The sequence below is a fragment of the Homarus americanus genome, unplaced genomic scaffold (genome assembly GCF_018991925.1).
Source record: "Homarus americanus isolate GMGI-L3 unplaced genomic scaffold, GMGI_Hamer_2.0 scaffold23578, whole genome shotgun sequence".
Taxonomy (NCBI): domain Eukaryota; kingdom Metazoa; phylum Arthropoda; class Malacostraca; order Decapoda; family Nephropidae; genus Homarus; species Homarus americanus.
In genome coordinates this window covers 9,292,037-9,364,125 of record NW_024733231.1, presented here as the reverse complement: position 1 = coordinate 9,364,125, position 72,089 = coordinate 9,292,037, and the positions used below count along the sequence as shown (strand labels likewise).

Below are 72,089 nucleotides of genomic sequence, written 5' to 3'. Positions count from 1 at the left end.
CCCAACACCTGCCCACCACCAACAGGAGTGCAACCAACTGGAACTGATATATCCAGCCAAGGAGGAACGGCATGTGACGTGGTAATTAGAGAGAGAGAGAGAGAGAGAGAGAGAGAGGAAAGAAGGTTGGGTGTCGTGTTTTGAATGGTCAGCTGCAGTGGACATTAGCGAGAAGATGTATGTTTTTTAACCACACTCAGGACCGTGTGGGGGCAGTGTGTGGGTTACTGTGTAGCAGCAAGGAAGTCTAGTTCTGTGTACCGGAAAAGACTTCTAACCAATATCAACCATCAGTGATTTAGTGTGACAGCTGACGGTGAAATTTGCAATGTCCAGTGCAGTGATAACTCACCAACAATCGTCTGCAGTCTGTACCCATACACATGGCTCAATCTCAGGCCGTTCACTAGAGTTTTTGGTAAGGTTTTTTTTTGCATGTAGGATTAAGCTAATTTAAGATATTAATTATTGGCACCATCATACTACACTGTAAACCTATCCAAAATACCCATCAATAACTATAATACATATATCTTCCACAACCCCACCTTCACCCCCAAACCACTAACCCCCCACACCGCCTGGTCCTCGGCAACCCATACCCAACCTCACACTGTTACAAGACCTCTCAAACTATCCCTGCTGCTTCGACTTACAGTACATGCTCGAATACTTATGAGGTTCGGAACGCAGACACGACTTTTTTGGGCTGACTGTACCTCCTACCTCTACATTACCTTATGCCTCCTTCCCTGCACGGAGAAACAGACACTCACGTGCTCCAGGTAACTCTTGCATGCCCCCCACACTCTCCTCTTCCTCGCCCTCCACACATGCCTGCTCTCCTCTAGGTAAAGTAACACACACACACACACAGTTAATATCCGGATGTGTGGAACAACAGGAAAATGACTCAGATTATTGGAGATGTAAAATTAAATCCAAATATAATGAGATACAAGCTGTTTTGTTTTGCCTTTCGGATTTTACTTCGTTTCTACAGGTTAGCGAATATCATTGTTTAATAAGCTCATATTCATTTTGTTTATTCATATGAGCTATTATAGACCTTTATATGTTTTATGGAGTCACCAGCCCAACTCTATAAATAAGGGGATAGGATATTTCGACTGGCGCCAAGAGGTCACTCACTCAATAACATCCAAAAGTCACACCAACTTCTCGTGATAAGATTATATGATGACAAAAAATATATAGGAAAACGTCTAACTCAATTTTGGTGGATCAAGACAAGACCATAAATAATTTCTGGTATTTGTTTCATCTCTAAGGTCAGGAAAAATCGCCGAGTTAAGGTGTTATTTTTTTTAATCGTTTCTCATTCACATTTTAACTAATCTAGATATCACTTCTCATCTCGTACTACAGTAAGATAGCACCCGACGGTCGTTAGCCTGGGAAATTTACAGTATTTTGTTATTATCTATTTATTTGTTTATTTATTTATGCATAAGTAAAAAATCGCAAAGAAAACGGTAAAGGTTTAAGTTTTTTTGGGGGGGGTACTAATCTAGAAGTGAATTTACGTAATATAACTCATGGTAACTCAACCAAACAGCATCACCACTACCTGTACAGTATCTCAAAAAAAATATCTGTCCATATACTGTGTGAAACATTGAAAGACCACGGACCATAGTTATTGGGACATGCATTTACTTTAGTACATAATATAACATAAGTAATGCAATGTGTACAGGTATTTGTTTCGGTGTAATTTACTATGATGTTTTGTTACCAACTGTAGGATCAGTATGCCAGAGCCACGCATACCAACCCTCCCTGGACATCACGAGTTGCATATAGTATTTAGCAAGTCTTCGAACCCATCCTGGCAAATAGTACCACATTTGTATCGCCACTACATGCACACTATCACTACTATTATTACTACCCACACCACTTCATCAACACCGTCGTAATCTCACCCAGGAAATGTGTAAATTAACCTTAGTAAAGAGAATAGGCTTGTACACCCCTCTTACCTCCACTACTCCCACCTCATCGACTACTTCCTCTCCCTCGGCGACTTCTAGGTCTTACTCCCCCAGCTAATCTCTCCAGTTCCTTCCTCTCCCCACAGACCCTCCCAGGCTCTCAATTATTCTCTTCCCTAAGTTGTCTACCCCCCTCTCTCACACCAGTTTCCTTGGCAGCACCTTTCTGTCATCTCCTCAGTCTCCCTCTAGACTCCCATCCTGACCTCACCTCCTCTCCTCCCCCTTCTCCCCTGTCTCAGCCCTCCCTCTCCCCCCACCCCACTCCATCTCAGTCTCCTCCCTCTCATCTCAGCTCCTCACCTCAGCCACCCCCTTCCCACCCTCTCCCCCACTCTCTCGCGTCCATCATTCCCCACTTATTGGCTATATCCTCTGACATCCTCGTCACACTCGCCTCCTGTTATCATCCTTCTCTCCTTTCCTCACCTCGCCCTACCTTCGTTCTTATTTTTTCCCCACCTCCTTGTTTACCTTCGTCACTAATCATCTTCCCTCCCTTCCTTCCTTCCCTTCTTCGTCCATCTCTCTGACCTGCCTGCCTTCCTCCACCATTCTTCCTTTCTCCTTTTCTCTCCCTTTCCTCTCGCTTCCTCCTTTACTTTTTCTCATCATTTTGTGTACTTCCGTCATAATTCTTCTCCCCTCCCTCAGATTCACCTTTCCTCCTCCCTCTTCCATCTCCCCTCACATCCTGTTCCGGGCATGGATAATGGGTTATCCATCTGGGAACACTTTATTGTGACTTTGTGTTGCAGAATTCTATGAGTATGTAAACTTCACCACTATTACACTTGGTACTAGAGTGAAGGCTTGGTCATTGCACTGAGGCTTCGCTCTTGATTCTGTTGTCGTAGCTATTACTTCCTGTTAGAGAAACTAGGAGTAACAATATACTGTATGCTTGTATTATCTCGGAGTTTTTAATTTTCATAGTAAACACTTAGTACCCTTTTCTATGTATTACAAAAATACACAGTCTGCCGGGTTTATGTGGAGATTAACTAACACAGGGCAATGAGATTATGTACGGTAGGGTCAGGGTTAGAGCCGTCAGTCACACATTTAAGTGGTGTGATGGCTTATGTGTGGCTATCTCGCCGGGGAGTTCAAATGCAAGGAATATTATAAGGAACTTGTAGTCTTACGGGAGTAATTCAATCCCTATTAGTACCATGCTTAGTATAGAGATGGCGCTGGATCGTTGGTGTGTCGGCTGCCTGTTTATATATTTTGCGCTTCATAACCTTCATTGGGGTTAGGGCAGGGGGCGTGAGGGGAGATATAAACATGGCTCTGAACGCCTACCACCGTTGTGTTGTTTGATGGGAGAGGTAAGATTATAGTTCATGATGTTGGTTTATAAGTAGAGACAATACTGCGTGTTCCTTCGGCCACTAAACATCATTTTACTTACTTTCTACTGTTTACTTAATCTGTTTCTTAAACTATGGTTGCTGCCACCAGACTTCAGGACATTATGTAAGTTTGTTGTTGTGTTTTTTCTTTTGGTAGCTGGCAAAGCAGACAAGCAGTGTGAGTTCGAGTCTTTCATTAATTAAAGTTCAGGGTGGAATGAAAGGTAAAATTGTTTTAGACATAATAACAATACTGCACTCAGTCACAATAAAAAATAGTTGACCTTCCCACAGCCAATCAAGGTCCCTTCTTTTCAGTATAAAATAACTGACCTCCTCAATAACACCTGAATAATACATTAAGTAATACATACAAGCAATGTAGCTTATTATTAGCACCAAGGAAACATGCAGCAGGCACCAGTCTCACCTTCTACTCTTGTAAGATAGATGAGATACTTCACAGAAATTCATACCAAGACTAGACCAGCGTCCCGTATCATTTTACCGAATCCAGGGTTCGATTCCAGATTAGTGAGGTATTGTTTGTATAGGGAAGTCCCTTGCTATATGGACTGATGAGATTATGTAGCCTCGTGTTCCTTAGCTGGATTCGGTAAAAGGCTACTCCAACCACATAGTTGGCAAGGGCAATCCCCAATGGAGATTCACGTTGCTTAACAAAGACGAATGAACAGACTTTGTGTGGAATAAAACAAACCTAGTATTGTTTTTGTTGTCCTTGTGTCGCGGTGGCAGCGATCCGTTTAAACGCAGAGGTCCAGGGTTCGATTCCCGACTAGTGAGGTATTGTTTGCGTATATATATATATATATATATATATATATATATATATATATATATATATATATATATATATATATATATATATATATATATATATATATATATATATATCTTGATAAAGTCACACGGGAAAATGGAAACAACGGAGTACCTTGGCTTTCGTCTTTATTCAAGACATCTTCAGAGGCAACTGGATTATATGGACAGAGAGAGGCTTAAATATACAGGGTGACCTAAAAACATGAGGTCAGGTCAAAATGATGACATCCACTAATCCCCACACCAACACACACGTAGAGGAGCTTAAGAGAAGGGTGGTGACGTGACTAGTCAGGTCAGGTCAAAAATAAGGGACCCACAAAATAACTATTATACATCTAGATCAAAGGTTTTCAAAGCATTTTTAAACTTGGGCCACTGACAAATAAATTTATGTAACATATTATCAGTTTTGAACTGACCATCACTAAGGTTTATTGATTTTAATTCCTTAATCAAACTAGCTTCAACCAGAAGTCTTTCTGTGACACAAGATGATTTGAATACTTCTAAGCTTTTTTCCCAAGCAATGGGGTGATTATTATTCCTAACATGAACGAACAAGGCACTGCTTTCAGATGCAGTTCTGATATTGTACTTATGTTGTTTGATTCTGTGCTGCAGTGTTTTTCCTGTCTGACCTACATAATTACAATTACATTTGCTACATGGAATACAATAAACACTTCCATTTACATTCAAACTTGGGCTATTCCTTATTAACATATTGGTAATGGTTGAGTCATACTTGAAAACAACATTAATATTTAGAAGCTTGAGGGACCGAACTAACGGGACAAATTCATTACGATAGGGCAGAGTCAAAATATTCTTAAGTGTAGGAACTTGTCTGGTTTGAGAGGAATGAAAGGATTTTTTAGCCCTTTTAAAGCAACGATCAACAAACACAGAAGGGTACCCGAGTTTCTGTGCAATGGAACGAATGTGTTTCAATTCATCGTCAATAAATTCAGAGTCACAAATACGCAGACATCTTAAGAACATAGCAGAAAAAACTGACATTTTGGTAGACTCAAGGTGATTGGATAAAAAGTGAATGAAACTGTCTACCTGTGTGGGCTTTCTATATACCTTAAATTTTAGGTCACCCTGTATATTTAAACCTCTCTCTGTCCATGTAATCCAGTTGCCTCTGAAGATGTCTTGAATAAAGACGAAAGCTAAGGTACTCCGTTGTTTCCATTTTCCCGTGTGAGTACAGACTAAAGAAATACAAATCAAGGTGTATATATACAGAGGAGGGTGAGACCAGGTCCACAATGGTCAGGTATTAGTTAATGACCCTTCTAATCTTTAAATAGCACACAACGGTTGGTGGTCAGGTCAGATGGTCAAGTGACCCGACCTTCTCACCTGATTACAAATCTTCTTAATTACAAAATTGTCCAGCTTGTACATGCCGTTACTCAAATTCATGTTGAATGCTTCGGTATGTTTAATAAGACTAGATTCTTGTTTTGTACTCCTCTTTAGTCTGTACTCACCCCTGAAGATGTGAATTACACGAAAGCGCTTGGGAACTTCGTGGTTTCTTCTTTCCTTGTGGTTATCAGCATATACCTAGATCACGCGCACCTACAGTGATTTACTTGCATATATATATATATATATATATATATATATATATATATATATATATATATATATATATATATATATATATATATATATATATATATATATATATATTTATATATATATATATATATATATATATATATATATATATATATATATATATATATATATATTTCATGTAGATCACAATGAAAACGTGGATAAGATAAATCTTGATAAATCACACGGGAAAAGAGAAACGGAGCACCTTAGCTTTCGTCTTTATTCAAGACATCTTCAGAGGCAACTGGATTACATGGATAGAGAGGCTTAAATATACAGGATGACCTCAAAAACATGAGGTCAGGTCATAATGATGTCATCCACTAATCCCCACACCAACACACCGATAGGAGCTTGTAGTGGACGTCTCCCCTACAACTGCGTAGCAGCATGCCACCTGCCTACGTCTTCCCTAGCAACCAAACAGGCGGCCCGGGGCGTCCACCAGTATCTTCGCAACCAGCCACGTCTTCCCTAGCAACGGAGTCAAAAGACCGGCGACTTCCCACGGTTTACTCACGGCTGCTGTGTATATAAGCTCTGTCTCTCCATTGAGATTCATTCTGGCCTCTCTTCTTGAACACGCAACACCTCCTCCTCCGCCGCTCTGGCGGCCTCCTTCTCCTCGCCTGCCTGGCGGTCCTCGCTCCCGCCGAGCGCATGGCGACCCACCAGCTGTCCTTCTCTGAGCGTCCTCACCAACCAACTCTCATTCTGCTCTCGGTTCCGAACACGCAACACCTCCTCCAGCAAGCTCCTCGCCGTCCAGCCTTCATTCAACCAGGAGGCCAGCAACAGGCAACATCTTCTCTAACGAAGCTCCTGCACATCTACCTCCTTCAACACGCTACTCACCGAACGTGTCTACTGAGCAGCTCCCCACCACACGGCACCTCCAGCACCAGACTGTCTATCATATAACTTATATTATATAAGAAAACCACCTTAGAGTTTCCATCCATCCTGAGTGCTAGACAACATAATATCACGAAACCCTACAAGCAAGGGGGGTGACGTGACTAGTCAGGTCAGGTCAAAAATAAGGGACCCACTAAATAACTATCATACATCTAGATCAAAGGTTTTCAAAGCATTTTTAACCTTGGGCCACTGACAATAAATTCAGAGTCACTTAAGAATATTTTGACTGCCCTATCGTAATGAATTTGTCCCGTTAGTTCGGTCCCTCAAGCTACTAAATATTAATGTTGTTTTCAAGTATGACTCAACCATTACCAATATGTTAATAAGAAATAGCCCAAGTTTGAATGTAAATGGAAGTGTTTATTGTATTCCATGTAGCAAATGTAATTGTAATTATGTAGGACAGACAGGAAAAACACTGCAGCTCAGAATCAAACAACATAAGTACAATATCAGAACAGCATCTGAAAGCAGTGCCTTGTTCGTTCATGTTAGGAATAATAATCATCCCATTGCTTGGGAAAAAAGCTTAGAAGTATTTAAATCATCTTGTGTCACAGAAAGACTTCTGGTTGAAGCTAGTTTGATTAAGGAATTAAAATCAATAAACCTTAGTGATGGTCAGTTCAAAACTGATAATATGTTACATAAATTTATTTGTGCCTTAACCAGGCTTCACACACTGCTCGGGGTAAGAGACTGCGGTATTTTAGTGTAGTAGAGGCCACAGCACCGCTTTGTACCAAAATTTAACGAGGAGGAACCTGAAGGTTTTTTTTCCTTCATTTTGAGAGAACAGCCAAGCTTCAAGATTGGCCTGTGGATAAATGGGTATTGTTGGCACACAGATCTTTTGTGGATAGAGCGCAGGAGGTATTTTCTGTATTAGACATCGTTCTGTCTGATGATTAAGAAGTAGTTAAAACTACAGTGCTTACTGCATATCAGCGAATTCCAGAAGCTTATCGGCAACAGTTTCGCAACTGCCAGAAAGCCGACAAACAAACATTTGTCGAGTTCTTCCGACCAAAGCAGCTGCTGGGACGAAAGTGGTTAGAGAGTAAGTTGTCCACCCTCGGATATGAAGAATTGTTAGAATTGTTCTTACTTGAGGATGTGAAATAGAATATCCCTGTATACTAGGGTGCGAGTTCATATACATGAGCGAGGGTTACGCTGTTTAATAATTTCTCTCACTAATAACGATGCATTTCACTGAGCACAAGTGCCGTTATTCCAGTCCTCTCAACCCAAGTCTGTCAATGTCCCATATGGTTCAATTTCACATAAGGAACAAGCTATCAGGAGTGCACTGCCGGATGCCTCGGGGATCTCTTCAAGACCTACCTCGTCAGCTTCAGGTGAGAACGCTGTACAGTACTGGAGAGGAATGAAGTTGATGTTTCTAGTGAGACGACAAGTATATTTTGCCGCTGGAATTACCTGATGCGCACTATCCCTGATTTTGGACCCCTCCTCCACCCTCTGGAAGAAGCCATCACGGTCGATTTTATCCCAACACTAGTGAAAAACCCTCACTTAACCCCAGCAGAAAGGTCACTCCTTGCACTACCACCGAAACTAGGAGGAATGGGATTGACTAATCCAGTGGAGCTTGCCCGTACAGATCATCAGAACTCTGCCACGCTCACGGCAGCCCTCACTGAGCACATAATAGCTCAGAATGCAGCAAGTGAGGTGGATACCAAGGAATTAAACAAGATTCGACGGTCCATTACGACAGAACGACAGCACGGCCAAAGTAATAAGTTGCAGCAACTGATGTTGCAAGTGCCAGAGAACTTGGAGGAAAAAAGTAGCTACAGTGCACGAGGTAGGCGCCTCGAACGTTACAGATAAGGGAAAAAAGCTTCATCCTTAATAAACAAGAATTCACAGATGCCATTGCTCTAAGGTACGGTAGGCCAGTAGAAGGTTTGCCCTCCCAATGAGTGTGCGGCTCATCTTATGACATCGACCACTCCCTGATGTGTAAGAATGGGGGCTTCGTATGTATCAGGCATGACGAAGTAAAGGATCTAACAGCAAATCTAATGAGGGAAATCTGCCACGACGTCATGGTGGAACCGCCCCTCCTTCCATTGGACGGTGAGAACCTCCGTCACAGAACTTCAAACACATCTAACGAAGCCCGTGTGGACGTCAGTGCTCAAGGACTCTGGACGCGGGGACAGCAAGCCTTCTTTGATAAAGGATTTTTGATCCCATGGCCGCATGTCACCATAACAGGAGGAACGAGAATAACAAGATCAGGGTATATGGGGAGAGAATTCTTCATGTTGATCAAGACAGCTTCACTCCTCTGGTGTTCACAACCTCTGGCGGGATGGGACCAAGCGCAAGATGTTTCTTTGCCAGACTCGCGGAGGTGTTATCTGAACGGAAGCAGCAGCCCAGAAGTTACGTTACAAATTGGTTGAGATGTCGGCTGTCCTTCTCTCTGCTTAGGTCTGCATTGTTCCGCCTTAGGGGAACGAGATCATCGGCCCCAAAGCCGACAATAGTCGCAGATATTGACTATGAGGCAATAGTCACTGAATGCCGCATAGCTCAGCGGCTCAACTAACTTAACACAGCCAGGGTAGCTACTTATGTATTAGGATATTTAATTTTAAGGTAATAAAATGGCGGCAAAGGTGTGGCTATTGGGGGAGGCTGGAGCCCATCTTGAAAAATAAAACAAGTAGTAGTAGTAGTAGAAGAAAGGTCACTCCTTGCACTACCCCCGAGACTGGGAGAAATGGGAGTGACCAATACAGATGAGATTGCTGCCACCGAAAATCAAAACTCAGTCAAGCTCAGGGCAGCCCTCACCGACCACATAATATCTCAGAACGCAACAGGTGAGGTGGATACCAGGGAAGCAGAGAGTAACATACACAACTACAAAGCAATGTTACTCTCTGCTCTATCATTGTTAGTTTCTATTATAACAAATATTTTAAATTAAGATCATTTGTCGTCACCCAGTATTCAGCCACTATGCTTCACAACTCGTATTTCAAAATGAAATTGTGCATCGTCGTGCCCACCCATGGACTACACATTGAGGACGGATATCTGCGTGCAATTTATAAGATTCTCTCTCCGTCCGTCCATTCGACCGTCCGTCCGTCCGTCCGTCCGTCCGTCCGTCTGTCTGTCCGTCTGCCTGCCTGCCTGCCTGTCTCGTCTTAGATCAATGCACTTATAATACCTGTTATATTATAAAGAGATAGACAGACAGATATACAGAGCAAGAAAGGAATGTTACTCTCGACATTTATGACTTTCCAAGAGTCATTCGTACTGGTATCTCTGACACCTAATAAGATAAAAAAATATTTATGCTACCACCCAGGTTTATAAGGTGACTGAACTTATATGAATAACATACAGGGTCTCTTTACCTTGCAATGTTTGAGACAATACTGCCTCCTTGGACATTCCTGCCATCTGCCCCCCTCAATGACTAGGAAAGGCCTCCACCCCCGACACACTCATTCAAACCTTGATCGAGTAAGTATACGACTGAACTCTCATTTTTGCAGAGGCTTAGTTTGGATATACTGCAGGTGTAATGCGATGAACAAGGTCAATTTAGTAGTGATATTAGGATCTTAGAATATAATGTGTAAAGGTAACGTAATTATGTTGTGTATGAAACAAGTCATAAATCGAGGCAGAGGTTCGTGCTGAAGGCAGTGATACACATCTCCCCCTCCCCCCACCACTATCCCTCACCCTACGTCAGGTTACAGTGTTGCAAGAGCTCTCACCCCCGGGGAGGAGGAGGGGCGTTTCTTTTATGAGTGACTGTACTATGGTGGACAAAAGTCCCCTCACTCTCTTTCCCCCTCTGGTCCCCCACCCCACTTTGGTTCATCTCCCGTCATACACACTACACAGTGCGCCATCTGTTGCACGATTACAGCACTCCCCTCAGTTGCTTCGTTATTCAAACCTCAGGACCTGAGGCTCAGGTGATTCAGTCGCATTGTCGCTGGCTGAGGGAAGGAACTTTTGTCCACCATAGTAAAACTTCAAACTTGTGTCCTAGACAATCAGAATGAACCGCTGGAGCGAGCCCAGTGAGTCCTCTGGTTCAGTTTTGATTTTCAACCCATAGATGGAGCTTCTTACATCACAGCGCCTCCTGCCTAGTATTGTTGCCGCGAGTGTCCCAACAAGTGGAGCTATTCACGCCTGGCAATTTTATACACAAATCACTTATGTGAGATTAAGCTTAAATTATAATATAAAAAATTTATAAGACTAATAATGTAGAAAACAATATTTGGTTACCACGCAAGTTTCCTCATGTTGAATCATTGTTTGGGATTACCTATTGGTTGTAGCTTTTTTTTAACATGTCAGACCTGTCATTAATGGTATGTGGTAATGTATCAACATTTTATCACATTTTTACATCATTAATATAAAGTGAACAAACCTGATGACTCAATTATGAAAGGTTAACCAAACAATGATCAGGTAAATTGTATACCTTATCTTTCACATCTTGAGGTGTTGTGATGTCTCATTATCTAAGTATATTTTGTGGTGTATCAAGTGAATCTGACATTCATTTCCGTCGTAAATGAGCCGTTGTGGAGATAAGAATCCCCCCCCCTCCATATTATCAACAATATTGGTTGCACAAAGTGGACAGGGCTTTGAAGTAGAGGGAAATTGTGGGGTAAAAGCACGAAAACACTGACGAAACGAAACCTAACGAAACTTCTTAATCAGAGAAACCAGAAGGACCTGCCTAACCTCCCCCCCTGGACCTCCATTGTATAAGAAACTTAGGTAAATGTTTACGTAACCGTTATCACTAGAAGTTGTTTGTTGATTTTCATTATGTTTGCTATACTTAATTTAAGTATATTAAAAGAAACGACAACTTTCTAGTATAATTTTAATTACTTTTTAATTTTTTTTTTTTTGCTTGATCCTGCTTCACAATTCTCCTCCCGGCTCCATTTTACCTCGCTGAATCCCTCTTCAAAAGACGTTTCCTAAATGATGGTGAACGCTTCTTCGAATTCCTCCTCGCCATTGCTGGTGTATATCAACCTAAATATTTAGGTAAGTTGTTTAACACATAAATTAACACGATAATACATGCAACCTAATAAAAACTGACCTAACAAACCCGTCCTTTGGATATGTTAGGTCAACTATTAGGTTCTACATATTGTCATTTCCATTTCTGTGTTTAATATCATGATAATAATGTGTGCCAAAAAAATAAACCAAATCGCTTATTTCCTTCTGGTGATAATGGTTTCGAAACTTACCTTAAGATAGAAGATAAAGTGATGCTAATTGTAGGCTTATAGGGGGAAGTGACGACTAGTTGTATTCGGCTTGGAACATGTTCGGAGCAAAAATGTGTTGGGAATGTTCCTTCTTATTGCCGGCATGAATCACCCAACTCTTGATATCCTTCCACAATCGTTCTATATTGTGCGTATGAACTCCTGTAGTACTTCACAGAGGTTGGCAGAATACCATAAGCCTTAAAAATATCAATGGCAGCGGCTTCGTTTTCAAATCACGATGAATTGTTTGCCAAGCTGAGGTACAGTACCACTGTAGAGGGAAACCATCTTGCGACTAGCCAATTCGGAAATCTGAGCATGCGCAGGAGTATCACATGACACCGAAAGCCATGATGAGTCCAATGAGGGTTAAAGACTCATTGGCTGAGTCGCTAGACATCGTCACGTGACACTGAGACTTTCGGTGATTGGCGCGAGTCAGATAGAAACTCGAAAAATATAAATTTGAGACACACATAATAAAATAACGTGTTTTGGGGGCTCTATCTTCTTATATAAACATAAATATGAAGTTCCGTGGTCGACCTTTTCCGAATCTTTTGATGCACACATGGATAACTCTTAAACAACGTTTTCACATGATTTATGGCTATGACAAGCACTGTTACAATGAAGGTCGCCCTTTCAGACAAGAGCACCGCTTTGTTAGGCAGCTACTTCTACAGTGGCACTTTCTAAATCCTTCACCTCGACAAATACTCCGTGCGAGAATAATTCGGTTTTTGTGCCTATCTTGTAAGCACTTTCTTCCTTAAAAAGCACAACTGGTAAGGTGCCATTTTGATGGGTTCATGGTATGATAAGATGTCACTTGGGTTGTATCTACTATGACTATATATTACGGTATTGTTTGTTGTAGCTTGTGCATAAGGGGCTTTTATTGCGCCTTTCAATTGAAAAATAAGAGCCTTTGTATATGTTGCATCGTTTATTTTATGTAATACAGATTCACGTATAAACATGTTACCGACATCCATGTAAAATATATTTAAATTTCTGTTTTAATAGTGATCAAGGGCATAATTTGCATATGTATGAAGAATGACATTCTTCCTTGAGAACTTCAATAACCTGCCATCTTCACTAGTAGTCGCATGGCGTAACCTCACTATTTTAACCAATTGCGCATTTTGTGATAAAAGCACCAAATTTGGCACACATGTTGACTTATATATAGTGAACAGATCTGGATATGGTGCTGTAGTGGATACTCTCCCCTATAACAGCCTAGCCGCATCCCATAGCAACGGAGTTCTGCCAAAGCCTAGTCGCCTAGAGTCGCGCCAGTTTCTCTGACGAGTCTAGACATGGAGGGGTGGGGGGTCGACACCGGCAACTTGTACTTCCGTTCCACGTCCGCTGGACGTGTATATAAGCTCCCATTCTCGCTGTGTAGAGGAATTCAACCTGGAGGCCAGCAACACGCAACACCTCCTCTAACGAAGCTCCTGCACAGCAACTCCCCTCAGCATGCTACTCACCCAACAGGACCTCTGAGCACTGTACTTACAATATATAAAGAAAACGCATTGTGAGTTTCTCTCCTACCTCATCCTGAGCGTGAGATATCTACTGGCCACATTCAGTACGCCACAGTGCCACCGCAGATTTAGCTGCTGACGGTCGTTGCAGCCATCATCCAAAATGACCACCAACAATTACTGATATTTTACATAATTGCCCTGCTGGGTGTGACTGTATGTTGGCAGTGGAGTTTAATTCACTGCAGCTCACGAAATGGCAGCATGTCTGGGACCAGAGAAGGCGCTGGCACTGCCAATGTTCCATGCCCTGACAGGGTGCGACACTGTGTCTACTTTTTCTGGCCATGGTAAAAAGAATGCCTGGGCAATATGGGCTGTCTACCCAGAGCTGACAGAGGCGCTGCTGAAGCCTTCTGCTGCATCAAAAGTCATACCAGAAGATGTCGTGCACATCATCGAGAGGTTCGTTATCCTCCTGTATGACGGAACCAGCTCATGCATGGACATCAACAAGGCGCGAAGGAAGTTATTCGCCAAAGAGAACAACGTGCAGCTGATTCCACCAACAAAGGCAGCCTTAGGGGAGCATATTAAAAGGGCAGCCTACCAGGGGGGTCATGTCTGGGGCCAAACCCTGGTACCATCACCACAGCTGCCTCCACCAACCAGCTGGGGCTAGACGAAGAATGCAGAAGGCTTGTACACACCGTTTTGGACGACACTACCTGAGGCTGCCCACACCTGTTATGAGCTAAAGTCTCGTGCAGATGCAAGAAGGGATGTGTGAAGGGCTGCAAGTGCAAAAAGGCTGCACTTGAATGCATAGTACTGTATGTGTGTGTGTGAAGGACTGTGCTCCCATCATTGACTTCCTAGATTGGCGAATACTGCTCCACAACTCGCTGTACTTGCAAATTCACCTACTGTATTTACCAATGACGGAATAAAACCATGTTTGATTTTGGTTTATCTCCTCTGTCCTTGTCTTTTAGCGCCTTAGAATGTCAACTGCAACTATTTTAGTCCCACAATATGTCTTGAAGTGACGTTTCTGACCGCCATTTTGGAAAATGCCTGCCACGGCCGTCGGGGGCAAAATATGCGGTGGCACCATATCCAGATGTGTTCATTATCTAAAAGTCAATACATTTTTCGTTCATATTTTTTTACTATTACATCCAGAACAAAATGTTAGAGGAAATGTGTATAACATCCTCAGGTAAGGGACATTGTAACCAAGAATACTCACAGGTGTGTGTAGTTCAGGACCCCAACACTGCTCGTGCTGCATTACTTCATTTAGAGTTGATACTGACTCGTTCTGAAGGAGACGCGGATTTTGGAGGTGACTGTACACTTAAACAGGTAATGTAGAATTATTCAGTTGAGTACGAATACCCTACAATACCTTACTGATTGTTTAAGGCAGAGTTTTTCACCAGCTTGTGTAGAGTTGCAAGATATGTTTCCAGTATAGGCACAAGGTCCACATGTGGTTCATGAATATCCACATCTCGCTTTTGTTTGTGATTATTTGTCAATCCCCGAACTACACTTGCTTCGTGCTTGTTATCAGGGCTTACAACTCATTAAGAAAGTGTTCCATAAGCCGCTTTTTGAAGTCACTCTTCATCTTTAAAAAGAGGTTTAAAAATGTCACCGACCAGTAGGAGTCTTCAGTCGGCATCGATTGCTTGAAGTTGTATTTACTCTGCTTGATGCTGGTGTCTCTAGTCGATAGAACTCCGATTTCCGAATTGCGCAGTGATCTCCTGCAGCGTTTTGCCCTTGGTCTCTGGCACCAGCAGGAGGGTGAAAAAGAAGGCCAGAAGACACACCCCACCGAAGAGCCAGAAGGCGCTGTAGTCTCCCAAGGCCGTCTGTAGGCAGGAGAAATTGAAGGTCACTATGTATACTGTAGTGTCCCAGATAAATGTCCCTACCTACCTCACTCCCTCCCTGCCTGCTACCTGAGACGCTGTATTGGAGGGAGGGAGGGAGGGAGCAGGCATGGATGGAGGGAGGGAGGTAGGGAGGTAGGGAGTAGGCATGGATGGAGGGAGGGAGGGAGGGAGGTAGGGAGCAGACATGGATGGAGGGAGGCAATGAAGCATCAATAAATTACCGAATGTTCAACCCTATGACTACCATAGTAATGTGGTGATGAAGGAACAGACTCTAAACACCCATAGGAATTAACATACAACTCAGGTGATGATTTCATGGTCGATTGTTATAGTGAAAAATGTGAAAATTAATATAGTCGTTGGTAATGTTAGTCCCAGAGAAAATATATTATGTTGGGGTCATTTCACTTACATTTTCCTTGTAGTTAAGATAAAGTCACAATTGAAGATACAATTGGCAGCTGTGGACGTTGCCAGGGAAACAAAAACTGCTTAAGGCAGAATCAGTTACTTGGTAAAACAGGAGCGTCACTACTGGACCCCATCAAGAAGGTGAAGATGGTGGTGATGGTTCATACTCGCAGCGGGAGGAAGGTGAGGGTGATGGTGATGGTTCATACTCGCAGCGGGAGGAAGGTGAGGGTGATGGTGATGGTTCATACCTGCAGCGGGAGGAAGGTGAGGGTGATGGTGATGGTTACCTGCAGCGGGAGGAAGGTGAGGGTGATGGTGATGGGTGAAGGGTGATGGTGATGGTTCATACTCGCAGCGGGAGGAAGGTGAGGGTGATGGTGATGGTTCATACTCGCAGCGGGAGGAAGGTGAGGGTGATGGTGATGGTTCATACTCGCAGCGGGAGGAAGGTGAGGGTGATGGTGATGGTTCATACTCGCAGCGGGAGGAAGGTGAGGGTGATGGTGATGGTTCATACTCGCAGCGGGAGGAAGGTGAGGGTGATGGTGATGGTTCATACTCGCAGCGGGAGGAAGGTGAGGGTGATGGTGATGGTTCATACTCGCAGCGGGAGGAAGGTGAGGGTGATGGTGATGGTTCATACTCGCAGCGGGAGGAAGGTGAGGGTGATGGTGATGGTTCATACTCGCAGCGGGAGGAAGGTGAGGGTGATGGTGATGGTTCATACTCGCAGCGGGAGGAAGGTGAGGGTGATGGTGATGGTTCCTACTGCAGCAGCGGGAGGGGTGAGGGTGATGGTGATGGTTCATACTCGCAGCGGGAGGAGGTGAGGGTGATGGTGATGGTTCATACTCGCAGCGGGAGGAAGGTGAGGGTGATGGTGATGGTTCATACTGCAGCGGGAGGAAGGTGAGGTGATGGTGATGGTTCATACTCGCAGCGGTGAGTGATGGTGATGGTTCATACTGAGGTGAGGGTGATGGTGATGGTTCATACTCGCAGCGGGAGGAAGGTGAGGGTGATGGTGATGGTTCCTACCTGCAGCGGGAGGAAGGTGAAGATGATGGTGATGGTTCATACTCGCAGCGGGAGGAAGGTGAGGGTGATGGTGATGGTTCATACTCGCAGCGGGAGGAAGGTGAGGGTGATGGTGATGGTTCCTACCTGCAGCGGGAGGAAGGTGAGGGTGATGGTGAAGGATGTAAGCCAGTTCACCACTGTGACTATACTCGCTGAGGCTTCCTTCACTTCAGGTGAAAACAGTTCACCTGAATTAACAAAAAAAAGAATGAAACAATACAACGGTACAGATGAAGACTTGAGTAATTAACCTAAGAATCTCAATCATAAATTTGTCACGTGAAAGGAAGAGTTGAGTCGAGCCATCAAAATCCTCTCGGTACATTGAGGTACAGTACATTATACACTCCCTGGCAAGACATTGAGGTACAGTACATTATACACTCCCTGGCAAGACATTGAGGTACAGTACATTATACACTCCCTGGCAAGACATTGAGGTACAGTACATTATACACTCCCTGGCAAGACATTAAGGTACAGTACATTATACACTCCCTGGCAAGACATTGAGGTACAGTACATTATACACTCCTTGGCAAGACATTGAGGTACAGTACATTATACACTCCCTGGCAAGACATTGAGGTACAGTACATTATACACTCCCTGGCAAGACATTGAGGTACAGTACATTATACACTCCCCCACTCACCCATCAGGACCCAGACAGTAGGACCGAAGCCGATGGAATACGCGGAAACAAAGATGATGAGGGAGGTGAGCGGGAGCCAACCCAAAGTCTCCACCGCCCACTTGCTGTCCTGCTCTTTTACGTAGAAATACGCCCCCAGACTCACTGTTAAGAACAATATGTGCTTTTAATTTAGATGAAGGTTGGTAGACAGGTACACACACTTTATCAACAGCAACGTCTACATTTAGTTTACATGTAAGATGGTTGACAAATTGGGACACTGACTGCCACCACAAGGGATACAGTAAACGAGGCAGAGAATGGAGGAGGGCTGGAATCAGTACCAAGACCAGAGACATTACAGAGGACAATTTCCGGCCTGAAAGTCATTTACACTAATACTGACACGTTCCTTGACAAGAGAGCGGAGTTTGTACCACTACTGAGGGTACATCAACCCGATATAGTAGATGTTGTAGAACTGTTGTACAAAAACAGGAGAATCGAACCGGAGGAATGTGAGTTTAATATAGATGGATATGACTTATTTACGAACCATTCCCAAGTAACTTGCAAGAGGGGTGTGGTTATCTATGGTAGGCAAGACCTTAGAGCCAGCCAGGCGAGGGTGCGGGGAGAAGGTGTTTTCGAAGAATCAAAGTGGTGTAAAATTAAACTGAAGGGGAGAGACTTGCTCATTGTTGTATGTATCTACAGATCCCCAAACTGTAGCTTACTAAACCAGTGAAACTTAAGAACCTTAATAGACAAAGTAACGGTGCAGAACCCTAACCAACTCTTTGTCATGGGACACTTCAATTATGGCGACACCGACTGGAAAAAATATTCCACGCCAAACGACTTAAATAATCCCGCCACTCTTTTCGTAGAAACTCTGAGAGATAATTTTCTATTCCAACATGTTAAAGACCCGACTTAATACAGATGGGAGCAAACACCCAAACCGATGGACCTCATTAAAACAAACGAGGAGGGTATGGTGGACAATCTGGAACACCTAGCCCCAGTTGGCACCAGTCATCACGTAACGTTGTCCTTCAGATTTAACTGTTACTTGGTTCCTAACAAAACCAGGTCAAGGTTCAAATATTACAAAGGAAATTGCGACGGGATGAGGGAGGAGATGAGTATACACTGGCCTGACTTACTAAGGAATAAGAACGCAGATGCTACGCTGAATATCATAGCCAGTAAAGTAAACCATTCAATCAATAAATGTATACCTAACACCAAACCCAGTGCCTCCAGGAATACAAGGAGACCGCTACACATGAGCCATGCGACGGTCGACAAAGTTAAGAAGAAAACTCAGGATTTGGAGTTGTGGGTTAGGACAAATGATGAGCAGAACAGGAGGATGTATGCCAGATCCAGGAACCAAGCAAAGTCAGAGTGTAGAAGGGCTGAAAAAGAGTTCCAGAGGCAGATTGCTAGTGAGGCCAAATCATACCCAAAGGCTTTTTACCGCTACGCAAAGTCGAAATTAAAAACGTGAGTAGGCATATCGGACCGGAGGCTTGAAGATGGTAGTTATGCGGATTCTAACCAGGATAACGCAGGGTGTTGAACAAATTTTTTTCATCGGTGTTCATAAGAGAGGATGCGAACAATCTTCCTGTGTTTGAGGAAAGACGGTTTGAGACAGAGCTGACCCACATTATGTTCTCAGACAAGGTAGTAAGAAAAACTGTCAAATCTAAAGATTCACTCGAGTCCCGGCCCAGGTATGGTACACCCCAGAGTATTACGGGAACTGTGCAAATGCCTGGAGGAACAAAAGGTCCCCGATGACTGGAAGATGGCTTATGTGATCCCGATATTCAAGAAGGGCGATCATCACCCCACGAATAATTATAGACCAGTGACCCTGACCAGCATTGTGTGAAAAGTACTAGAGAGCATCGTAAGAGATGCCATGATGGAACATCTGCTACGAAACAACCTTGTAAAGGACTGCCAACATGGTTTTATGCCAGCAAGTTCCTGCTTAACACAATTACTCAAGGTACTAGATGCTTGGACTTAAATTCTCGAACAAGGCGAAAATATCGACAAAATATACTTAGATTTTGCCAAGGCTTTCGACAGTATACTGCCCATTAATGAGGTCACTAATCCTAAGGGGGGAACTTAACTTATTACTTACTCTAAGGTCACTGCCACCAGACTCCATGGGCAGCAGGTAGCTGGCTGAGCAAGCCAGCCACTGTGAGTTCGTGTTTTTCATTAATCAAATCGAGAGTGGAAGGAAGGGTGAAACACCAACCAACACTTAACAAATATATTTCCTAAATAAAAACTATTGCATCCAGTCACAATCCAAAAATAGTTGACCTTCACCAACATGATTACTATTAATTAAGGTCATTACACCACACACAAAATGGCCGACCTTCTCCAAATAATTATCAAGGTCGTCTCTCTTCATAACAAATCATCGACCTCATTACCTCGGTCATTCTTTCCTACAATATCACCCAAACACATAACAAAGCACCAACATATTACCATAGCACCAAATACACTCTACCCATACAGGTATTGAGCTTCCTTGTAGCACCATGGTACACATGACAGGTACCCGTTTCACACACTACTCCTGTTGGGTAGATGAGATCCCTTCCAGGTATTCATACCAGTACAGTTTCTGCGCCTGGTATCCTTAGGTTGCTTAAAGTACTTTTACTTTTTACTTTTATCCTCTTCGCCACTGATCGGCTCGTTAGCCGCTTGGGCGATCGGTCACGTCTCTGATTACTTTTCCTTTTCATTTATCTTCTTCACCAAAAGATCGGTTCGCTAGCCGCCTGGGCGATCGGTCACGTCTCTGTTGGCATATGCTGGGCATGCACCGGCTCCTGAATGTACCTGAGCCCGCTCCAGTGTTGATCAAGTCTTGTCTTGAAAGAGCTCACACTTGGTGCCGTCACAACACTTTCTGGTAGATTGTTCCAAGAGTTTACAACCCTCACCCCAAAAAGTTTGCCCTCACAGTTTTCTGGACTTGCGGCTTCTTCAATCTTGAGCTGTGACCCCTTGTGGGGCGAGCGTCCACCAGCTCCAAGTAAGGACACTCAACTGAGTAGTGCCCCCTGAGATGCTTATACACCTCAACTAGGTCCCCCCTTGCCCGTCTGTAGTATAAGCTAGGCAAGTTCAGGCGCTCCAATCTCTCAGGGTAGCTGAGGTGCCGAAATGCAGGCACCAGTCTGGTGGCCCTCCTTTGAACATTTTCAACCAACTGACAGTCCCTAGCATATCTCGGGGACCAGATGGGGTGACAGTACACCAGATGGGGAAGCACTTCACTCCTGAAGATCGTTACGAGGGACGGACCGTATAGATATCTGAACGACCTTCTTATAAGACCCAATAATTGATTTGCCTGATTTACCTTCTTCTCGCAAAGGCCCGAGAACTTCAGCTCATTGTCAACATACACACCTAGGTCCTTCTCACATACAGTCTCAACTAGCGCAGTTTCTTCATCCCGTTGGGACATATGATACGCCTCCTTACCGTTGGTACGCCCCAGGTGCATCCTCTTACACTTCGTGACATTGAATCTCAGCAGCCATTTCTTCGACCATTCCTGGAGCCCACAGAGGTCCTTCTGCAGCTCTTCACAGTCCGCTTGGTTCTTAATTTCCCGAAATAACGTGGTGTCATCGGCAAACATTTGTATGGAGGAGTGTACAACGTCAGGCATGTCATTTATGAAACAAACAAACAAACAACAGAGGGCCCAATACACTGCCCTGTGGTACCTCACTTGTGACAGGTACAGATGACGATTTCGTGCCATTAACCACCACACACTGCTTGCGGTCATGAAGAAAGTCTTCAGTCCGCGCGAGGACATTTCCCCGAATTCCGTACCCTTCCAGTTTGATTTTCAGCCTTTCGTGGGGTACAGTGCCGAAAGCCTTGGCAAAATCTAGGTAAATATTGTCGATATTACCACCCCGTTCCAGAATATGGGTCCAAATATCCAATACCTTGAGCATTTGTGTTAAGCAGGAGCGCCCCGGCATAAAACCGTGTTGGCAATCTTTTACAAGGTTGTTTCGTATTAGATGTTCCATTGCGGCATCTCTGATAATACTCTGAAGTACTTTATATATTATGCTGGTCAGGCTCACCGGTCTATAGTTGTTCGTGGAGTGCCGATCGCCCTTCTTGAAGATAGGACTCACATAAGCCACTTTCCACTCACTGGGGACCATTTGTTCATCCAGGCATTTACAAAACAGGATCTTCAGGGACTCTGCAAGCTCGTTGCACAACTCTCTTAGCACTCTAGGATGCACCATGTCAGGGCCGGGACTCTTATGGACCTTTAGCCTGGACAGTTTATTTCTAATACCCTCTTCTGTGAACACAATGTGGGTCAGTGCTGTGTCGAACCGTCTGTCCTCAAACGCAGGAAGGTTAGTTGCATCCTCTCTTGTGAACACCGAGGAAAAGAAGCTGCTCAATGCCTCAGCTTTATCCTGGTCAGAATCTGCGTAACCACCATCCACCAGCCTCAGGTCTGATACTCCTACTCGCTTTTTCAATTTCGACTTTGCATAGCGGTAAAACGCCTTTGGGTTTGACTTGACCTCGCTTGCAACCAGCCTCTGGAACTCCTTTTCAGCCCTCCTACACTCTATCTTTGCTTGGTTTCTGGCTCTTGCATACATCCTCCTGTCTTGCTCATCGTTTGACCCAACCCACGTCTTGAATTTCTGGGTTTTCTTCTTAATTTTGTCGATCGCCGCATGGTTCATGTGTAGGGGTCCCCTCGTATTCCTAGAAGCACTGGGTTTGGTCTTGGGTATATATTTATCGATCAAATGGGTCACTTTACTAGTTATGATATTCAGCGTAGTGTCTGCGTTCTTGTACCTTAATGAGTCAGGCCAGTTGATACCCCTCATCTCTTCCCTCATCCCATTGTAATTTCCCTTGTAATACTTGCACCTTGGCCTGGCCTTATCCTGAACTAGGTAACAGTTAAATCTGACTGACAACACTATATGGTGACTGGTGCCAACTGGGACAAGGTGTTCCAGTTTGGCCACCATACCCTCCTCGTTTTTTATGGTGAGGTCAAGTGGCTTGGGTGTTTGCTTCCCTCTGTAATGTTTCGGGTCTCTAACATGTTGGAACAGAAAATTATCTCTCAGAGTTTCTACAAAAAGAGTAGCAGGGTTATTCAAGTCATTCGGGGTGGACTCGTTTCTCCAGTCGATGTCGCCATAGTTAAAGTCCCCCATGATAAGGAGGTGGCTAGGGTTGAGCATCGCCGCATTGTTTATTAAGGTTCTTAAGTCCTTTGATTTAGTGGGCCACAGTTTGGGGATCTGTAGATACACCTTACAATAAGTAAGTCCCCTCCCTTTAATTTAATTTTACACCACTTGGACTCTTCAAAAACATCCTCTGCCTGTACCCTCGCCTGGCTGGCTCTAAGGTCTTGCCTAGCATAGATAACCACACCCCTCTTGCAAGTTTCTTGAGAAAGGTTCGTAAATGAGTCATATCCAGCAATACTGAACTCACATTCCTCTGGGTCGATTCTCCTGTTCTTGTACAACAGTTCTACAACACCTACAATATCCGGTTGGTGTACTCTTAGTAGTGTTTCAAACTCCTCTCTCTTATCAAGGAACGTGTCAGTATTAGTGTACATGACATTCAAGCCAGAATTTGTTCTCGGTAACGTCTCTGCATTTGCTAAGTACACTGTATTTTGCAGGGTGTGGTTGGAAATGTCATTGTTTACACGGCGCTCGCCTCCTCCTGTCCGGTAGGCAGAGCTGGTGCCGCCTCCCGGGTGAGGGTTAGAGCGGGTGGAGGGTGCACTGCTGCCCCCTGGCCCTGTGTCGGCACACTTGTTTCCACTACCCTCCCCCTGAGTATAACCCATGTACACCTGTCCCCGTTCCTCCTTGACTCCTCCCTCTTCTGCTTCAAGTCCTGCAGGAGCTTCTTGTGCTGTTCCCTCTGCATTACCGTGCAATTTGGGAGAATGGATACATCCCGAAATGCCTCGCTCCTTGCTAAGTTTTTTGCCTGCCGAATAACCTGTCATTTCTCATCCTCACTCACTAGTGTGATCCTGAGGGAGCGAGGCTTATCCCCCTTGCAAAGGCAAGCATGAACTCCGCATGCTTCCCAGTTGGGCACTGTAAACGCTTCTGCGCTTCACCTTGCACAGGATGTAAGGGGGTGCCCAATAAACTAGCCCACCTCGTGGGCAATCTGCAAAAAAAATCTAAACCCCTGCTTTTGTCCCAGCCTCCTCACATCCTGAGGGGTTGATGGAATCTTCAGAACCTCTGTACAAATATTTAGTAGCGACCACGAAACTTCTCAAACAGCACGATCATTTTCTCCTGTCCTGGGTGTTGATATGTAGGGTAACCAGAGATTCACAGTGGAGGTTGCATAGTAGCCGTAAGCAGAACACACCACACCAGTTGGGTTCCTCAAAGTAGAGCAGTGGTGGTTGCTAGGCCACGCATCCCAGTGGTTTATGTCATCAAGTTATTGGAAGCTCCAACAACTCCCTGAATACGAATTCGCAACTTTCGACTTACAACAGGTACCTGCTTTACTGCTAGGTGAACAGGGACTAATGGGGGCTAGGAAGTAAGTCCAAACAACTTCCACCGGCCCAGGAATCGAACCCGTGACATCTCGCTTGCGAGGCAAGAACGGTACCGCTTCTACCACCGGTCCCCCGCCACGCATCCCTCTGACTAGCCTGGGTACTCGGCCTACGCTCTGGGGCGTGCACCTGTGTTGGTGAAAAGCGCGCCTGGACTGAGAGCGTGGCGTCCGCTCACACACTGACTAGGCCTAAGGTTGCCAGGGCTTAAATTTCATTATGTCTTTATACTGGACCCCACATATACACTTTCTCATACATTGTGACTTTATGCCTTATAAATACATTCCTTAATTACATACTAAAGTAAGTGATTGGTTTGTCAGTTTTGGGGAAATTACTTGGGCTATCATTAATTCGAAACTGTAGCCCGGGGCGGTTTAGGCGCCAACACACAAAGGCCTATGTTACTTGGCGTGGGTATTTCCACCTCACTTTATTCTGTATATAGGGATCCTTCCCCCACACTTTGCAATTGTTCAACACATTCATAAGATTCTCTAATCCTTGCATTTTCTGTGGTTATTCGTCACATGGGGTAACGAGGTGTATTAAGCTCACACCGAGATACACAAGATACTTTCTTTGAAGTATAGTTTCTGGGCCAACCCCAACACTTCACATATGTCTGATGCATTTATCCTTTTACAGATCATTGTTCTCATATGTTTTCATCTGATACCTGAGGGAGCTATGTTCGGTAGTCGTACACAGACGTAAACACGATGACCTTCCAACACCGTGATACAGTTACACTTATTCACTTATAGTACACTAGTCCGTATCAATTGGGCCTTCCCAATCACCGTGCAGATACCTTGAGTTCTCCTTAATACTAGCAGTACACACACTTAATATTATATGCCCGTATATTGGTACAAAACAACATGCAGCATGCAAGTTACCCCTTCCAAAAGTTTAACGTTTTCTGTGACTCTCCACAAGCACGGTGAGTTTGAATGTTATGTAGCGTTATATGAATCATAAGGGACTATAGAGAATAGTACTAATATGTGCAGTACAACAGCATATCCCATGAAAGGCTGAGAATTGAACTGGAAGGGTATGGGATTCGGGGAAGTATTGTAGGAATTCGTGGTATAATGTTGTCTAGCACTCAGGATGGATGGAAACTCTAAGGTGGTTTTCTTGTATACTATAAGTTATATGATAGACAGTCTGGTGCTGGAGGTGCCGTGTGGTGAGGAGCTGCTCAGTAGAGACGTTCGGTGAGTAGCGTGTTGAAGGAGGTAGATGTGCAGGAGCTTCGTTAGAGAAGATGTTGCCTGTTGCTGGCCTCCTGGTTGAATGAATGCTGACAGCGTGGAGCTTGCTGGAGGAGGTGTTGCTTGTTCAAGAAGAGAGACCAGAATGAATCTCAATGGAGAGACAGAGCTTATATACCCAGCAGCCGCGAGTCCTCTGAGTCATGTTGGGAAAACCCGAGGAAGTCGCCGGTCTTTTGGTTCCGTTGCTAGGTTACCGTACCATCTGGTGTCGCTGCTCGCTTGGTTGCTAAGGAAAGCGTCGCAGGTGGGATGCAGCTACGCAGTTTGTAGGGGAGACGTCCACTACAGTATCCTGGCGTGGATCGGAGACTTTCTGCATGACCGCAAACAGTGTATGGTGATAAATGGTACGAAATCGTCATTTGTACCTGTGACCAGCAGGGTACCACAGGGCAGTGTATTGGACCCGCTGTTGTTTGTCTGCTTCATTAATGACATGCCAAGCACTATACACTCCTCCATACAAATGTTTGTGGACGATGACAAGTTATTTAGGGAAATTAAGAACCAAACAGACTGAGAAGAGCTGCAAATCGATCTTTATGAGCATAAAGAATGGACGAGGAAATGGGTCGCACCAATAGTAAGGAGGTGTATCACATGTCCCAACAGGACGAAGAGACTGCATTAATTGAGATCGAATGTGAAAAGGACTTGGGTGTGTATGACGACAATGAACTTAAGTTCTCGGACCATTGTGAGAAGAAGGTGAATCAGACAACGAAACTAGTAGGTCTTATAAGAAGTTCATTTAGATATTTGGATTGTTCGTCAACTCGTCACGATCTTCAAGAGTGAGGTGCTTCCCCGTCAGGAGTATTGTCTGGTCCCCGAGGTATGCTAGAGACTGTCAGTTGATTGAAAATGTCCAAAGGAGGGCCACCAGACTCGTGCCTGTGTAGGGGCGGGAGAAAAAGGCCAACCCCTGTCACCAATTATAGGGGGTCTACTTCCTGTAATACTTCACTTTATTTTCTCTCTCTGTCCCACTACTTAAACAATTACTGTATTCTCTGACTTATCATCTGACCTGTGGTAGCATGGCTTGAGGGTAAGACACGTGGAACTGTAATAATGGTACCAAGATATGGGAAGAAAATAAAGGTGGTAACTGTAGGAAAATAATACCCCTAATATACAATAAAAATGGTTAATTACAAAAATGCTCGACTTTTGACTACTTCCAGTACCCTGGCTGGTTCTCTCTAGAGGGCAGTTCAAAAGATGTCGAAGTCTTTAAAATGCTAGGAGAACATATGAGCACGTGGGTAGAGGAGACTGCAGTGGGAGCAGTGTAGTGGACTTCTCCCCTACAACTGCGTATCCGCATTCCAATGTGACAGTATCCTAGCAACCAAGCGAGCGGCGTCACCAGATGTTACCATCTTCCCTAGCAACGGAACCAAAGACCGGCGACTTTCTCGGGTTTTCCCAACATGACTCATAGAGGACTCACGGCTGCTGGGTATATAAGCTCTGTCTCTCCATTGAGATTTATTCTGGCCATTTTTCTTGAACACGCAACACCTACTCCAGCAAGCTCCACGCTGTCCAGCATTCATTCAACCAGGAGGCCAGCAACAGGCAACATCTTCTCTAACGAAGCTCCTGCACATCTACCTCCTTCAACACGCTACTCACCGAACGTCTCTACTGAGCAGCTTCTCACCACACGGCACCTCCAGCACCAGACTGTCTATCATATAACTTATATTATACAAGAAAACCACCTTAGAGTTTCCATCCATCCTGAGTGCTAGACAACATTATACCACGAATTCCTACAGCAGATAAACAAAGTAAAAGGTTACAGGGAAATAGTGCTAGGAATTATGGCAAAACTAAATTAGACAGGGAGTTAAAATATAAACACGACAAAGAGAGGACTCAGAACACGACTAAGTTAAATGTCTACTACGCAAACAGTAGAAGTATTAGAAAAAAAATATTCGAAATCAGGGCGTTGGCAAGTACCGAAAAAAATCGATATAATAGCATTCACCGAAACATGGATAAATCTAGACTCACGTGAGTTACCTGTCGAATACCAAATTGCAGGTTACAAATTATTCCATACCGATAGGCAGATTAGGAAAGGAGGCGAAGTAGCAATATATGTCAGGAATAATCTGAAGTGTGAAATAAATAAGGTAATAAAAACAGAACGGAATACAGAAACAATTTGGATAGAACTAATCGACGGTAGGTAAGAATTAATCATAGGAGTAATATATAGACCTCCTAATCTTGATAGAGTTAATGAGAGACTTATTTGGGATGAAATGTGCAGGGCTTCTATACATAGCAAAGTCTGTATATTGTAGGCGACTCTAACTTTAGCCAAATAGATTGGATTGACCTAAGGGGTAACTCAGAATCAGAGGATTTTCTTGAAACAATCCAGGACTGTTTCCTAAGTCAACATATAACCGAACCCACCCGGAGTAATAATATTCTCGATTTAGTTCTGTCAAACAGAGAAAACCTCATCAGTAATGTCGAGGGAGGGAACGAACTTGCTAACAGCGATCACAAAGAAATTAGATTCCAGTTAGAATTTCAGGGCAGCCGCAAGGAAAATTCCACTGAAGTCCCAGATTTCAGAGGGACAAACTTTGATACATTGAAGAGGCAGCTGAGAGAAGGGGTATCACGCTTGGGGATGAACTACATGACCTCACATGAGATGACCTCTCACAGTGCACCCACAGAGGGCGACCTCACCTTACCGGGAGACCTGATAACGAGATCCGAGGTTGCCGAGTTCCACAACAATTTAAATAATGAGTCACTTAATGCACAAAGGCAGAACATACCATACAGAAAACTCAGATCAAACAACAATGACCCTAAATGGATAAATAATTATTTAAAGAATGTTATTGGACAAAGGAAGGCTATAGGTAGGAAAATAAATCGTGGTGAAGTCTACCTCCTAGATTATTATAAGGTATTGGCCCGTAAGGTTAAGACCGAGATAAGAAAAGCAAAGAGGAATAATGAACTGAAGATAGCAAGGGAGGCGAAGGCAAACCCCAAGGGATTCTATCAAATGTATCAAACTAAAACACGAGAAAAGATTGGACCAATACAGTCAGATACCGGCGAGCTAACTGATAACGGCGGAGAAATGAACAATAATCTGAATAAATATTTTTCAACAGTTTTTACCACCGAAAATTTAAACATGATACCCGAGACACAGACTATATACAGAGATAGTGAAGATAATAAATTAAGCGAGTTAGTAGTGACTAGTAACGATGTTAGTAAGCAAATAGACAAACTAAAGCCTAATAAGTCACTAGGTCCCGATGAGATATTTGCCAGAGTATTAAAGGAATGTAAGGAAGAGTTTAGTATGCCCTTAGCAAAGTTGTTTAACATGTCCTTAAAAACGGGTGTAGTACCAGAATCCTGGAGGATAACGAATGTAATACCGATTTTCAGGAAGTGAGATAGATCACTATCCTCTAACTACCGACCAATCAGTCTAACATCAATTGCAGGCAAATTACTGGAAGCAATCATTTCAAACTCTATTCAAAATCACCTGGAGAAGCACAAGTTGATCAATGATTCCCAACATTGTTTTCACAAGCAGCCGTTCATCATCTATCTAATCTATTAACATTCTTTTCATCTGTTTTCGAATCGGTGGACGAGGGGCACAATTATGATGTGGTATATCTCGACTTTAGCAAAGCCCTCGACAGAGTCCCCCACGAAAGACTAATAAGAAAAGTGGAGGCTCATGGCATTAAAGAAGATATTCTAAAATGGATTAGTGCGTGGTTACAGGACAGGAAACAGCGAGTGAGCATTAATGGCACTAAATCCCATTGGAGCAGCGTCACTAGTGGAGTTCCCCAAGGCTCAATACTAGGACCATTATTATTTATGAAATACATAACTACATAGATATCGGCGTAGACAGCAACATAAGTAAATTTGCTGATGACACCAAAATAGGGAGTGTAATTAAATCTGACGATGACTCAGCAAAACTACAGGAAGATCTAAAAAAAAAAATTCGAATGGCAGATGAGATTCAATGTGGACAAATGTAAAGTACTCAGTATAGGAGATGTAAACAGGGAAACCAGATTCCAGATGAACAACGATGTTATTGAGAAATCCGACTGCGAGAAAGATTTAGGAGTAATGATAAGTAGGAATCTTAAGCGAAGTAAACAATGTGTATTTGCTAGAAACAAGGCTAATAGAGTACTTGGGTTCATACAAGACTAGTGAGGTCATCCTGAAACTATATCTTGCACTTGTGAGACCTCACCTGGATAACGCAGTTCAACTCTGGTCACAGTATTACAGAATGGATATAGAATCCCTTGAAAGAATTCAGAGGAGAATGACAAGACTAATCCGGGGCATTAGGAACCTCGAGTACAGAGACAGGTTAAAGCACCTTAATTTGCACTCCCTCGAGAGACGTAGAGTGAGGGGCGATATGATAGAGGTGAATAAATGGAAGTCAGGGCTGAACAAAGGGGACATTACAAAGGTCCTCAAACTATCCAACCAGGAGTGAACTCGTAACAATGGTTTTAAATTAGACAAATTTCGATTTAGGCGCGAAATAGGTAAACATTGGTTTAGAAATAGAGTAGTGGATGAATGGAACAAGTTACCAAACATCATCATTAACTCGAATATGCTGGATAGCTTCAAACATAGGTTGGATGGATATATGAGCGATAGGGGTTGAGTGTAAATGGGACTGCCCAGTATGGGCCAATAGGCCTGCTACAGTTTCCTCCATTCTTATGTTCTTATGAGTAACCCAGTACACACACCTACCATGAGCAACACTCATGCACACCTCTCGCAGTCACCATCACTTGGTGTATCTTTTAACAACACACCACACTACTCTTATACCTCGTACACTTGAGTACCAACAATACAACTTCCAGTATACAAACAAAATGGTGTATTTTTCACAAAACCACATAACACAGTGATCACACCTATAGTACACTGGAGCATCAACCGAACAGGTTACCTGAATATGTAGCTCATAAATAGTTATTGGACTCTGCCGCAGCCCCACATCTAAATTCCTAGAGAGCTGCCGTGGTTACAATTCGCCAAGAACAAGTGGCTTACCTCACACTCTTGCTATACATAGCACTGAGGAGATTATACACATGAATTCTCGGACAAATAACACACCCAAATGATCTACTTTTATCCTCTTCACCACTAATCGGCTCGTTAGCCGCCCGGGCGATCGGTCACGTCTCTGTCACACACTGATGATGTAACGACCACGGTCATACACGTCAGTTAGTGCCAAAATCAAATGATTCATATTACGCTCAATAGCCCACAAAACATGTAACTCTGCTTTCGTTTGAGTCCTCCATCTGAGGAGTCCGTTTTCTCATCACTTCAAGACGCCTCAGCCCTCTGTTATCCCATTTTCTCTGACTTACTGAAACCAACCTCTCTATATAATGAATTTGAATGTGAGAGAGAACACCCTTGTTTTGAGTCAACTTAGATATGTTTGATCACAGTTAAAGCATACAAGATCCTTTGTGAGAGATGTTGAACGCTTTAACTGTCTTTATTGTTAGTAACATTGGGTAGGTAAGTGAGTGATGAGTCTGCCAGTACAAACGATACCCGCGGTTTCGTTTCCTAAGAATGACCACGAGTTTCCAATTGCTACTGAAGTCAGATTATTTTGTTGCCCAAACATCAGAGAATAGGATGGTTGTAGTTTAGAGTTTGTCAGTTGTCTATTTAAGAGAGTCATTAATCTCCTGAACTATTCTGTCAACCTGTATAATCTCCAAGATCTAGCGTCTCCCTGTGACTAGCTCCTTGTTCGCCTCAGGCCTGAGCTCGCAGAATTAATGTTATCAACGTGTATATTCCACCTTTTCCTGGCCAGCTCAACCTCTGATTAGATTATATGAATAGACATAGGAAATTACCCTGATCAAGAACACCGGAGTTCATATTTAAGTATACGGTGATCCAAGATGGTAGAGAAGGTCTGTTGTTGGTAAGATCGACCCTTCTGGTATGACTAAGGAGGCCCAAGCTGCCCCGCGGGTGCACGTATATACCTCTACACGAGGGAGAATCACGCATTCGTGACTCTTCCTCAACGTCTCTTCAGGTATGTTACGTGTGTTCCCCGCCGCCTATTAATTCAGTTTAACTTAGTCAATTATGTGAATATCAGTGTTCATGTTTTAACATAGTAACTTCTGTGCCAATTAAGTCGAGTAACATAGAGATTTACCGGTAGATATCGTCTGGACCATTGCCAGACGTATGTTTTGTATCGTTGAAATTAATTATTGACGCATTCGTGACCCTTCCTCAACGTCTCTCCAGTGTGTTGAGCTGAATACTCATCGTCTACCGTGGGTCGGTAACCGGGTTGGACGATGCGGTTAATTCGACAGGATTAAACTGGGAAGTCCGTTTCCTGCAAATCAGGCACCAGCTCCCTTGGCGTGTGTCTGTCTACAACCGACCCCTAACAGAGATCTTCAATTGTTGTAGAGAGACCAGTGTTACCCTGGGGCACTCCTCACAGTTACATGGGCCTAAGTATTATTGTATCTTGTTTGGGGGATAACTAGCAGAAATATAGTATCCCAGGTTAAGTATTGAACCACTGAATGAGAGTTAAAAGTGCCATGATGTTCCTTGAGAATTAACAGGAGGTATTGTATGTTGAGATAATTGTGGAGTTGTCCAGTGTGCTATGTATTCATCGGTAGTGACCATGAAATGATAATCTGAGAGTATAATGATATAACCAAGAAGTGAAGAATTAATTGGTTACTGGTTAAAGTAAGACCTGAGGGTCCAGTGATATCTGATGTATACTAATTACTGAATCTCATTTGGACAGAGTACTAATACCACAATTGTCTAATGAAGTAATAAGTATTTGGAAGTATTTAATGAGGTAATAAGTTCTTGAAGTGTTTGATGACTTAATAAATAAATTGCGGTTCTGTTTTGTCTGGGTGAATTGAAGTAACATCTTATTCACTCACTGTGTTAATAAATATTGAATTAGTAATCTACGAGTATCACCACTCTATCCCTTTCCCACATTGGTTCTCAGAAAATAACTAACTTACGTGCCTAGAAGCTCGCTACCTAACAGTTAACTAAGATATGTTATATTCTAATAAAATCCTGGGTGGTGGCAGGTCTACCGTTGTAAGTATAATAAGTGTGGTAATAAGAGACATGGTTTCCCAGGTTAATCCATGGTTTAGAATATAACTAGAACGAAATATATGGAAGAGATTATAATATATGAAAGGAAATGAAAAGAAAGAACATTGACTTGGAAAATATAAGCAGAGGAGCATGAGAGTTACTTATATAAGAATATATAAGAATATAAGATATATAGAGATAAAGAACATATAAGAATATAAGCAAGAATATATAAGAATTAGTATATATGTAAAGAATTGAAGAAGGATAAGTATATAAAACAGGGTACTGATTGGAAAGAATGCTACAAAGAACATATAAGTATATGAATAAATAAGAATACTAACAGAAAAGAATATCTGGATGGTAAATTAAAAAAAAGAGAGAACTCGGCCCGTTACATTGACAAGTACTGGGCATGCACCGGCTCCTGAATGTACCTGAACCCGCTCCAATGTTGGTCAAGGCTTGTCTTGAAAGAGCTCACACTCGGTGCCGTCAAGACACTCTCTGGTAGATTGTTCAAACAGTTCACAACTCTCATTCCGAAAAAGTTTGCCCTCGCAGTTTTCTGGACTTGCGGCTTCTTCAATCTTGAGCTGTGACCCCTTGTGGGGCGAGCGTCCGCCAGCTCCAAGTAAGGACACTCGACTGAGTAGTGCCCCCTGAGATGCTTATACACCTCAACTAGGTCACCCCTAGCCCGTTTGTAGTATAAGCTGGGCAAGTTCAGGTGCTCCAATCTCTCAGGGTAGTTGAAGTGCCGAAGTGCAGGCACCAGTCTGGTGGCCCTCCTTTGAACATTTTCAACCAACTGACAGTCCCTAGCATATCTCGGGGACCAGGCGGGGTGACAGTACTCCAGATGGGGAGGCACTTCACTCTTGAAGATCGTTACGATGGACGGACCGTCTGGATATCTGAACAACCTTCTTATAAGACCCAATAATTTATTTGCCTGGTTTACCTTCTTCTCACAATGGCCCAAGAACTTCAGCTCATTGTCAACATACACACCTAGGTCCTTCTCACATTCAGTCTCAACTAGTGCAGTTTCTTCATCCCGTTGGGACAAATAATACGCCTCCTTACCGTTGGTACGCCCCAGGTGCATCCTCTTACACTTCGTGACATTGAATCTCAGCAGCCATTTCTTCGACCATTCCTGGAGCCCACAGAGGTCCTTCTGCAGCTCTTCACAGTCCGCTTGGTTCTTAATTTCCCGAAATAACTTGGTGTCATCGGCAAACATTTGTATGGAGGAGTGTACAACGTCAGGCATGTCATTTATGAAACAAACAAACAAACAACAGAGGGCCCAATATACTGCCCTGTGGTACCTCACTTGTGACAGGTACAGATGACGATTTCGTGCCATTAACCACCACACACTGCTTGCGGTCATGAAGAAAGTCTTCTGTTCGCGCGAGGACATTTCCCCGAATTCGATACCCTTCCAGTTTGATTTTCAGCCTTTCGTGGGGTACACTGTCGAAAGCCTTGGCAAAATCTAGGTAAATATTGTCAATATTACCACCCCGTTCCAGAATATGGGTCCAAATATCCAATACCTTGAGCAATTGTGTTAAGCAGGAACGCCCCGGCATAAAACCGTGTTGGCAATCCTCTAAATGTTGACTAGTTCTTAAAAAAAAAAACAGAATGTCAGACAGAAACAGACGAATGATAAAGACTAAAAATTATAATAATAAAAAACAAAAATGAGACAATAATCGGAATGGCAAACACACAAACATGTATAAAGTCCATACATACTGTATGTAAACATACATAAAATGTCTATGTAATCACACGTAAAACATACACATACAGTCCACTCACAGTTCACTCACATATTTTCCTAATGATATCTTGAGCCAGACTGAGAACATTCGGTCTGATCACCACCATGTAAAGCGATGACACATGGACATGTACAGAACATGGGAGATCAGTGACTTAGTCCAGGGCCCGTCATCCCGACAGGAACTAGAATCATGCAAACTGAGCGAATCCGTTGGAAATGAAAAACTTGCTGCTGCACCATACTATGTAAATATCAAAACTGTACCGTACGGGTATTATGATTATACACAATGACAAAAAAAACATAAAAAAAAAACGATTTCTCCCCTAACAAGGCAAAGTAACAAAAAAAAGTTGAATCAGAGTTTTCACATTTTCTCCAAACATATACTACTTACAGTCTTACACTAGCCCGCCGTGGCCACCCTAAAATCTTGCCGTGGCCCCCAGTTTGAGAAACACTGTTAGACTAACATTAAACTGTGCCTCAGAAACAAACCCGGGCGTGAACTGACCAACAGAAACACACATGAAGCCAGACGAGATGGCGAGGAGGAATCGCCTACCAGCCTTATCCATGAGCAGAGCACCGACCAGAGTTGCCAGTACCTGAACCCCAGCGACGATGATGGCACTGGCGTTCTCTGACATCTTGCTCCCCGAGTCCTGTAAACAAGTTCATTTCATTGTTCATGATTTATGTCATCACATATATTTGCCTTATTGTTTCTTTCTGAAATTCAGCAACTAAATATTTTAGGCACGAATAATTTAACCATGTCATGCACTAAACAGCTATTAAAATTTAAGAAAAATCTTATCTCTATTTTTGTAAGGATCTAAACTGTTCCTCAATAATCGTTGTAAAGTGAGACGTACACCCATCACTTACCTTAAATACAGTTGATAAGTTGAAGAGAACAGGTGTTATCCCTGAGAACTGTGCGAAGGACAAGATAGAGAGACAAATAAGGAGAGGCTTCAAGTTGTAGGGCTTCAGGAGGTCCCATATAGATGCATTGTTGAGCTTGGCTTCTTCAAGTGACTTGGAGATTATGTTGAGCTCTGGCATGATGTCGTAGTGACGTCCTGCCGAGACAGATAGGGTGTTGACAGCAGTTAATAACACACACACACATATATATATATATATATATATATATATATATATATATATATATATATATATATATATATATATATATATATATATATATATATATATATATATATATGTCAGAGAGGGAAAAAGGAAAACTAACATCATCAGGGGTGGCCGGGAGTTGGAGGACAGTAATGCCGCTTTAAGTGTGTCGCAGGTGCGAGATGCAGTTATTAGAGCAGGTCTCCTCTGGGGGGGTCGTATGCACACTTTTTTTCTTTCAGCACATGAGGACAGTGCTGTCTTTTTTTAGGGGGGTCGATTGTAATATTCAGAAATTTCAATGTGATGTTTAGAAACGTTAGAACAGAAATAACCGATCTGCCGAAACAAGAAAGCATAAGTAGGCCAGGCTGAAGCACTCACGCCTCATGGTGAGTAAAACAAGGGCTCAAGCAACGCCATCGAGGGGAAGGTGGAAGCATTTTGAACTAGGCCTATATAAAATTAAATGTGCTTTATCGAATTAATGTAGACACGATTCATGAAGTTAAGGGACAACTATAAAATTTAAAGTTATTGTGAATGGTTTCTGTCTAAATATGTTACGTGTGTCCCAAGGAAACTATTAGTAATACCCGAGGGATAACTTCATTAGGTGAGGGCAGGCGAACGCCTTGGGGGATGCGAGCTGACCGGCGGTAGTAGCTCTCAGGCATTTGACCCAGGCAGACAAAGTCCACGCGTCTGCCAAGGAAAACGCCAACGTGGCCTCGTCCCTTCCCGCGCACGTTTCATCAGTGTTGCAAGTAAGTTTTTATTCGATCTCAGACAGTGTTTAGATAGGGCGGAGAGGAATTTAACAGTAGCTAACAGAGTGTTCCTTTTGCAGGGTTCTGAGAACCCACTCGGTTGGCCGGTGATTGTTCGGGTGTTTAGTGGTCGTATAAATGGCAACGCACGAGGTGAACGGGTGTCCCTGACGACTAACTACGTGGGACCAGCATCCGCACTTTGGTCGGTGGTCGATCTGGTTCATCAAATCTCCCCACCTTGGTTCATACAACACCACAACTCTTCAGTCAGTCAGTGAAAAATCTTACTCACAGGAAAGTAGAACCCCTCCCTCAGCTGGGCAGGGTTCACCTGGTTGTACTCTGGACTAGCCTAACTAGGCGGGCTGACGGTCACTCTCTTCCTGTCCACGAAGTACTGGGAGTAAACTGATTGCAGACTGAGTGAATGAAAGGTCACACACTGAGACCATGAGTCTAGTGGTTACATAGAGACATTCATCTCCCCAGTATTGGGTGTATGTGATTGAATTAACCAAGTCCAGGTGTGTAATCAACGCTCCTCATGGTTGATTGCACACGTGGGATGTAGGAGTTCCTCCTCAAAGTTGGTGAAAGGCTGTAACACCTTAAAGTATGGGTGTATTCTGAGCATATGTGTGAAGCATGTTACGGGTGATGGTGGTAAAATGTGATTAGAATAGCCAAGTCCAGGTGTGAGATCAACGTTCCTCATGGCTGATTGCACACGAGGGACGTAAGAGTTCATCTCCAAAAGTTTGTGAAAGGCTGTTAGTACCTTAAAAGTACGGGTGCATTCTGAACCTATGTGTGACGCATGTTACGGGTGTTGGTGGAGAAATACACTCATGACTCCTGAAATCTAGAGAGAGTAATGAAAAAAACAGCGGAGCACCCGCCTGCATGAAAGGTCATGAGTGATTTTCTCGGTTTCTTGTAAATACCTGCCACTTGGCAGGTTAGTAGTTACAACCTTCGGGTTCTGGGTAGTTAGGACAGTTAAGATTATAGTATTTTGTGGGTCATCCCAGACAGGCTATGAGTGATCCATGTTCTTGTGTAGTATGACTAGAATCGGGATTTCTATTCCTCAGTGATTGCTGTAATTTTGTCGGATGCCCTTAAGGCATGTTCATCGGTGCAAGTAATATTTTGTTAATGTTTTATGTGCCACTAAGTGATGTAGGATGTACGAAGGAATTGTTTCAGATGAGTTCCTCGTTCTGATGTCTGTTCTGGTGTAGGTAGTACTGCTGCATTAGTAGTCCTCTCCAGATGCAATTTATATCTTTTATTAATTTTTGATACCATGTATAACTTTTGTTTCCCATTGTAGTGTTTTAAGCCATGCTAAGAGGTGCTTTAGTGCTTGAGTACAATTATTGATTGTGTTTGTAGTGCTAGAAGGAATAGAAGTGTCACCTGCTGCCAGTGCGTCTCATTAACCCCAATCACAGGTGCTAGCTTTCCACGGTCACGGAGAATACTTTTATTTAATTGTGTTTGTGCTGGTTCGGGATTTTCTCTGAGGGGCGCTTCCACTGCATTACCATCCACTATAACAAAAAAAACAATAACCGGTTATATATATATATATATATATATATATATATATATATATATATATATATATATATATATATATATATATATATATATATATATATATATATCTTGATAAAATCACACGGGAAAATGGAAACAACGGAGTACCTTAGCTTTCGTCTTTATTCAAGACATCTTCAGAGGCAACTGGATTACATGGACAGAGAGAGGCTTAAATATACAGGGTGACCTAAAAACATGAGGTCAGGTCATAATGATGACATCCACTAATCCCCACACCAACATACACGTAGAGGAGCTTAAGAGAAGGGTGATGACGTGACTAGACAGGTCAGGTCAGAAAAAAGGGACCCACAAAATAACTATCATACATCAAGATCAAAGGTTTTCAAAGCATTTTTAACCTTGGGCCACTGACAAATAAATTTATGTAACATATTATCAGTTTTGAACAGACCATCACTAAGGTTTATTGATTTTAATTCCTTAATCAAACTAGCTTCAACCAGAAGTCTTTCTGTGACACAAGATGATTTGAATACTTCTAAGCTTTTTTCCCAAGCAATGGGGTGATTATTATTCCTAACATGAACGAACAAGGCACTGCTTTCAGATGCAGTTCTGATATTATACTTATGTTGTTTGATTCAACGTTTTCATTGTGGATTTACATGAAATATATATATATATATATATATATATATATATATATATATATATATATATATATATATATATATATATATATATATATATATATATATATATATATATATATATATATATATATATATATATATATATATATATATATATATATATATATATATATATATATATATATATATATATATATATATATATATTTATTTATTTATTTATTTATTTATTTATATATATATATATATATATATATATATATATATATATATATATATATATATATATATATATATATATATGTATATGATACTTTGCTATCACTCGGAATCTTGTAAGACAATCATCATCTACGATACAATACAATAATTTGAGTTACTGAAGATGTCACCTTCGTTGGAGAGCTCCGAGGTGACTCGAGAGACCGATGTGGGACCGGCAGGGCCGTCCACAGATGTTGCACGTGTGGAGGGCTACATCTAGTGCGGGAAGGGTGGTTGCAGCGTTTTTATGGCGCTTGTCTGCCTCGGTATGCAGTCGGGTTAACTCGAAGTATTTACACGTTTGCGTGTAGTGCTCCTCCAAACATTGAGGTTAGGGAGTCAATTTGGCACTTTCTCAGGGTTGTCTTAAGACTATCCTTAAACCTTTTCCGTTGTCCGCCAGCATTACGTTTATAAATCGCTGGGTGACTAAAGTGGTTGCTTTGACAGTCTACTGTCGTCCCTGCCAGTAAAATGGCCAGTCCAACCTAATCAATGAAAATACTGGCATTTGTTCTCTTGTCTTCCCAGTGAACTCGGAGGATGGACCGTAGAGTTCGTTGATGAAAGTTTTCAAGTGTCTTGAAGTGCCTGCTGTATGTGACTCATGTCTCGTTGCCAGACAGCAGGGTAGGGAGGACCATCTGCTCGATATACGTGCAACTTTGTAGATAATTTCGGCTCCCTACAGCTAAAGACACGGGTATGGAATCTACCAAAGGCTTCAGAGGCACCTCTGATCCGATGTTGAATTTCTTCATCGATGTCCGCAGTGACGGTCAGGTGGGAGCCGAGATACCGAAAGTGGGTAACATTAGAGAGGGTAGTACCGTTAAGATGGATGGATGGTGTAGGTGTGGCTGAACCAGGGGCAGACTGAAAGAGAATCCGAGTCTTGTGTACATTCACCTCGAGGCCGAAAAGAGCATATGTGTCTGTTTTGGTGTCCAAGAACTCCTGTAGGTCGCGTTTAGTGTGAGCGAAGAGAGTGAGGTTGTCTGCATACTAAAATTCAGTAATGGAAGCTGCCGACATCTTTGTTTCTGCCTGGAGTTATCTTATGTTGAAGAGTCCCTTCATCCAGTACTAGATATCCACCCCGCCGGCTAAATTGGCACAAGCAGGGAAGGCAGTTTTCCACCCCAGGAATAAGTGTTTAGGAGGACTAGGGCTATAATCTTGCCAGCTACGGACAGCAGCGAGATCCCGAGCTAGTTGCCACAGCCTGACCGGTCTCCCTTGTTCTTATAGATATTGAAGATATAGGCGTCTTTAAAAGCTTGGGGATTTCCTTTCTCCCATATATTCTCCAGGAGAGAGTGGAGACGGCTAGGAAAGAGAGGTCCTCCTGCTTTATACAGCCTGGCTGGGATTCTATCAGGCCCTGTGGCTTTGTTATTTTTCATCTGTTTGATGGCAGTGGCTACCTCCTCCAGGGATGGAGGATAACTGAGGTCGGTCAGCTCTGGGTGCTGAGGGACCTGCTGGGTAATCAGGACATCCACATCAGTGTTTGAGTTGAGCACCGAATGGCAGTGCTCTTTCCAGCACTGACGGATGCCTCCGTGTTTAATTAGGGAGTTACCGTCGGATGAGCGGAGGGGGCCTCACCATGAGCAATTGGACCATATATTTTTCAGTGGATTTGAAAAATTCCCGCATCTTGTGTTGATCAACAAATTTTTGTGTTTCACACACTTTATTTTTCCACCATTCGTTCATTAGTTTGCGAAGTTCGCGCTGGGCCGCCGCTTTCTTCTCGTAGAAGGAATCGGCTTTGATCCGAGACAGAGGGTTGTTTTGCCAGTCAGTGAAAGTTCAATTGTCCATCTTGCATTGCCTTCACCCGCGGGTTTAGTCGTTGGGTTCCCATGTTGGTCACCTTTCCCTCCTATACTGCCGTTGTGGTCTAACTGGAGTCTGCCTGATTCGGGGCTCCACAGCAGATTTTTCGTTTCGGGGTTTACTTCCGTAGCCTTATAGTTACCAAGGTTAATCTGCAACGCAGCGAGGCAATGGTTGGTCGGCACCAGGGAGTGTCCACATGCCAGTGGGCTTATGCGCCCTCCCTCTCGGGCCCACTGCTGCTCCGAGATCCATTACTGGTCTAACTTGGGGTGGCGAGGCACCCAGTTACCGTATGTTGCCACGAGGAGGCACAGCGTGAGTTTTGATGGTAAAGAGACTGTGTACTGGCAGGGGAAGACTTAGGCAAGATTGCTTCCCTGTCCTCCACAAGGGCTAGCCAGCAGTGGTAGCTGAAAGCGAGTGGAAGCAAGCAATGCCCGCACCATAACACTAACATAATACTGCCAAGCTAGATGCATTACACCATCCTGTGTACACACACACAATAATCGCCCGTTTCCATTACTTAATAGAATTAGAATTAGTAAAGCAAGAATAAAGATAGATACTATAATACACTGTCGACAGTACTAACGTGAGACTAATCTTTTGTTTACTCTAGACTGAATCTCCACGAGTACCAAAGAGATACAAGAGTTAAGCTTCCTCTTGCTTTTCTTTACACTTGAAATCTTTGAACCGCTAACAAAATTTATTCCAAAATTTCGTGTCCATTAAAGAAGACTTCGTATGGCCGAGATAGTAATTCTCACCTCGGAAGTACTGGAGAGATGAAACCGCCTCCTCAGTATTTCCCTTAGAGACAAAAAAGGTAGGAGATTCCTTGGTGAAGCACAGCATGATGGCGTGGACAACGGTGGGAAGAGTGCACACAGCCGCTAACCACGTCCAGCTGGTGACAACCGCTCCCGTCACATATGCCATCAAGATGCCCAAGGTTACCATCAACTGAAAGCCACTTCCTGAACCAAAGAAATAAACATATTTAGAAATGGAAAACCGAGACCCAATAAGGAGAAACATTTTTACATGGATCTATTTGATATATATATATATATATATATATATATATATATATATATATATATATATATATATATATATATATATATATATATATATATATATATATTACGTTTTTTTTTTGCAAAAAACTTACAAGCAGGCTTCTATGCCAGTCTTTGATACCCCCAAAATGTTCTACACTACTGAGGGTATACGCAAACACTTGTTATCTTGAAAATAGGTTCTTATTCTCGTACGGGAGACAAATACAGAGGAACAAATAAACAGTCGGCTTCCACGCCATAAGGACTAGCGATCTCAACTCCCTGTATCACTCCGCGCTGGCATGCACAGATGCCAGCGTTCACAAGCTGAATACATAATATGTCAATATGATAATACATATACATAACATGGTGCATAATAGATGGAAACATTACATAGGAGTAATACATGTTCAGTAATACTTTACTATATATAATTAATATAGTAATATAAGAATACACAGCTTAAGGTACTACTTTGTGTCCATATATCATACACCTCCCTCCCCCCTATACGCTCATAGTTTCATCTTGAGCGGACCTTTTGTTTCTGAGTCGCTCGGACCTGCGGAGTACCGGGGCAGAAACACAAGGTGGAGATGGATTTACTGTAAAGACATCAACATTGGGGGACTCTACTGGGGAAGGGTCAACACTAGGCAGCTCCACAGGTCGGAGGAAACGACGGTTCCTCCACCATACTCTACCACTAGGAAGACGCACTTGGTAGTCCCTGGACCGGCCAATACCCATGACAACCCCAACCTTGTCCCAGCGGTGAGATACCGGATCTTGAATCCTGATCTGCTGGCCGATACTCAACCTGGGAAGGGGGCGGGCATGACAGTCGTACCGAGCAGCGACATCTGCGGCTCGTTCTGCTGCACGGCGGTCACATTCTTCAGTCTTGGCTTGCCATTCTTGAGAAAAAGACTTCGGGTGGGCAGGAACACACGACCTGAGATGATGTCCATATAGAACCTGGACTGGGGAGCGTCCGGTGAAGTTCGGGGTGTTGCGTAACTCTAACAAACCTCGATCGAAATCCTCTCAGTCGATATTTCCTGAGGGTGACACCTTAAGGATCAGGTGTTTAACAGTCTTGACTGCGGCTTCAGCGTGTCCATTCGCCTGGGGGTAGTGGGGCGAGGTCATGACATGACGGACTCCCCAATGGTCCATGAAGTCCCGGAACTCGTGACTGGTGAACTGGGGTCCTCCATCAGTCCTGAGACGGAGTGGAACACCAACTTCTCTGAAGTAATGTCTGAAATTCCGGATGGTAGCAGTAGCCGTTGTATCACTACCACAGGGGACGGCAACAGGCCATCCAGACAATCGGTCGGCAATGACGAGGAAGGACTTCCCTGCAACTGCAAAGAAATCGGCCGACACAGACTCGAAAGGTCTTGAAGGGTTATCGTCGCACATTAAAGGTTCCTGTTGCTGGCTGGGTTGCAGAATCTGTCACGGCTCACAGGCACGGACGGTACTTGCAATGTCCGCGTCGATTCCGGGCCAAAATACAGTCTGCTTCGCCCGTCGCTTGGTGGCCTCCACTCCTCGATGGCTGTCGTGAAGGCGGGTCAAGGTACGGCGGCGTAGGGCAGCAGGAATGACTACTCGTGGACCATACAAGACGAGGTCTCCGTCACAATAGAGGTCCTCGCGTATCTTTCAGTACGGGAGTAGCGATTCATGAAGGTCGTATCGGTTAGATGTAAATCCCTGGGACACACAGTCGACGAGCAGGATGTATGAAGGGTCGGCCCGGGCTGCGGTGCAGAGATCTTCAAGGGTCTTGTCTGCATCCGGTGCTGTAGACTCTTCTGATGTGAAGACGGCCTTCAATGAGACTACTAACTTGAGGGATGCGGCAGCTGTAGAACACAACATCTCGTCCTCTGGGGTGGGGAGCATCCGGGGTGCACAGCAGCTTACCCACACGCCACACAGCCGTGAAGAGATAAGGCGAGAGCTTCTCTTTCAAACGTTGAAGGCGAGGATTCTCTACTGCATCCAAAGAGTAGTGATTGATATAATAGGTACAAGAGGGCGATGATCCGTGAAGAGGGTGAAGTGCTGAAGTCCTATCAGGTAAAAGCGGCACTTCGCCATCGCCCAGACAGCAGCCAACATCTCCAGCTCAATCGTGGCATATCGGGTCTCGGCGTCCGTCAGGAACCGGGATCCACACTGAATTAAGTGGAGTTGTCCACCGCCATGGTCCTGCAGAAGGGCGTAACCAACGCCGTAGAGTCTGGAGGCGTCAGTCTGGAGGACGGTGGGTAGGGCTGGGTCGTAACAGGCGAGGACAGGTGGACTTAAGAGGGCCTGCTTGACTCGCTGGAAGGCCTCTTGATGATCTGCGGTCCACAGGAATGTCCTCCTGGGGCTCAGCAGGGGGCGTAACGGCTGGGCTGCGGCGGAGATGTCAGGTGAGAATTCAGCCAGCTGATTGACCAGACCCAAGAAAGAACGGAGGTCTGTCAGGTTGGCAGGGGTTGGAAAATCCCTGATTCCACTTAATTTCTCCGGGTCAGCTGCGATACCTGATGCTGAGAGAGTGTACCCACAGAAGTTCACTGATGGTGCGGCGACTACAAACTTGTCAGCGTTGAGGGTAATCCCGTACTTTCGACATCTGGTGAAAACTTCATATATTCGGGAGAGGTGGATACAGTAGTCTTCGTCATGGAGTAAAATATCATCAACCACCTTGACACAATTCGTGACTCCTTGAAGGGCCGCGTCACCATGTTGACAGAATGCATCGTCCGTAGCGGCAAATCCCATGAGGCCTCTGCAATACTGATATCTTCCATATGGTGTGATGAATGTAGTCAAATGCTGGTCTTCTTCGGCCAACTCGATCTGCCAATAACCACATAAGGCGTCCATCGTTGAAAAAAACTTCGCCTTCGGGTCCACACTTCGAACAGCTGCGAAGGGTGTGGGTGAAGGGTGGGCTGGACGGGAAACTTGCTGGTTAAGTTTTGATAGATCGGTGGTGATCCGTACTCCACCATGAGGGTTGGTGACAGGGACGAGAGGGTGGCACCAAGGTGAAGGTTCGTCTCCGGCCGGCTTGATGATTCCCTGAGCAACCATGGAGTCAAGCTCTTGTCTAACTAGCTCCTTGTAGGCGTGAGGAATCAAACGAGGGGTGTGGATGGCAAAAGGTGTGGCACCATCCTTAAGATGAATCTTCATAGATGGACCCACCATCGGCTTGAGTGGTGTGGATCCTAAAGATTTCTTCGTAACCAACACGTCAGCAAACTCCTTGAAAAGGTAAGCTCTTGCATCAGAAGGGGACGTGTTAGTAGAGATAGGGAGTTCCTTCAACCTGTTGACATGGGTGACCTTTAAAATAGGTTTGGGGAATTCCTTGGAAATAATGGCTGATTCTTGACAATGGCCATATGATAAAAGCGGAGTCGGGATCCCATCATGAACATCAATCCGGGCTGAGCAAGACTGCTTACCAAAGGTAAGAGTAGCCCAGAAAGATCCCAAAGCTGGAGCCATCTTGGAACCATCAGCTGTCAGTTTCGTTGTCTGAGGAGGGGGCTGTAGGTTGCTCCAGGGTATTCCCAAACTTGCTAAGTGTTGTGGACCAATTACTGAGACGTCAGCACCGGTGTCAGGTAACATCAGAAGACTGGATGACAAGTTACCGTGAGAAATGACGACACTGATGTGCTGGGGCGTCGTGTCTGTGGAACAATGTACACGACGGCAGGAACTACTGGATACAGCGTCTTGATGCTTGCCAGAAGGAGGGGGCGTGCCAGCACTACCTGAGGATGACTTCTTGGATCCTTGGTGGTGTCCTTTCTGTGTCTTCTTACGACAACATTTGTCATAATGGCCCACACGACCACAAAGTTTGCACTGAACTTTGCTAGCAGGGCACTTGACTGTGTAAGCCCAGTGACCCTGACAGTCGCAACTTCTGCACACGCTTTGAGCAGCTGGGCACTGAGAGGCATCATGCTGTCTCGCGCAGCTGTTACACAAAGCTGCTGCTGAAGGTGTAGCTGGAGGGTGAGGGGTGGGGTTACCTTGCTGCTTCTTACCCTTTCTGTAGGAAGACACCCCCCTCACCTGGTCAGGTTGTGAACGTAAAGCTGATGTCGCACACCTGGCGGCCTCGTACGCTCGACATTTTGTAACAACATCTTGAAGGGAGGAAATGGGGTCAAATGAAATGAGACGCTGAACTAGCTCTTCATCTCGAATACCCGTTAAAATGATTGTCTTGGGTTGTCTCTTCACAAACTTGAGAATTTCCAGGACAAACATCAACTTCCTCTGAACATCTTTTCAGTCTTACAAAAAATGCATCAAAAGATTCTCCATCAAGCTGCTTACATTGGAGGAGTTCTCTTCTTCTAAGTGCTTCGTTGCGCTGTCCCTTAACATGTTCCTGTAACTTGTCAAGCACGGCCTCTACTGTCAGAGTTGTCGTAGGAGGCACTTGAAGTGTGTGCTCGAGAGTAAGTTGTGTTTCCAAGGACAAGCACATACGAAGCTGTATCATCTGTTTAGGCTGTGGTAAACTTGACAGGTCAACCATTGTTGCATAGTCTTGCCAACGTCGACGCCATTCCCGAAACATCTGATAAGAAGCGTCAGACTTCAGAGAGGGAGGCGTTTGTGCTGCAGCCTTTTGAGGTGTTGTTGAACCGACTCTGGGAGATGAGGTACCAGTACCTCTAGTCGTATCAGCATTAGTAGTAGCAGAAGAATCTTGTTGAGTAGATCGTTGTGGGGAGGCTAACAGGGAAATCAAGGCTTCAAATCTGGCTTGATCCTCTCTTCTTCTCAGGTCATCCTCACTTCTACGTATATTTTCTAGTTCTCTGCGTCTTTGTTCATCTTCGTGGCGTCGTCTTTCAGACTCTCTGTACCGAATTTCTTCCTCTTCTCTCCTTGCAACATCATCCTGGCGTCGAGAAGTTTCCATCCACTTAATCAGTTGAAGGAGATCCTTGGACGCAGGCACCGCAGGAGAGCTTGCTCGCGACGAACGAGGAGATTCTGTGGGTGATTGGTGGGGCCTGAGTGTGGGTGGGGAGAGATCTCCCAAATTTCAACTCATAACCCCATCGTCCAGGGTATCATTTTGATCCCTGTGAGACATGCTGACAGCTTCTGTACTCTATCTGTGCAAGAGACCGGGTCAACCCCTCATAATCTATGCACAGAATTACAGAAGTTTAAAGTAATACACAAGAATTTAATATAAAGTGGGCCTGTGAGTGCGTGTGTGTGTGTATGGCTCGCTGCCGGGAGGCTTGACACGCTGCCAGACGTAGAAGCAGCTTGGCGCAAGTCTCAGCTGAACTGAAGTTGTCTTACTGCTCACTGCTCAGTCACTCAATGACCATGAGCAGGAGGGGATGTACTGCTGGGCAGCTCCCTCAGTCATCTGACTGCAGTTTGCACAGACAATTCTGATTAAAATACACAATACAGCACTTCACAGAACACTTCACTTCACAGCACGGCACTTTACACAGCATAGCACTTCACAACACTGTAAACCCTGAGGCTTGTAGTCTTGCTGTAAATCCTTGGCGAAGCTGAAGACGAGACGCCATTAACAACACAGTCCGGCGGGAAGGCTAAATTCACTCTTAATCTCACTGAGAAATCTCACTGCGCCATCTTTGCCAGTCTTTGATACCCCCAAAATGTTCTACACTACTGAGGGTATACGCAAACACATGTTATCTTGAAAATAGGTTCTTATTCTCGTACGGGAGACAAACACAGAGGAACTAATAGACAGTCGGCTTCCACACCATAAGGACTAGCGATCTCAACTCCCTGTATCACTCCGCGCTGGCATGCACAGATGCCAGCGTTCACAAGCTGAATACATAATATGTCAATATGATAATACATATACATAACATGGTGCATAATAGATGGAAACATTACATAGGATTAATACATGTTCTGTAATACTTTACTATATATAATTAATATAGTAATATAAGAATACACAGCTTAAGGTACTACTTTGTGTCCATATTACACAAGGCTAACCAAAGTATAAAAAAATAAGAACAGGCCCACTTAACTGTGTATCAATCTACACGAGGCATCATAACCTAACCTAACCTAACCATAAGGTTAGGTTAATTTAGGTTGTCTGTTTGTAAGTTACAGGTATTTGTCATCAGTGTTTCCCGCCTGAGTGTTTCCCGCCAAGCGTGAGCCAATCGCAGTGACCGTTGAGGGTTACTGCCTTAGGCTTGAAACAATAAAAGAACCAGTGAGACGTGACGTCATGAAGAGGGCGCCGTTTGTGGGCGACGCAGTTTGAAAAAGACAGTGTGGTTTTGGAGAGAGTTAAAGGGTGCGTGTGGGTGTCATCTCCCCACATGGCGGGGTATAAATATATGTTGAATACCAGTCAAGTTGTCTGTTTCACGAAATGTATTGTGATTCAGGTGACCCCTAGCTGGCTAGGAAGAGAGGATATTGTTTTGAAAGTGTAACTGTTCATTTTGAGTAATGTTGTTAATAAATGAAGAACCATTATGATTAGTTCTCAATTCCCTTGTGTTGAGTAAAACAATGTCATGCATGTCTTTGGTATTAGGCAGTGATATTGTAGCGCAGGGGTCACCAAACTTTTTTCACAGTGGGCAGGATAACTGAAAGAATGGCGAGCGCGGGCCGCATAATCATTCTGTTCAATACTTGCAAGCCAGAACGAAAGCTCTGGTAACGTCAGAGAGTAAGCGGAGCTACCACGAGCCGGGGAAGGACTTGGGATCCGGCCCGCGGGCCGTAGTTTAGTGACCCCTGTTGTAGCGTAATGAATGTGGCCAGTTGTCTAATTTCTCTTTGTGTTTGTCTATTTTCTCTTTGTTAGGCTCACATACATACGTAGATGTAGGAGATCTCACACTAAGAATAGAGGAAACTCAGAATAGCTTAACTCTATATGTATTGTATACAATGCAGTGCTAGGGAGTTGCTGTGTGGTGAGGAGCTTGAGAGGAGGTCCTGTCCGTTTGAGAGCGTTGAGTAAAATACCTTTCATGGCTTGACTTGTTTTTGAGATGCCTGGCCACTTCGCCTTTCGGCTATTTCGGCCGAAGCTGTTTTTTTCCAGAGTAGTTTTCTTTGGAGTTCTTCCTTTTGTTCTAATTGCTTTTCAATTTCCATTCTTCTTCTTGGTCTTGTTCTGGTATATTCTCGTAAAAGTCTAAAAACGCTGATGATTTTAATGTTACTGAATCGGGCTTTTTTTGTCTTTTCTTTGGTCTTGTTTAATTCTGGCTTCTTTTCTGTGGTCTTCTTGGGGGTCTTGATTTTTTTTTTCTGTGGTCTTCTTGGGGTCTTGATTCTTCTTTTCTTCGGTCTTCACTACAAGGAGAGCCTCCTTGTAGTTCAGTTTTTCTTGCTTTGCAGCTTAGCCACCCTACACTCCTCCCTCCACTTGGGACACTCCCGGTTGGAGGAGGAGTGAGGGCCACCACAAGCTGCGCATTTCTTAGCGGCCGCCGAGCAGTTGGTGTGCAACAGACCTCCCGAGCTCGACACCTCCCTGTCAGTTGGCCACACCTCTGGCATTTGTAACACCTTTTTGGTCTTCTTTCATACGGTCATACCGGGATGTTCTCCCATCCCAGCAATATGGCGCTTGGTAGATTCTTTGGTAACCAACCAGTGCAGTTACGCTGGTCAGCTTCCGTACTATTGAGAGCTGGTCTCTGATCAGCTCGGCCAGTTCTTCTTTTTCAATGTGTTCTATCTCGGTGTGGGAGATGACTCCCAACACCAAGTTGTCCTCTGTGCGAGCTTCCACTAGTATCTGGATCCCGTTAATTTCTATTATGTTGGCTATTTGCTAGGCCTGTCCCCATTCCGCGAAGGTGACGATAAGGCCACCACTCACTGGTCTGCGGACTACCCTTGTCACCCCCCTGATTCCTAAGGAGTCAAAGTACTTCCTTAGGACAAGGAGGTTTAGTTGCTTGGCCGAAGGGCATGTGACTGGATACAGTCTTACGACCTTCGCCTGGTCACAGGACAGCCTCATCATCAGGTTCACGTAGTACTTCGGGAGCAGAGAAGATCTTGCCTCGCAGAGGTGCAGTTCTGTGTCTCGATGATGATGATGATGATGGGATGGAGAGAAGAGAGCTATTGGCTCAGGAAGGAGGAAGACGGTGTAGGAGGAAGGTAAAGGTTAGGAAGTGGGAAATAAAGAGGGAGATTGATAGCAGGTGGGGTGTCCACCTTGTGGGGACGGGGTTAAGTCTGCCATGTCATCATTTCAGGTCCACTACAGCAAGGAAAGGGAAGGGAAGGGAAGGGAAGGGAAGGGAAGGGAAGGGAAGGGAAGGGAAGGGAAGGGAAGGGAAGGGAACGGAACGGAACGGAAGGTAAGGGAAGGGAAGGGAAGGGAAGCCAAGCTAATCTAAGCTGAGGTAGTTTATGGTGTTTGGGGAGGGGGGCCCTCCATGTCCTTTGAGTCTCTTGGTTTTCATTTTGTGTATATTGGTTCTGGTTCTGTGTTGTCAAATGTTATGCTCTTTGGCCACCAGTTGTGTGTTCTGGTAATGTCTTCTTGCATTAATTGTTGGAATATGGGTCTTCTAGTTCTTGTAGTTTTTCCCATATTGCTAATGCTTGATTATGTGTTCTGATGTTGATTGTGGTTAAATTATGTTCTGTGTGTAGCTCGCTGGAATTTTTTGTACATGGTGGTCTGAGTTTTGCTGCTCTTCTGAGGGCTACGTTTTGAACTGCTTGTATTTTGAGTTTATTTGATTTTGTTATAGTGTTGAGTGGAATTGGGGGATATTCCAGGTGTGGTCTGACTAGTGCTTTGTAAAGGTGAAGTTGTGTATTGGTGTTTAATTTGCGGAATCTTCTGAGTCGCGATGGATGGATGAAGTAAAGTGTGAAGAGATCTTGATGCTGGTGCATAGATTGGTGGTGCGGGAACTGGACTTGAAGAATAATGGTGGAATTTGGAGGGACTTGGGGTTGGTGGATAGTGCAGAAGAAAAGCGAGGAAATTGGAAAATAGTAGTAGAATGCTAGGTCTTGGGGCTCAACCCAAGTGCTTCTGTTATCTCATGTTTGTGTTTCAGCTAATTTTCGTCTTAGGTGTTATATTTATGTCAGGTGTTTGTATGTTTAGCAACTATTGCAGTTTTATGCCTTACATTTTCGTGTGTTATGTCCTAGCCAATGGTGAGGAGTCTAGGGCAGGTACTTGTGTTTCTGCCAAGAACATCCCGTCTGTTTATGATCTAATGTTGTGTGTGGTTTGGCTGCCAAGGTTGTCACTGGGGTAACGTTGCATCTTTTAATAGAGTGGAGTTGGTGTGGGTTCTAGGGCTCTTCTTTTACTTTTAGGGAACCACGAGTGTTCTCTTCTTCCGTCTTCTGTCTCTTCCACCCATTCTTTGATTGGTCCTGCCTCTATTTCTTCTAACTTTGTCCATATTCTTTTTGAGTGTTGGTGTAGGTAAATGTTTAGGGGTTCTATTTGCGCTCGTTGGTGTAGTTGACGGTTGGTGACTATGTCAGGATATCTGATGTTATATACATCTCTTAGGGCTAAGTTTTGAATTATCTGCAGTTTCTTTAGGTTTGTTTGTTTTATTGCATGAGTCGCGATACGGCGAGGCTGGGGGTATTTATACGATTCTGCCGAATCAGGTTGAGAGATGTGATGTGAGCGGGGCTGCTGATTGGATGAGGTGAAGGTGGTAACTGGCCAATCACCATGCAGTCCGAAAGCGAGGCCTGGTCTGTGGAACTCGCCGCTGGTTGGCTGGTAAGCGGACGGCAAGTGACCAATTAGCAGTTGTGGGGAGAGTATCACAGCGACCCATTAGAAATAACATAGCCTACCGCCTGGTATCCCTGTTCCCAGTTATCACCAGTTATGCCATTATTCCCCAGCTATTCTCTCTCCCTCTCTTTCCCCTCATATCAGATTACCCTCTGGTGTAAGGGCCTACTGTAGCCTCCTGCCCCAACTCACACCCTCCCCCTCAGCATGTAAACTTTGTGATAAACCTTTAAAGCATACACTTGAACACTACGTATATTATTGAATGTGACACTGTCAAAGTCTTCAGGCCACCTGGCTTATTGTATCATGAACTTTGTAATTACTATATTGAATTGGGTGTGCTTGGCGACATTCTTGCTGTTTATCCCAAATTTGCTAGCCAGCACTGATTAGTCTTCAATTAGAATATGACGTCCAATGTATATGAACCACTGTCTTGCATGGCAGTGAACAGTGACATCACCCACATGACTCTGACCTATATATACTGCTAATCAATATGATGCATTTCTCTGTGTATGAACCTCTGTCCTGCATGGCAGTGAACAGTGACATCACCCACATGAATCTGATCTATGTATATATGTGTAGGTATGTGTATGTATATATATATATATATATATATATATATATATATATATATATATATATATATATATATATATATATATATTGTTAATGAAAATGATGTATTTCTTTGTGTATGAACCTCTGTCCTGCGTGGCAGTGAGATGTGATACCACCCTCAGTGTCAAGACCTGACTGAATTACTCAGAATAGACAAACTGTACTCCAAGCTTTATCAATAAATTTGTTAAACTAAATAAAACAAGAAACAAACATAAACAAGTCACTCTCCCTCCTTCCTCAAACTCCCACCTCCCCTTTCTCTCTCCTCTACCCATAACCTTCCCCATCTCACGAATATTAAAAAAACAGAAAGAACAGAAGAGAGAATTAGAGAATAAAGAAAGAGGAAACGAAAAAGTATACGTAAATAAAAAGATATATAGAAGTAAAAGGTAAATACAACAGTTTTTATTGTTAGTTACATCGCAAAAAAGTATCTATCTATCCATCTATCTATCTATCTATCTAATCAAGATAGGCTAAGTATGTAGTCTTTTTATTAAATTATACAATATACTGTATTTAATTTTTGCGATGATCACACACGTAAGCAGAAAACTATATTGTGCCATTTACTGTAAAAGTGAAATTAATTTATTGTGTTGTGAGTAAACATACTATCTCTTGACGTAAGGCTTAGGTTAATAACTAAATAGAACGAAGTGCTACTCACCCAGAACGCCTCTGATCTCAGCGGAAGCGATTTCCCCGATGTAGGTGGGTACCGCAACACAAGTTATGCCCATGCAGACGCCTGACATCACCCGCCCCACCACCATCATGCCGAAGCTCCCACCTGCAGCTGGGTGGTGATATTTTATTTTGAGATAGAACGAAGGATATGGAAACCTCTAAAGAAATGGTCGGAATGAAAAGCGTAATGTGCGAGGACTTGGATAAATTCTTAACTTCTTTCCCGGATACTGAGTATGTAACTTGAAAACATAGAGGGGTGTGGGACTGTGGGTGTGTGTGTGTGTGACAGTGCCGGATTTAGACCTGTGGAGGCCCATGGGCACTGGGCAGCCTCTTTGTGGAGGCCCCCCTCATTATAACTACCCAAGAGGGTGGAGTGGCGAGTGAAGCGAGCCTAAACATCTGGGAGTTCCGGGGGGCGCTGTAAGCCCCCCGGGAAAATTTTGAAATTTGAACACTTCTTTGGAGAATTTTGAAGCCATATGCAGTTATATTAAAAATATTAAAAATATACGGTTCATAGGAAAACCAGGTATTCATGAATTTCAAGGAGTAGCTAGCCTAATTTCTATCACGCTTCTTGCTGAACATAGTTTTACGTGATGGAATAGATAAACATGAATTTTAAAGAATGAAAATAAAAATAATCCAAATGAATAATCAAATAAATAAAATATTGTCATATGTGGAGGCCCCTGGGCAGCTGCCCACTTTGCCCACTCCTGAATCCGGCCCTGGTGTGTGAAGTAGTTTTACTTCTTATACTGCCTGCCTCTCTTGAAAAACCTATAGGTATATTATCTCACTGCACAACCCGGTAACGGTCGCTTCCACTCTATAACGGAAATGAAATTTTTAATAAAACCTCTGTGGTAAAAAGATTCACAAACACTTCGATTATCTGTATATATTTTACAGTTGTTGAGCAGATAACGTTTACGTAATAATTCTTGATATTATAATATCCAAAGAGAAATCATTAATAAAAACTAGAATGATAAACAAATCTAAACAGTTTGATTATAAATAAGTTCTACGAAGTGATACTTGAAATTCTATGAATTTATGTTGTCATAAGATTGTTTGTTTTCCTTAGATTTCCTTCACCGTATGACAACACAACCCCAACCATATTATTTTTCTAAAGGTCTCAAGATTTTATAAATAGACTATATATATATATATATATATATATATATATATATATATATATATATATATATATATATATATATATATATATATATATATATATATATATATATATATATATATATATATATATATATATATATATATATATATATATATATATATATATATATATATGTTATCGCCACACAAATTGTGCGCGCCGGCCACATGTTAAGTGAAGAAACTGTTCACAACTCAGAATACCTTACTAAGCTAGATGGAGCTGGTAGCAGCTGTGTGACTGCCTGAGGGACAGTCTATCGCCGTCTACTGTAGAGGCAACATCTTGGTTCTCGTCCACAACATTTTCCTGCAGGACTTTATATTTGTTCTTGTTGGTCTAACCCTAGACCCCAAAACGTGAGTGTGATTGTGAACTGTTGAATCCTCTGAGAACTCTAAATAACTTTAATAAGTGTAATTATGTACTGTATATTGATCGTATTATACAAACTGTGTCCTGATGTACCAGCAGTTGTTATATGTGAATTGTATTCAACAGGTTTTGACCGAATGATACTCATCGCGTCAACGACAAGGGTCTTATTTTTCAGCACAAACCAAAATCGCTCCTATGAGCGATTATATTCAAAATGTGGGTCCTACAGTCTGCCGATACAGTCTACTGAGAACTGGCGAATGACTCGACCGTCGACGGACCTTCAGCGGGGCCCTTCCCTCCGGCACCCGACACACCCCGCAGCTACGCAGCAGGAGAGCGGGGACGCCTTTGTGTGAATTTGTGAATCATCTACTAAAGTGATGCCTATAATATAATAATAGTTAACCCCAGCGAAAAGGAGGTTGTCGGTTGAGTGTGTGTATAGCACTCTTACGTGTATAGCATTCTTACGTGCATAGCACTCGTATGTGTACGTAGAGAAGCGTGACGCCTGTGTAGGTGGGTCCAGTGTCAGAAAGGACTGGTCTCGGTGCCAAAATTGTTCGTACGGGCGCGCGGGAGTGTTATCGTTCATTCCGGACAGATACGCTGCCTGCCGCGAGGACTGCGTGTCAGGAAAAAGTGGACTCTGTGTCAATAATATTCGTTCAAACACGCGGGAGAGATAGTGATCAAAGCGTACAGCCAGACTAGATCGCCAAGTTTAAGAAGGCTGGTGTGTGTGTGTGAGTAAATAAGATATAAGAATGAGTGTAGTGAGCTTTCTGTTAGGAAATAAAGGGTTGTGACAGCTAGGTAATGTTGTGTAAGTATGTAAGGGCGCCGCAATAGTGTTTGTGAGTTGTGTAATGAGTCCCTACATTGATTGTTGGGTCTCTGTGGTCGTGTTAAGTGTGACATCACTCGTGTTTATGGCACATCACATATTTGAGAGATATCACTCGTGCATATGGCACACGCTTGTGTGACGTCACTCGTGCGAATAGCACTGTTTGTGTGACGTCACTCGTGCGTATGGCACTGTTTGTGTGAAGTCACTCGTGCGTATGGCAGTTTGTGTGACGTCATTAGTGTGTATGGCACTGCGTGACGTCACTCGTGCGTATGACACGCTTGAGTGTGTCACTCGTGTGTATGGCACTGTTTGCGTGACGTCACTCGTGCGAATGGCACTGTTTGTGTGACGTCACTCATGCGTATGGCACTGTTTATGTGACGTCACTCGTGCGTATGGCACTGTTTGTGTGACGTCACTCGTGCGTATGGCACTGTTTGTGTGACGTCACTCGTGCGTATGGCACGCGTCAGTGTGACATCTCCAATTGTGTGATATCAGCGATCGTGGGACGTCACCATGAGTAGTAGCTGATACTAAGCGTTACTGCATACATTTATCGAGCAAGACATATCACGCTCGCTGTTCTGACAGTCATGGACACGGAAGGAAATGAGTCAAAAATGAGACACTGTCGCGTCACACCCACCCCGCCAAGGCAGCGTGAGATAAACCTGTCTCCCGAGAAGAGAAGGAACCACCAGACGGAGGCATTGAGGGGCAATTATGTGAGCAATACCAACAGACGCAGCAGATGACAGCGATGATGCAGAACGTCACTGAACTAAGTGATAGCTAAGCCAACCTCCAGAAGGAGAACCTCAGAAGAATAACTCAGGAACCAATAGCCACTGAAACACCGACTGATGCAGCATCATACTTCACAGACGGCTCGGTGGACCCAAAACATCATAGATCCGTAGCGGCTTTCTACACCCAAGGTCAGACCCTCCAATGGAGACTTTCTAATGACTGCTCCACCCTACAAACAGAGTTGGTAGCAATCTCAAAGGCCCAACCAAACCACATTCACCACCTTCTCCGGGTCATCACACGATACCCACCACCCAGATAGCTTAGGAAGTATCCTTAACAAGTGCGGACCCCGGTTCGGGGTGCGCGCCACTCCGAATCTGACCACATCCAAGAGTTGGGGGTTGGTGGTAAGCGTTCACTGACCGAGGGTCCGCTTACACTTGCAAACCTGCAGTATCATTTCATATCTGCAAGTAGGACAACCTCCATCCTCAATCCCAAATCCGACCTGGCTGCTCCAAGAGCTCCAGCCTTTGCCTACAGGCAAAGGCCCGTGTCGGACTACGGTCCAACAATCTCAACAACAACGACAACAGAAGATCGCGGAAAGGTGTTATCACTACCAGAGACACGACCTTCCTCAAACCGAAACTGACGAAGAAACGCTATATACTCCAAGAGGACTCCCGGTGCTCACATAAACAGCAGAGCCAGGAACATTTCACCAGGGGGAGCGCGGAAGTGCTTCCCAGCATCAAGCTCGCTCACCGAAACCACTAACGTTGATGAAGGACCAAAAGGACGACCCACCGAGTTCCGAGGGCTGGGTGAGAGAACTGTTAGAAATTATGAGGTTCTCCCAAGGGCCGACGCCAAAGTTCAGCGGAGGAACTTGTGGTTAATACTGGGAGTTCAAGGGACCCTTCCAGCAACACGTTGGGATGCCGCAGATACCTGATGCTTTGAAATTAGAGACACTTTTCATCGCCTACGCCAGCTCCGCTAAGGATGCTTTGCGAGGATGCCTGCAAATACAAGATCCCAAAGCATGGTACAAGGAAGCTGTGGACATATTAGAGAAACGTCACGGCAACAAGCACACTTACGTCTGTCAGCTAATAAGGTCCAACTGTGAGACTAAGTGACGCGAAAGACCCCCAACAGTTCTCAGACGAACTGGGGAATTGCATGAGGAACTTGAAGGTTCTGGGAGAACTACGTCAGATTGACAAGTATGAATCAATACATACGTTAGCTGAGAGATTCAAAGGAAAGATAAGGGACGACTATGTGGATAAGGTGCATAAATACAAAAGGAAGAAAGGGAAGCCTCCTGGCATCGAGTGGATGTTGGAATTCACTTTGGATATGGTCGACAAGGCGGAGGAGGCCCCAAAGGGACAAGGACGGGAGGAACCAAGCAGAATATATGCAGACTCACCCTCACGCCGATCCTCGTCGAGGAAACAACTTGTGGGTCTGGTGACATCAGGAATAAAGACAACCAGAGAAACGGACGATCAACGCTGCTCGTTATGCCGCAGAGATCACCTTCTTCAGATGTGCCAAACATTCCTCAGCATGTCCACAGGAAAGCGAACTTTCCTCGTAAGGGAAGAACGTCGCTGCTTCGCCTGCCTGGGTCGTAATCACCGGATAACGGGGTGCAGCCAGAAGATGGTATGTGGTATAGATGGCTGCTCTGGAGTACACTCGAGGCTTCTGCACTTCACGGGAGTTCTGACGAGCAGTGGCAAGGCGCAACGGGGCGAAGTTGAAAGAGGAGAACACCAGACCAGTTTCCAAAGGGTGAAGAGAGCAATCACTGGGGGGCACTTACCAAATAGACATATCACCTGACCACAAGCGACCTAGAATGAGTCAAGTTAAGGCCATTATGCCACCACCAGATTCAGCAACTAGTGGAGCTAAATCATGGAAGACCAAAGCTGGTACAAGCACCGTGGAGAAAAGGACTGGGAGTACACAAAGCGTGCTGGTGACCACGAATAGAGGAAATTCGCTTAGATGGGTCAGGGAAACCATAACTAACAACGGAATTGATGATCGGTGTGACGAACCAAACGATTGCGAGTTGTGATTACAAGAGTCCAGCAGAGTCGCACTTCCAATACTGAAAGTCAGGATGGAGGAGAAGAACCAAGATGCGAAGGAGCAGTGGTCACTGGAGCTCTCTTGGATTCAGGCAGCAATCATCATACTGCACACGTAGTCTAGCTAACTGGCTGCAGGCAGAGGGAAGGCCATTTTTTTCTCTCCATTGGCACGATCATGAAAGAAAGAAGTAGTGTAAACACCGAAGAGATCAGTGTAAAGGTGGTTAGCGTAAGAGTAAGAAAGAGCCGATCCATCACTATCCCCAAGGTCATTGTTGTTGTGAATCTACAGTCTTCTCTGAGAGTTTTCGGTCGCAGACACCCAAGACGTCACCATGTGGGAACACCTCCGAGGTACTGCAATACGCCAAGCACCGAAAAGAGTGGATCTCCTGATAGGTCTGGATGTACCACAAGTATTAGTGTCGTTAGAAGTAAGGACCGGGAAGGACGGAGAGCCGTTTGCAACACGCACCCTTCTGGGCTGGACTATAAATGGACCGCTTGGAGTGGTGAGCCGTGATTATGCCGTGATCAACCACTGTGTCAGAATGGCAACATTAAATTCGGAGACAAATCTGGAAAAAACAAGTCAGGAACTTCTGGGAATGCGACTCCGCCTACAGTAACGATGATCCTATCGAAGATAAGAGAGTCCTGATGCAGTGGTCAACGTCAATTACTCAAGTGGGCGGACACTACAAACTTCCCATCCCGTTTCGCCATAAAGAACCGGAACTCCCGGACAATAAGAAGCTTGCCGAACAGCGATTGGCGGGACTGAGAAAAATGCCTCCTAAAGAACCCAGGGCTCTCTCAAAGGTATCAATAAGAGATGTGACGTCTAGTCGACGAGGGACATGCTGAGCAAGTTCCACGTTAAGAACTCAGTATTGCACCCGGGAAGACCTGGTATCTCCCACACCACCCTGTGTTGTATCCCAACAAGCCAGAAAAGGTGAGAATAGTTTTGATTGTGCAGCCGAATATGAGTTGATGTCATTGAACAGCCAGGTGATGCAAGGGCCAGACCTTAACAACAATTTGATGGGAGTCCTCATCAGATTCAGACAAGGAAAGGTGGCACTCATGGCTGATATCGAGGCAATGTTCCATTAAGCGTGAGCAGTACCCGAACATCGAGGCGTCTTACGATTCTTATGATAAACGGACGACCAGCTGCCAGGGGCCCCCACCACTTACCGAATGACAGTACATCTCTTTGGAGGTATGATGACATCAAGAAAGCGAATCGTAACTTCTACGTTGACGATCTGCTTCTCTCAGTAGATTCGCCAGGGAAGGCAACGATAATTACCCATTGACTGAGACAGCTGATGAAGAAGGGCGAATTCAGACTTACAAAGTGGGTCTGTAATCACAAGGAAGTCCTCAAGGCAATTCCACAGACAGAGAAAGCCGTGGGAGTAAAGGAAGTAATTTGAAAGACGACAGGCTCCCCACTGCACGAGCGCTGGGAATCTTGTGGGACCTGGAAAGGACGAACTAGTGATCCGAGTCCAGATCCCTAATAAACCGGAGACGAAACGAAGCCTTCTGAGTATGGTCAGCTCCATATATGACCCACTGGGACTCATCGCTCCGAGCGTCACAAGAGCCAAAATTATATTCCAAAATGAGTGTAGACGAGGTGTTTGGTGGGATGAACGATTGGCTGAACAGAACAGGGTGGCTTGGCAAAGATGGCTAGATGAACTTCCTCACCTATCACACGTACACGTTCCTACCCACCCGAGGATGCAAATCTAGTGGCTGTCATGCAACTACACCACTTCTACGACGCCTCCCACAAGCGTATGGAGCTGAATCGTATCTGAGGACCACGTGTGAAGATGGAACCCACCATATCTCCTTCGTGTGTGGCAAGGCCAAGCTAGCCCCTCTGAAACAGCAGACCATACCTCGACTCAAGCTCTACACGGCAGTGCTGGCTGCCAAGGCAGGCAAACAACTGCGACGAGAACTTGAATTACAAATAGACAGATCAGTGTTCTGGACAGACTGTATGGCAGTCCTTCAGTACATACAAACACCAAAATGGTAGGCCGTAATTTCGTATGAAGCCTGACAGGGGGAGTGTTCTCGCCACGCACAAATTGTGTGCACCGGCCACATGTTAAGTGAAGAAACTGTTCACAACTCAGAATACCTTACTAAGCGAGATGGAGCTGGTAGCAGCTGTGTGACTGCCTGAGGGACAGTCTATCGCCGTCTACTGTAGAGGCAACATCTTGATTCTCGTCCACAACATTTTCCTGCAGGACATTATATTTGTTCTCGTTGGTCTAACCCTAGACCCCAAAACGTGAGTGTGATTGTGAACTGTTGAATCCTCTGAGAACTCTAAATAACTTTAATAAGTGTAATTATGTACTGTATATTGATCGTATTATTCAAAATGTGTCCTGATGTACCAGCAGTTGTTATATGTGAATTGTATTCAACAGGTTTTGACCGAATTATACTCATCGCGTCAACGACAAGGGTCTTATTGTCCTGCACAAACCAAAATCGCTCCTATGAGCGATTACAATATATATATATATATATATATATATATATATATATATATATATATATATATATATATATATATATATATATATATATATATATATATATATATATATATATATATATATATATATATATATATATATATTTTTTTTTTATAAAATAAAAGGGAAACAACGGAGCACCTTAGCTTTCGTCTTTATTCAAGACATCTTCAGAGGCAACTGATGTCTTGAATAAAGATGAAAGCTAAGGTGCTCCGTTGTTTCCCTTTTCCCGTGTGATTTTATCAAGATTTATCTTATCCACGTTTTCATTGTGGATCTACATGAAATATATACATAAATATATGTAAGAGTGCCTATGTACTGTATGACTTATTTGAAACACTAAATGAATTGTATTCAACAGGTTTGACCGAATTATAATGTTCGTGTACGACGTGAGAAGTATTATTCACCCTCCAGCCGTCTGATTGACAGCAGTAGAATAAGTTGTGACATTAAACATTATGATGTGTTTAATAAGACAGCTTTAGAGAGATAGACTTAATTATATAATTATCCAACTGGGTGACAGTAGAGGTGATAGGGGTTATAAGCAGCAAGTTTTTTCATGTACCTACTAGGGCCCACCCAGTCAGGTAGGGCACGAAGAAGATCAACATGGTGCCTCTCCTGCCTATTGAGTTGATACACAGGCCGCCCATCAGGGCACCAGCAGCAGCTCCCAGAGTGACTGACGACGAGAACCAGTTGTACTCCGCCTGGCTTAGCTGCAGCGGCTGCCCCGTTGAGTTACTCAATACCCGAGATCTGTTGTTGGTGCTGGCCATCAGGTGTGGACCAGCCGGAGATGAGTACCCCAGCAGAGTCCCCATGGCCAGTCCCCCCATGGTAGCTGTTGACACATGACCTACCATGAGTGACACTATTATGTACTGCACATGGTAAGGAAACATTAATTAAATGATTTATGAACAAGAGGTGTCTGCTCCCTTTCAGATATTTTCAACCTCCGAGAAAATCTCAACACAGCGATGCTATATTTTAGTTCAGCAAGGTTATATTATTGTTGTACTTTAAGGACACAGATGAGGCATGAATGACTTAACACCTACGAGATTAAAGGTGTTTTAGAGTTGAAAGACAGAATAGATTCAGTGAAGAATACCCATAATATCCATACAACAATTAATGCGATAACTATGTATGGTGATTCTTTAGGTTCTTCTTAAATATAGATATGACGCTGGTACAACAGTTCCGTTCAGAAGTTCGTTATACACCCGCTGTAAAGGACTCATAAGTCTGTTGCACGCTTCCTGAACGTCAAGCCACTACGCCGACCCTCCCACCAACACACAGAGTGGAACTGACAACGGAACAGTTTGATTGGAACGAAGACTCATCAAAAAGTGATGGGAAGGATATTAATATAAATATCGGTCAACGTTACTGCTGATGGATGATGAACATGTGTTAATATACTGCTTATAAGAAGAAGAAAGCAATAGTGACAGAAATATCTATTCCAATATCAGAATACAATGGAGAAATCGGTTTTGAATGAACACTATTGGAAATAGTAGAACAGAGTTCAGCGTATATCAAGAGTCTTTACTGTATTCATTACTTGATATACGAATATGAACTCTGTTCAACATTTTCAATTTCAATATTTTATTACTTGATAGAGGAATCGGGATCCTAATGCTATCACTCAGTACCCTTGTACAATAACACCAGAAGCATCTGGCAAGTGTCACAAGTATATATAAATATTATAAAGGGGCTTACTAAAGCCTAAGGAAGGAAGGATATTCCTTCAACACGCCATCAATACTATTTACATAATGTCTGGCCAGTATGGGGAGTATCATCGTGTCTCCGTCAGGGGGTCGTGGAGTGGTGGTCCAGCAGGCGTGGAAATGTTGTGTGTGGGGATATCTTAGGAGGTAGTGGACAAGGGTGCGGCTGTCGGGTCTTCTGCATAATGCACAAGCGTCAACATTTTCTTATATGTTCATTCGAAACCGATTCCCCCATTGCAGTCTGATATTTGAATAGATATCCCTATCACTGGTCTTTTTCTTATAAGCAGTATATTAACACATGTTCATCATCCATCATCAGTAACGTTGGCCGATATTTATATTAATATCCTTCCCATCACTTTTTGATGAGTCTTCGTTCCAATCAAACTGTTCCGTTGTCCGTTCCACTCTGTGTGTTGGTGGGAGGGTCGGCGTAATGACCCGACATCCAGGAAGGGTGCAACAGGCTATGCGTCCTTTACAGCGGGTGTATAAACAACTTCTGAACGGAACTGTACGTTGGTTCACTCACTAAATACGACACTGGGTCATTGACTAAATAGTGACACTGGTGTATTGACTACATTGAAACTAGTTCTGACTATATAATAATTATGATACTGATTCATTGATTAAACTCGACACTGGATCACTGATCCACCACTGAATACAACAGTGGTTCACTGCTTCACTTAATAAACACGACAATGGTTCAATCACTAAACACGACACTGGTTCACTGACTCACCTGCAACAGTACCATAGTATTGGGTACCGTATGTTGGGTTTCTGTTAGCAGCTTCTGGGTGTATCTGGACCTCTTTCTCTGTGATGTTTTCCTCCATCCCCGTCCTCGCCACCATCAGGATCAATACTGTGTGTGTGTACAGGGAGGTTCTCGACTTAGTGCCTGCGCGGAGGATACTGGTAGTGATGCGAACAGTTAAAGGAGACGTGATGTTTTTTGTATCATTAACGTGATGACATTATACTTTTTATGTTTGATTATATCAGTTTATAGGGCGTTCTGATAACCATTGACCAATATTGAGATACTGTGTGGTTAATCTCTCTCTCTCTCTCTCTCTCTCTCTCTCTCTCTTAGCTATCTTCTTATTCAATAATTTTCTACAGCTTCTATCACTCTTGTTCAGTCGTTCTTGTTAACGTCACACCCAAATAACTCCTTTGTCCTACTCTTTAACGACCTTTCGCTTGTCACCTACCTCACTATCCCAGATAATGCATTCTGATAAGTAACAGCGAATCAGTTCGCAGTTAGTGGAATCAACAATGAAGAAATCTGCTTGTGTGAGTGTGAGTGTGTGTGTGTGTGTGCGCGTTTAAAGCAGGAGGACCTCTGCTTACTACTGTATTGCCAGCCGTCTCCACTCACTTCTGGAGAATATATGGGAGGAGGGAATCCTCCAAGATCTAAAGGACACACACACACATACACACACACACACACACACACACACACACACACACTACTACTACTACTACTACTACTACTACTACTACTACTACTACTACTACTACTACTACTACTACTACTACTACTACTACTACTACTACTACTACTACTACTACTACTACTACTACTACTACTACTACTACTACTACTTTGCTGTCACTCGGAATCGAGTATGATGATCCTCCAGCTATGACACAATGATATGAGTTATTATAGATGTCACCTTCGTTGGTGAGCTCTGAGGTCACTCGAGAGGCCGATACGGGATCGGCAGGGCCGTCCACAAATGTTGCACGTGTGGAGGGCTACATCTAGCAGGAGGGGCGGCGACAGTCGGCCATTTCTTTAAACACTCGGGGCAACAAGCCCGAAGAGCAATCCCGAATGTCGGGTTACTGTTTACTAACCCGTCAAATGGGTTCGTCAAACTCGAATATCAATCCCGAACATCGAGTTACTATTTAGTAACCCGAACGCCGCAACTCGAGAGGGTTGGTTCGCCTTTTCAAGATAAATATAAACAAACCAGGTCGAGCTACGCGCCAAAATTGACGCAGAAACATGAGTTGTGGAGATAAAAGTTCGTCTTCAAGGGAGGCAGACATCACCAATTATGCCAGCGTCTGCAGCAGAACATCAGATCAACTGATCAACATCAGGATCACCAGAGCCAACAACAGCAGCATCAACATCCAGTCACGGGGGAAGATAAGGAAGCAGGTGAACAAGAGGAATGAATGCTTCATCCATAATTAATAACAGTACACAAGAACTGAATGGTGCTATATTGGAGGCTTTAAAGGCCTTCTTATGTACAATACATTATCAGCCCAATCTGTGCGTAATGTATTTAGAGCAAGCATTAGAGTTGTTGTTGACCAGTGGCATATGTCAAGAGTGCAGCCTTCCACCTCTGGCTGCGGGTATTCAAGTTAAATTATGGAGACTTTGCCATCAGTGTCATAATTGATAATGTATAAACAGTGATTTTTTTCTATCTCTCTCTGTTAATTATTTTTTCTCCGGCACTTAATGGAGAATAGGAAATATTTTATATGTTCCAACATTTATCTTTTTTTTTGTGTGTAAACAAATAGATTTTTTCAACTTAATTTGTGATATAATGTGAGATACAATAAACAGTACTGTGATACTGTTTATTATACACACATACTTATTGGAGAAGAGGTGAGCTGTGTGAGGCGGTGAGCTGTGTGAGGTGGTGAACTGTGTGAGGTGGTAGGCTGTGTGAGGTGGTGAGCTGTGTGAGGTGTGTGAGCTGTGTGGTGTGAGCTGTGTGGGGGTGGTGAGCTGTGTGGTGGTGAGCTGTGGGGTGGTGAGCTGTGTGGGTGGTGGGCTGTGTGGGGTGGTGGGCTGTGTGGGGTGGTGAGCTGTGTGGGGTGGTGGGCTGTGTGGGGTGGTGAGCTGTGTGGGGTGGTGAGCTGTGTGGTGGTGAGCTGTGTGGGGTGTGGAGCTGTGTGGGGCGGTGAGCTGTGTGACGTGAGCTGTATGGGGTGGTGAGCTGTGTGGGGTGGTGAGCTGTGTGAGGTGGTAGGCTGTGTGGGGTGGTGAGGGTGTGTGAGGTGGTGAGCTGTGTGAGGGTGGTGGCTGTGTGAAGTGGTGAGCTGTGGGGCGGTGAGCTGTGTGAGGTGGTGAGGTGTGTGGGGTGGTGGAGGCTGTGTGGTGGTGGGCTGTGTGAGTGGTGAGCTGTGTGGACGGTGGGCTGTGTGGTGAGTGAACTGTGTGGGGCGGTGGGCTGTGGAGTGTGGGCTGTGTGAGGTGGTGAGCTGTGGGGGTGGGGTGAACTGTGTGAGGGTGGTGAGCTGTGTGTGGGGTGGTGGAAGGCTGTGTGGGGTGGTGGGCTGTGTGGGGTGGTGGGCTGTGTGGGGTGGTGGGTGTGTGGTGGTGAGGCTGTGTGGGGTGGTGGGCTGTGTGGGGTGGTGGGCTGTGTGGGGTGGTGGGCTGTGTGGGGTGGTGAGGTGTGTGGGGTGGTGAGCTGTGTGGGGTGGTGGGCTGTGTGGGGTGGTGTGAGCTGTGTGGGAGTGGTGGGCTGTGTGGGGTGGTGGAGCTGTGTGTGGGGTGGTGAGCTGTGTGGGGTGGTGGGCTGTGTGGGGTGGGCTGTGTGAGGGGTGGTGGGGTGTGTGGGGTGGTGGGGTGTGGGGTGGTGGGCTGTGTGGGGTGGTGAACTGTGTGAGGTGGTGAGCTGTGTGGGGTGTGTGGGGTGAGGTGGGAGGCTGTGGGGTGGTGAGCTGGTGTGGGGGTGGGCTGTGTGTGGGGCGTGAGCTGTGTGGGGTGAGTGGGCTGTGTGGGTGGTGGGCATGTGAGGTGGTGAGCTGTGTGGGGTGGTGAGGCTGTGTGTGGGGTGGTGAGCTGTGGGGTTGGTGGGCTGTGTGAGGTGGTGGGGTGTGGGGTGGTGGGCTGTGTGGGGTGGTGGGCTGTGTGAGTGGTGGGCTGTGTGGGGGCGGTGGGAGGGCTGTGGGGGGTGAGAGATGTGGGGGTGAGGCTGTGTGGGGTGGTGAGCTGTGTGGGGTGGTGGGCTGTGGGGTGGTGAACTGTGTGGGGTGGGCTGTGTGAGTGGTGGGCTGTGTGGGGTGGTGGGCTGTGTGGGGTGGTGGGCTGTGTGAGGTGGTGAGGTGTGTGAGGTGGTGAGGGTGTGGGGAGTGAGCTGTGTGAGTGGTGGGCTGTGTGGGGCAGTGAGCTGTGTGGGGAGTGTGAGACTGTGTGAGCGTGAGCTGTGTGGGGTGTGGTGTGTGAGGTGGTGAACTGTGTGAGGTGGTGGGCTGTGGGTGGTGGGCTATGTGGGGTGGTGAGCTGTGTGAGGTGGTGAACTGTGGGGTGGTGAGGCTGTGAGGTGGTGAGCTGGGTGAGGGTGGTGGGCTGTGTGGTGGTGAGCTGTGGGGTGGTGGGCTGTGTGGGGTGGTGAGCTGTGTGGGGTGGTGAACTGTGTGGTCAGTGGGCTGTGTGTGAGGGTGGTGAGCTGTGGGGTGGTGAACCTGTGTGTGAGTGGTGGGCTGTGGGGTGGTGAGCTGTGTGGGGTGGTGGGCTGTGAGGTGGTGGGCTGGCAGGGGTGGTGAGCTGTGTGAGGTGGTGAGCTGTGTGGGGTGGGTGGGCTGGATGGGGTGAGTGAGCTGTGTGGGGTGGTGAGCTGTGTGGGGTGTGGGCTGTGTGGGGTGGTGGGCCAGTGGGGTGGTGGGCTGGGGTGGTGAGCTGTGGGGTGGTGGCTGTGTGTGTGGGGTGGTGAGCTGTGTGGGGTGGGGTGAGCTGTGTGTGGGGTGGTGGGCTGTGTGAGGTGGTGGGCTGTGTGGGGTGGTGGGCTGTGTGAGTGGTGAGGCTGTGTGGTGGTGAGGCTGTGTGGTGGTGGGCTGTGTGAGGTGGTGAGAGGTGTAGCAGGGTGGTGAGCTGTGTGGGGTGGTGAGCTGTGTGAGGTGGTGAGCTGTGTGAGGTGGTGGGCTATGTGAGGTGGTGAGCTGTGTGGTGGTGAGCTGTGTGAGGTGGTGAGCTGTGTGGGGTGGTGGAGCTGTGTGAGTGGTGAGCTGTGTGAGGTGAGCTGTGTGTGGGGTGAGCTGTGTGTGGGAGTGTTGAAGGCTGTGTGGTGGTGGGCTGTGTGAGGGGTGGTGAGCTGTGTGGGGCGGTGAGCTGTGTGAGGTGTGTGCTGTGTGAGGTGTGAGGCTGTGTGTGGGGTGGTGGGCTGTGTGAGGGTGATGAGCTGTGTGAGGTGGTGAGCTGTGTGTGAGGTGGTGGACATGGAGGGTGGTGAGCTGTGTGAGGTGGTGAGCTGTGTGTGTGAGGTGGTGGAGGCTGTGTGGGGTGGTGAACTGTGTGAGGGTGGTGAGCTGTGTGGGGTGGTGGAGCTGTGTGTGGGGGGAGTGGGCTGTGTGGTGGTGAGCTGTGAGGTGGTGAGGCTGTGTATGAGGAGTGTGTGAGGTGGTGAGGCTGTGGGGAGGGTGTGAGCTGGTGTGGGGTGTGGTGAGCTGTGTGAGGTGGTGGGCTGTGTGGGGTGGTGAGCTGTGTGGGGTGGGTGAGCTGTGTGGGGTGAGCTGTGGGGTGGTGAGCTGTGTGGGGTGGTGGGCTGTGTGGGGTGGTGGGGTGTGTGGGTGAACTGTGTGGTGGGTGGGCTGTGTGGGGTGGTGAGGGTGGTGGGTGGTGAGCTGTGGAGGTGGTGAGCTGTGAGGTGGTGAGCTGTGAGGTGGTGAGCTGTGTGAGGTGGTGAGCTGTGTGAGGTGGTGAGCTGTGTGAGGTGGTGAGCTGTGGATGGTGAGCTGTGTGAGGTGGTGAGGTGTGGTGGTGAGCTGTGTGGGGTGGTGTGAGGTGTGTGGGGTGGTGAGCTGTGTGGGGTGGTGGGGTGTGCAGGGGTGGTGGGCTGTGTGAGGTGAGGAGACTGGTGTGGGATGGTGGCTGTGTGGGGTGGTGGGGTGTGTGGTGTGGTGAGCTGTGTGGGGTGGTGAGCTGTGTGGGGTGGTGAGCTGTGTGGGTGGTGAGCTGTGGCAGATGGTGGAGAGGCTGGTGTTGAGGTGGTGAGCTGTGAGGTGGTGAGCTGTGTGAGGTGGTGAGCTGTGTGGTGGTGAACTGTGGGGAGTGGGCTGTGTGTGAGGTGGTGAGCCTGTGTGGGGTGGTGAGCTGTGTGGTGGTGAGCTGTGTGGGGTGGTGAGCTGTGTGGTGGTGAGCTGTATGGGGTGTGGTGAGTATGTGGGGTGGTGGGCTGTGTGGGGTGGTGAGCTGTGTGGTGGTGGGGCTCTGTGAGGGGTGGTGAACTGTGTGTGGGGTGGTGAGCTGTGTGGGGTGGTGAGGCTGTGTGGTGGTGAGCTGTGTGTGTGAGGTGGTGAGGTGTGGGTGGTGGGCTGGTGTGTGAGGGGTGGTGAGGTGTGTGTGAGGCGGTGGTAGTGAGCTGTGTGGGGTGGTGAGCTGTGGGGTGGTGAGAGCTGTGTGGGGTGGTGGGGACTGTGGGGTGTGGTGGGGTGTGTGGGGTGGTGGGCTGTGTGGGGTGGTGGAGGCTGTGTGGGGTGGTGAGCTGTGTGAGGTGGTGAGCTGTGTGAGGGTGGTGAACTGTGTGGGATGGTGGGCTGTGTGGGGTGGTGAGCTGTGTGAGGTGGTGGGCTGTGTGGGGTGGTGAGCTGTGTGGTGTGGGCTGTGTGGGGTGGTGAGCTGTGTGAGGGGATGGTGGGCGCTGTGAGGTGGTGGGCTGTGTGGGGTGGTGAGGCTGTGGGGGGTGGTGAGCTGTGTGAGGTGGTGAGCTGTGTGAGTGGTGAGCTGTGGGGTGGTAGGCTGTGTGAGCTGTGTGAGGTGGTGAGCTGTGTGAGGTGGTGGGCTGTGTGGGGTGGTGAACTGTGTGAGGTGGTGGGCTGGTGTGGGGTGTGAGCTGTGTGGGGTGGTGAGCTGTGGCAGGTGGGGTGAGGCTGTGTGGGGTGGTGAGGCTGTGTGTGGGGTGGTGAGCTGTGTGGGGGCTGGTGGTGGTGGACTGTGTGGGGTGGTGGGCTGTGTGAGGTGGTGAGCTGTGTGGGGTGGGCTGTGTGGGGTGATGAGCTGGTGAGGTGGTGAGCTGTGTGGGGTGGTGAGCTGTGTGGTGGTGTGTGTGTGGTGGTGGGCTGTGTGGTGTGACTGTGGTGAGTAGGCTGTGTGAGGTGGGGAGGCTGTGTGAAGGGGTGGGCTGTGTGAGGTGGTGTGCTGTGAGGTGGTGAGCTGTGTGGGGTGGTGGGCTGTGGGGCGGTGGGCTGTGTGTGGGGTGTGGGCTGTGTGGGGTGGTGAGGCTGTGGGGTGGTGGGCTGTGTGTGTGTGGGTGGTGGGCTGTGTGGGGTGTGGGCTGTGTGTGAGGTGTGGTGAGCTGTGTGAGGTGGTGGCTGTGAACTGTGGAGTGATGGGCTGTGTGTGGGGTGGTGAACTGTGTGAGGTGGTGAGCTGTGTGAGGTGTGTGGGGTGGGGCTGTGTGAGGTGGTGAGCTGTGTGAGGTGGTGAGCTGTGGAGGGGCGGTGAGGCTGGGGTGTGGTAGCTGTGTGAGCGTGTGTGTGGGGTGGTGGGCTGTGTGGGGTGGTGAGGCTGTGTGGGGTGAGGTGAGCTGTGTGTGGTGTGGGCTGTGTGGGGTGGTGAGCTGTGTGGGGTGGTGGGCTGTGTGAGTGGTGGGCTGTGTGTGGGACGGTGGGCTGTGGGGTGTGTGGGGTGGGTGGACTGTGTGGGGTGAGGGGCTGTGTGGGGTGGGTGAACTGTGTGGGGTGGTGAGACTGTGTGGGGTGTGAGCTGTGTGGGGTGGTGAGCTGTGTGGGTGGTGAACTGTGTGGGGTGGTGAGGCTGTGTGGGGTGTGTGGGGTGGTGAACTGTGTGGTGGTGAGCTGTGTGGGGGGTGGTGAACTGTGTGGGGTGGTGAGCTGTGTGTGGTGGTGAGCTGTGTGGGGCGGGTGTGTGCTGTGTGGGGCGGTGTGCTGTGGAGGGTGTGTGTGGAGGCTGTGGAGGACAGTGGTGGTGGGCAGTGTAAGGTAGTGAGGCTGTATAGGGGTGAGACCATGTGGTGTGGGCTGGTGTGGGTGGTGGGCTGTGGGGGTGGTGGCTGTGTGAGGTGGTGAGGCTGTGTGGGGTGGTGAGCTGTGTGAGGTGGTGAGCTGTGTGAGGCGGTGAGCTGTGTGAGGCGGTGTGCTGTGTGAGGTGGTGAGCTGTGTGAGACAGTGAGCAGTATAAGGCGGTGAGCTGTATAAGGGAGTGAGCCATATATGGTGGTGAGCTGTGTGAGGCGGTGAGTTGTATATAGAGGTGAGCTGTATATGGTGGTGGACTCTGTGATGCAGTTCTTCTTTCAGGTCGCTCGTTTTTGCCAGTGTCCAGAAGGGTCCTGACATTCCATGCAGCGACCATAAGAGGTTGTATACTTTGTTTTTGCTTTGATCTGCGATTATTTTGTCTACTGCATTAGGATGATCTTATTGGGTACGGTTGCCCAGTCAGGTTGTTTTCTTAGACAGGCTACGTTTAAGACACCTTGTCTATGGGGTGAGTAGAGTGGCTCCTGAAAAGGGTTGCTCAGTCGCACAGACAGGACACGGATTTCACTGCTGCCTAGATCCCAGTGTATAAACGACCATCTTATCTGCGCCGCCCATGTGCAGAGTTGTGACTAGAGACTCCCGGCAGTCATCTCTGCCTGTCCCCGTCGCCACTCGCCCGTCCCCATAGGACTTTTGGGGTTCAGGAGTTTTGATGATGATGAGAACTATGATGAGCTGGATGATGGCTGTGCGTGAGTTGATTTATGCGATGAGGCAGGAGCACAAGCTGCAACCACACACACACACACACACACACACACACACACACACACACCATATGATGACAGAGATCCTTATAATCAGACTAATAATAAGAAGAACCTTGTATTATGCTTTTATAAATTGACAACAGGTGGACAAGCGCATTAATCACAACTGAAAAATATGGTACACAGTCTACCCTTATCAGCGTTCACTTCTACTATATACTGTTGACCTGACAATAACAACCAAGGAACACCTCCATATTGCATTAACCTGACTATAACGAGCTCACCATTTAATTATCTCCACTTCATAATGTCAAACTAGCTATAACGATCATATAATTATACCTGTACCTGTATTAGTTTTGACCTCAACATTCCGTTCATCTTACTGTTCTGAACAACTCAATAAATCTGCACTAGCAGTTACCTAAACAGTGCCCTGTATATATGTACCATTTTAGAGAGAGAGAGAGAGAGAGGGGGGGTGGGGATTACAGAACGCTCACTAACGTCATATTTAATCATTTAATGAAGCATATGATAACAGTGTGTCCGTGTGCATGTACGTGTGTGTACTGT

The 72,089-nt window shown here is 45.3% G+C and overlaps 1 protein-coding gene across 4 annotated transcripts; it reads right to left on the bottom strand.

The window, feature by feature from the left end:
• Positions 1-12,896: 12,896 nt before the first annotated feature.
• Positions 12,897-63,688, bottom strand: LOC121869744 (facilitated trehalose transporter Tret1-like). 4 transcript variants are annotated; one of them, XM_042371307.1, is made up of 9 exons: positions 63,545-63,688; positions 61,602-61,880; positions 53,118-53,246; positions 41,677-41,886; positions 35,542-35,738; positions 35,165-35,315; positions 17,676-17,819; positions 17,105-17,208; positions 12,900-15,499 (listed from the first exon to the last, which is right to left on the bottom strand). In XM_042371307.1, the coding sequence occupies exons 1-9, from the start codon at positions 63,657-63,659 to the stop codon at positions 15,350-15,352; spliced, it is 1,479 nt and encodes a 492-aa protein (XP_042227241.1). In that variant the 5' UTR covers positions 63,660-63,688; the 3' UTR covers positions 12,900-15,349. The 4 variants fall into 4 exon arrangements, with proteins under 4 accessions (XP_042227243.1, XP_042227242.1, XP_042227244.1 ...); XM_042371309.1 differs by lacking the exon at positions 17,676-17,819 and having other exon boundaries at positions 12,897-15,499; XM_042371308.1 differs by lacking the exon at positions 53,118-53,246 and having other exon boundaries at positions 12,898-15,499.
• Between the last annotated feature and the right edge of the window lie 8,401 nt (positions 63,689-72,089).

Bases quoted from the DNA above. Each gene is read 5' to 3' on its own strand.
- LOC121869744 (XM_042371307.1), bottom strand. From the start codon at position 63,659: ATGGTGGCGAGGACGGGGATGGAGGAAAACATCACAGAGAAAGAGGTC. The intron at 53,247-61,601 runs GTACATGAAAAA...ATCACCACCCAG, and splicing joins GACTGGGTGGGCCCTAGTAG to CTGCAGGTGGGAGCTTCGGC. The intron at 17,820-35,164 runs GTCAGTTCACGC...TGTTCTTAACAG, and splicing joins CTTCATGTGTGTTTCTGTTG to TGAGTCTGGGGGCGTATTTC.